At 35.4% G+C, this 72,089-nt stretch overlaps 2 protein-coding genes across 2 annotated transcripts; both read right to left on the minus strand.

Annotated features, from left to right (window-relative positions):
- Positions 1 to 27,958: 27,958 nt before the first annotated feature.
- On the minus strand, positions 27,959 to 37,957 carry LOC133792557 (uncharacterized). The gene is made up of 4 exons (XM_062230465.1): positions 37,717 to 37,957; positions 33,990 to 34,068; positions 31,064 to 31,148; positions 27,959 to 28,341 (listed from the first exon to the last, which is right to left on the minus strand). The coding sequence occupies exons 1-4, from the start codon at positions 37,955 to 37,957 to the stop codon at positions 28,078 to 28,080; spliced, it is 669 nt and encodes a 222-aa protein (XP_062086449.1). The 3' UTR covers positions 27,959 to 28,077.
- An 18,111-nt stretch (positions 37,958 to 56,068) lies between these two features.
- LOC133792558 (uncharacterized) lies at positions 56,069 to 56,995 on the minus strand. Its single transcript, XM_062230466.1, has one exon. It carries the CDS (start codon positions 56,993 to 56,995, stop codon positions 56,069 to 56,071), a length of 927 nt encoding a protein of 308 aa, XP_062086450.1.
- Between the last annotated feature and the right edge of the window lie 15,094 nt (positions 56,996 to 72,089).

A 72,089-nucleotide genomic window follows, 5' to 3' on the forward strand; every position in this document is an offset into this window, starting at 1 on the left:
GATCCTCTCTTATTTGAGGCCATAGTTCATCCACCTGTTTCCAAGCTAGGGAATCAGCTGGATGGCGCAATTTGTTATATTTGATCCTTACATCCTCATGCCATCACAGACTTTTGGCATGTTCAAGATTTCGAAACAAACGTATAAACCTAGGTATTGGCAGCAAATACCACAATACTTTTTCTGGAACCCCTTTCTTACATTCTTTGTTGTTCTTATTTTTTTTCCATCTAGATGTTTTACATAAGGGGCACTCAGTTGCACTCTCATATTGATTTCGATATAGAATGCAATCATTTGGACAAGCGTGAATCTTGCTATACTCCATTCCTAATGTGCACAATGTTCTTTTTGCTTCATAAAGCGAGGAAGGCAATTCATTGTCTTTTGGTAAAATTTCTTTTAATAAAGTTAATAACTTTGTGAAACTTGTGTCACTCCAACCACTACCAGCTTTCAAGTTGTATAGTTTTACTAAAACAACCAATTTTTACAAAGGTGCCCCCGAGAATATTGGTTTCTCTGCATCTTCTAAAAATTTCAAAAATTCTTCAGGCATAACGTTCATCTGCATCTCTCACCATCTCTATAGGGTCATCAAATACTTGATCAAATTGCTTTCTTTCATTGGGAACATTATTGTTAGAGTCAAATTCTTCTCCATGCCAAATCCACTTGACATATGTTTGGTCCATTCTGTTAAAGTATATATGACTCTTTATCTCCATTATGTCTATTTTTTTCAAATTTGAACATTTTCTACAGGGACAATGAACTCTAGAAGGATCTGTTGTATTTTCTAAGGCTAACTTAATAAAGCCGTCGACTCCCCTCTTCATACTCTTTTGAAAGTATGTCCTTTGTTATCAAACTCTTGTCCATTTCGTAGAAAAAAATCGACAGAGGTTTCTCTAAAATTGGACTAAAATCCTCCTGCACGTAGAAAATTCCCATAACAAATTTTGACAGAGCTTCCCTATACCAATCAAACAAGAACAATGCAAGCACAACATAATTTAAATATAAGAAAATAAAACATATTTCTAGATGAATTTGGGCAACGTTTCCCTTGTAATAGTAACCTAACCATCTGTCAATAGAGAATCAAGCAATTCAAACAACACACAATAAGTTTCTTCCTTATATCTTCGCAGCACACAAATAAATTTCCCAGAAACTACTTTACTAAAACACACAAGTTCTCAACCTTCCATTATCACCGCAACACACACTTTTAATCTCAGAACCTACTTCACTATGGATGAATATTTAAGATATTCAAACTCCTCTAACATTTTTATAATAATATTTATAAAAAAAATAAGAGAACATACGTACCTCTTGCAATTAACAATAATCAAGCAAATTAATTCACTTGGCAATGATCCTTGCTAATATTTCCTACCAAAACCTACAAAATTAAATTAATACCTTAAATATTACTAGACAAATAAAAATTAAGGTCATTGGTGATTATAAATCAAAACAAAATTACATGCACACACCAAAATTAAATAATAAATAGTAAAATTAATCAAAATAGAAATCCAAAACAAGGAGCTAGTAAGCCGAAACAACATATGGCTTACTATCATTAAATTTATTTTATTTTATTTTTATTGCCCATTGTCTCTCTGGTCTAGTCCTATCAATCTTTATTCTCTATTTTACTATATTTATATTTACTTGACTCATCCATACAATTTAGTGAACATATATGTATTTGTATTATGGCATTGTGTGGACCACAGATTAATATGGTTATCTCTTCTATTAACTGCCAGATCTACTTTATTATTATTATTATTACTACTACTATTAATAAAAACACAAATAAAATAAAAAGGAGAGGGTCATCTGTAATGACCCAACTACTCTAGACTTTTGGACCGTTAACGAAAACTATACATACTAACCCTTAACAAAACTTACAAGTGAAAATACCATATCTTTATTAAGAAAACTTGTAAAAATAAGGGTTAAACTTACAAAATGTCAAGTAGGATATGGGATCCCATTGTTTTAAAAAGAAAACAAAACAAAATTTAAATAAAAAAAAATTACATAACAAGTGCAAAAAATACATGTAAAAACCATAAAAACAAAACAAACTACATCCTTGAATCGTAACGCTCGGCTCTTGAATCCATTCCGCCTCAATACACATTCTTCAAGCTACCAAGAACCTTTCCCGCCACTAAGTCTATTTTCCTGCACATATGAACAAAAAGGAATGAGCCTAATGCCCAGTAAGGAAAAATCTAACACATAGTTCATATACATAAATTTCATAAGAAACATAAAAACATAACATAACACTTATATCATACACATACTATAATGGCCATTATTACTTTTGGACCATACACATACATATAATAAAAAAGGAATGAGCCTAATGCCCAGTAAGGAAAACGAATTCAAAAGCATTCAAAATATGCTGAAGGAGTCGATATATCGCCTGGACCATTATGCTCGAGGCAAACGTGCATCGTTTCGTGTTTTCCGTATCTACGTGCTGCGATATATCGCCCCCTATAACTGCGATATATCGGCATTTGCTGATTATTTAAACACGAAATTACACATTTTTAGCTTAATTCAAATTGAGTAAACAGCCTTGACTAAGCCCTTAAACGTATTCAAAGCTGCTGACTGACCTTAGAGCATTCAAACTTTACCCTTATTAAATTCAATCCTCAAAATACTTAATCCTTAATCACCCATACATAACATGTGCTTAAAATCCTATTGGTTCTTATCTAAACGTTATAGCATAATAAATATTATCCTCAATATCAGCCATATTAATCAAACCTTAGGTTAACATTAATATTCTTAAACTATAGGTTAAACTTAGAAAATCTACAAGTACTACTATGAGTGTCCAAATAATTCCCAGTCTAAACCAAAAATCCACAGTCATAAAGATAATACTATAATTACTACTATCTAACTAGCTAAGTAAAGTTCTTGGACTCTACAATTCTCCCCTACTAAAAAGTATTTCATCCTCGAAATTTACTTACCAAATAATTCTGGATACCGGCCTTGCATGTCCTCCTCCAACTCCCACGTTGCCTCTCGTTCAGAACTATTACTCCATAGGACTTTGACTATAGGAAAGCTCTTGGACCGTAACTGCTTCATCCCCCTATCTAGGATGCTAACCGGTCGTTCCTCGTAACTTAAGTCTTTCTGGAGTGCTATTGTATCGTACATGAGGACGTGAGATGGGTCTGACACATATTTGCGTAACATCGAGATGTGGAACACGTTGTGACTATCGGCTAGTGCTGGTGGTAGGGCTAGTCTATACGCAACTTGTCCCACTTTGTCCAATATCTCAAAAGGACCTATGAATCGGGGACTAAGCTTGGCTTTCTTCCCAAACCCCTTGACACCTTTCATAGGAGATATTTTCAGGAAGACTTGATCTCCAACTTGGAATTCCACATTGCGTCGCTTGGCATCCGCATAGCTTTTCTGACGGCTTTGAGCAGCAAGCATACGCTGTCTAATAAGCGCTACTGCTTCTTGAGCTTGTCTAACAGCTTCAGGCCCTAGAAGCTGCCTTTCTCCTATCTCGTCCCAGTGCAACGGTGATCGGCACCTTCTTCCATATAGCAACTCATAAGGTGCCATCCCGATCGTTGACTGGTAGCTGTTGTTGTAGGAAAACTCTATCAACGGCAAGTACTTGTTCCATGATCCTTCAAAATTAAGTACACACGCGCGTAGCATATCTTCTAAAATCTGAATCGTATGCTCGGACTGCCCATCGGTCTGAGGATGAAAAATTGTACTAAGGCTTAACTTAGTACCCATAGCTTGCCGTAAACTTCCCCAAAATCTTGATGTAAATACTGATCCTCTATCTGACACTATTGTCTTGGGGATTCCATGCAACCGTACTATCTCTTGGATGTAAATGTCTGCGTATTGGTCTGCCGTGTATGAAGTCTTAACAGGCAGGAAATGAGCCAACTTGGTTAGTCTATCTATTACTATCCAAGCGGAATCATGCTGCTTATTCGTCTTTGGCAGACCCGTCACGAAGTCCATGGCTATATCGTCCCACTTCCATTCTGGTACGCTAAGCGGTTGCAATCAACCTGCAGGCCATTGATGCTCCGCTTTCACTTGCTGGCATACAAGACACTTAGACACAAACTCTGCTATGTCCTTCTTCATCCCTGGCCACCAATAGATTGCCTTGACGTCATGAGTCATCTTGGTATACCCTGGGTGAACTGAGTACGGGGTATTTTGCGCTTCTTCTAGGATTGTCTTCTTAATACTTTGATCATTTGGCACGCATACCCGATCCTTATATCTCAATAAGCCTTGGCTAGATATTGAGAAATCTGTAGTCTTGCCTTCTCTGGCTGCATCCATATGTGCTGCTAGCGAGTCATCATGTCTCTGACCAATCCGTATGTCCTCTAGCAAATTCGATTGGATAGACAAGTTAGCCAGCTTGCCTATAACTACTTCTATTCCGGCATTGATCAGCTCATGCTGTAGCGGCTTTTCTATTCCGGCTAAAGCTGCTAAATTCCCATAACTTTTCCTGCTAAGTGCATCGGCAACTACGTTCGCCTTCCCCGGGTGGTATAGGATTTCGCAGTCGTAATCCTTTACTAACTCCAACCACATGCGCTGCCTCATGTTGAGCTCCTTCTGAGTAAAGAAGTACTTTAAACTCTTGTGGTTCGTATAAATCTCGCACAGTTCTTCGTAAAGATAATGGCGCCAGATTTTTAACGCAAAGAGCACCGCTGCCAACTCCATATCGTGAGTTGGATAGCGCTGTTCGTACTCCTTTAACTGTCGTGAGGCATAGGCTATAACCTTGTCATTTTGCATTGGTACGCAACCTAATCCTTGCTTTGATGCATCACAGTAGACCACGAACTTATCGTTGGGTGTCAGTACACTAAGTACTGGTGTTGAGCAAAGCTTATCCTTAAGCAACTGGAAGCTTTCTTCACACTTATCATTCCAGTTAAACTTTTGTTGCTTCCGGGTCAGGTTGGTGAGCGGAGTGGCTATTTTTGAAAAGCCCTCTACAAACTTCATATAATAGCCTGCTAGCCCTAGGAAGCTTCTTACTTCAGATGCATTCTTTGGTATGGGAAAATCCTTCACGGCCTCTACCTTTGATGGGTCTACTGCAACTCCATCTTTCGATATAATGTGCCCGAGGAACGCCACTTGCGAAAGCCAAAATTCGCATTTCTTGAACTTGGCGTAGAGTTGATGTTCCTTCAATCGCGTCAAAATCAACCTCAAATGTTCCTCATGCTCTACTTCACCCTTGGAGTATATCAAAATGTCATCGATGAACACAACGATGAATTTATCTAAGTAATCCTTGAAGACCCTATTCATTAAGTCCATAAACGCAGCTGGTGCGTTAGTAAGACCAAAAGACATAACCAAGAACTCGTAATGTCCATAACGAGTCCTAAAGGATGTCTTAGGAATATCTTCTCCCTTTACCTTGAGTTGATGATACCCGGACCGTAAATCTATCTTTGAAAATACAGTCGCGCCTCGGAGTTGATCAAACAAATCTTCAATCCGAGGTAGCGGGTACTTGTTCTTAATCGTTACTTTGTTCAGCTCACGATAGTCTATGCACATCCGCATACTTCCGTCCTTCTTCTTCACGAATAGTACCGGAGCTCCCCATGGTGAATGGCTTGGCCTAATAAAACCCAAGTCTAAGAGTTCTTGTAGCTACGTCTTTAACTCCTTGAGTTTCGTAGGTGCCATCCGGTATGGTGCCTTAGAGATAGGCTCGGTGCCTGGTACTAATTCTATCGTGAAGTCTATTTCTCGAGTTGGCGGCAATCCTGGCAAGTCATCGGGAAATACCTCTGGAAATTCTTGTATAACTCGGACATCTCCAACCTTAAGTGGCGTCTCCCTTTCCACGTTCATGATGCTGGCTAAGAATGCTTGACATCCTTTCTCCATCATTCTCTGAGCTTTGAGAGATGATACTAACGGGGTGCGTAATCCTGAAGCTTGTCCCATGAAGCATAGTTTCTGGCCGTCGGAGTCTCGAACATCACCTTCTTGCGTTTGCAGTCGATCGTTGCGCCATGTCGTGCTAGCCAATCCATGCCTAGTATCATGTCAAAGTCCTTGATCACCAGTTCTATCAGGTCTCCTTCTAGTTCTATGTCCTTAATCTGGATCGGTAATTCATCCTCATCATTCATGGTTTCCCATATTTCTTCTAAGGCTGCTATTACAGGATGGAAATCTTTAAATAGCCTAATTATTAATACATATTGTTCCGTTGATCTTAACATTATTTGCTTAGACTCTTGAAGGTGGCCTATCTCTTGGTGGAACAAAAGCAGTCTTCGTGTGATTCTTTCTAGTGCTCCTACGATGTCTCTTGGCTCCCTTATTCTTTTTAAGGCCTTAATGGCTCGAATATCTTGATAGGTTAAAGCTCCGTTCATACTTAACTGAAAATATAAGCACTAAGGTTGTTAGCTATACACATAAGTAAAATAACTATAACTTAAATACTTACTTGGCGGTCAGATTCGGAGCTTTGAGCGTGTGTGTCGAGGAAAACTCCATGCGAAGGAACCGTTTCTCTGATACCAACTGTAATGACCCAACTACTCTAGACTTTTGGACCATTAACGAAAACTATACATACTAACCCTTAACAAAACTTACAAGTGAAAATACCATATCTTTATTAAGAAAACTTGTAAAAATAAGGGTTAAACTTACAAAATGTCAAGTAGGATATGGGATCCCGTTGTTTTAAAAAGAAAACAAAATATAATTTAAATAAAAAAAAAATTACATAACAAGTGCGGAAAATACATGTAAAAACTATAAAAACAAAACAAACTACATCCTCGAATCGTAACGCTCGGCTCTTGAATCCATTCCGCCTCAATACACATTCTCCAAGCTGCCAAGAACCTTTCCCGCCACTAAGTCTATTTTCCTGCACATATAAACAAAAAGGAATGAGCCTAATGCCCAGCAAGGAAAAATCTAACACATAGTTCATATACATAAATTTCATAAGAAACATAAAAGCATAACATAACACTTATATCATACACATACTATAATGGCCATTATTACTTGGGGTCCCATAGACTAAACAAGTCATATGCCCATTAGATTAGTGGGGTCCTACTAGCTAAGCAGGTCATATGCCCATAATCTATTTGGGGCTTTTTAGTCATATGGGTCATATGCCCAAGTCTACATACATGCATACATAACACATTTCATAACATAAAAACATAAGATAACATAAGCATATAACATATAGATCCTATCCTATTTTCCTTACCAAAAGACCGGGATAGGAGGACAGAGGTGGGGCTTTGGAACACTCTAAGAACCATTTGAAAAAGAGTGAGTATAGAGAAGAAGAGAAATGAAAGGAATGGAAGGACTAAACCATTGAGAAAATACTTACCAAAAGCTTATGTGCGAGTTCTTAGATTTCCTAACCAAAATAAGAATAAGGTTAGAATAAGTAGAAGACTATGAGAACTTTTGAAGAAAAAGTACAGAAACGAACTAGAGTTTGGGTTACCTTGAAGACTTGTAAGACCAATCTAAACCTTGAACTGAAATACTATAAATCCTTACTTTCCCAAGTGTTTGATAAGCTTATGATGATCAAGCTTATGATTTCCCCACCCAAGTGTTTACACTCTCACACTCACCTAGCAACTTGCAGCCTCTGAACTTAGAGCAAAAGATGAATAATGGATGGGTACTAGGTCCTATTTATAGAGTTTAGGAATGAAAGGATCTTAATTTAACTTGAATAAAAAAAAATAATTGCTTTTTAGGTGAAAATAATTTGAATAATCGTTCAGCAGAGGCTGAAGACTCGTTCAAAAAGGTGCTGGACTTATCAAGAGGTTGAATGGTTGAATGGAAAACGAATTCAAAAGCATTCAAAATATGCTGAAGGAGGCGATATATCGCCCCCTATAGGCGATATATCGCCTGGACCATTATGCCCGAGGCAAATGTGCATCTTTTCGTATTTTCCGTATCTACGTGCTGCGATATATTGCCCCCTATAGCTACGATATATCGGCATTTGCTGATTATTTAAACACGAAATTACACATTTTTAGCTTAATTAAAATTGAGTAAACAGCCTTGACTAAGCCCTTAAACGTATTCAAAGCTGCTGACTGACCTTAGAGCATTCAAACTTTACCCTTATTAAATTCAATCCTCAAAATACTTAATCCTTAATCACCCATACATAACATGTGCTTAAAATCCTATTGGTTCTTATCTAAACGTTATAGCATAATAAATATTATCCTCAATATCAGCCATATTAATCAAACCTTAGGTTAACATTAATATTCTTAAACTATAGGTTAAACTTAGAAAATCTACAAGTACTACTATGAGTGTCCAAATAATTCCCGGTCTGAACCAAAAATCCACAGTCATAAAGATAATACTATAATTACTACTATCTAACTAGCTAAGTAAAGTTCTTGGACTCTACATCATCCATGTCTTAAAAGATGGACTCTTACACTGGTCCCACGAACAACGAAAAGAAAAGGTTAAAAAGGAGGGATTAATTTATTAATCGTATAATTATATAATAAAACACTGATTGTGACACTACGTATATAAATATTATATATATATACACATGGGGCATGAGTCATAGAAGAAACAGAGTTTGTCATTAATTAAATAGTACCACATTGTATATATATATTTGTACATGTCATGCAATGCATATATATATATTCACATTCTCCTAATTACACCGCTTTAACTCTACTCAAACAAACTTTAATCTCATGTGAAACACCAATATGTATGATTATACAAGATCAGAGTAAAAACTAAATCAAATAAATGAGATTCTACAAGATCATCAATATCATCTTAAGAATTTTTTAATATAATTCTGTAAAAATCTGCAGTGAAAACAAGGATTATTGGATCAAATAAAGATGAGATGATGTATGTGAGTGTGTTTATTAAGCAAAGGTAGATTGAAAAAATAGCAGTGAGTGTAAAACAAATAAAGAAAATTACTCTGTCTGCATATGTTATGACAAAATGTCTTGAAAAAGTTTCACATATCAATTGTTTTCAAAAGTTGGTGTTATCTAATTGACCTCAAATTAGCATATATAGCAAGTGAAAATATCACAAGTCTCACATATCTAATTAATGACCCCCTGAGCACATAAAAGCAAAGACCACTGTGACCCTTTTTAATATATACTGAATCCTTTTAATTTAATAGACCACTGTGATCAAAGACCATGATTTTCAAAAGCCAATCAAGATTTTTAAGTGGGTCTCACTATTTTTAAATTCTAAAACATAAAATTGATTCAAATATTCAACCAATCAGGCACGAGAATGAAGTCAAGGTCAATGGAGTATTACAAAACCTATTGTTTACTACTACTGATTAGTCAAGGTCAACTTTTTATAATATATCTTATGCTCATGTAAGACTCATCTGTAACAGATGTAGAGTGTGATGAATCTATCTTATGCTCATTCAAGTTCTGAAATATACTAGTTAAAAGAAAATAAAAATCAACGCAAGTGATTACTCATTTCATAAGAAAATTTTACTCACATGCTCAAATTGCTTGCCACTCAAAAACTGCATATTGATGAAACCTCATATCCCCCGCAGAAGTATGGTCTAAGTCACATTGTTTAAGAGGCCATATCCTAAAGAGTAAAGATGCAGCCATCAGAAGTTAGTTTCCAAACAAATCCGATCCATCCATCCATGAGCAGGTTGAAGAGTGCTCCAACAGGCCTTGGAGGACCAAACCCATGTGTGTGGCGAAATACTGGTGGAGATTAAGCATGATCTCTTTCCAACACAGTAATATGAATCAATCTGAAAAATAGATTCATCAAACTCTACATCTGTTACAGATGAGTCTTACATGATCACTACTACAAAAACACCTTTTTAGGACACATTTTTAGGACACTCCCATAAATGCGAGTCCTAAAAACGTCTCGTGGACCTTTTAGGACTCGCGTTGCGAGTCCTTAAAGAATTTGTTTTAGGACTCGTGGAGCGAGTCCTAAAAACTATGTGTGTCCTAAAAGTTTGAGTTATTTTTTTAAACAAACACCTCCTGGACTTTTTAGGACTCGCAACGCAAGTCCTAAAAGAATGATTTTAGGACTCGCGTTGCGAGTCCTAAAAACTTATGTGTATCATAAAATTTTAAATTGTAAAAATCTAGAGTTTTTAGGACTCGCATGTTTTTAGGACTCGCATTGCAAGTCCTAAAAACATTCTTCGCGAGTCCTAAATACTTATGTGTATCATAAAATTTTGAATTTTAAAAAACTGGAGTTTTTTAGGACTCGCGAAGAATGTTCGAGTCCTAAAAACATTCTGCGAGTCCTGAAAATTTATGTGTATCATAAAATTTTGAATTTTGAAAATTTTCGAATTCCCTCCAATTTTTTTTAACAAAAGTTTTATTATTATATATTAAAAAAAATCAAAAAAATCACATAGCCCACATTTTCACTCTCTCTCCTCAGTTCCCTCCCTCTCTCTCCCTCTCTCCCGAAGTGCCACCGCTGAACGCCGTCGTCCCACCTCCGGCCACCGCCACGCGCCGGTCAAATGGAAGCGCCGTCCCCCGAAACCCCCGACACCCGAAGATGGTGACCTCAAGTGCGGCCTTAGGCCTTCAACGGAGCACTTGAAGTTCGGTCGTTCATGGGTTTCTCCCAAACTTTCTGAGCATATTCCGGCCACCTCAAGCCACCACGAGCTAAACCACCACCTTTTAATGGTTACGTCGCCACCGTCGCTGGAGCCCCACCACCGGATTCAAAACCCACAAATTAATTTTTTAAAAATAAAAAATAAAACTTGTAAGGACTCGCAATGCGAGTCCTAAAAAACATATGCAAGTCCTAAAAAACATTCTTTTAGGACTCACAATGCGAGTCCTAAAATACATTCTTTTAGGACTCGTAATGCGAGTCCTAAAAACATTCTTTTAGGACTCGCAATGCGAGTCCTAAAAAATCCCCAGTTTTTTAAGGCTCTCAAATAGAGGACTCGCACCCTGCGAGTCCTAAAAAGTCTTTTTTGTAGTAGTGGATGCATGATCTAAAGCAAGAAAGAACAAAACAGCTTAAAACGTATAGTTCACATTAAAAACAAATAATGCATGAAGAGACCCAATGCTAATGCTTGTAGTTTCCTCTTGGAATATAACTAAGAAAAAGAGAAACCCATAAAAAACAATAAACAATATATATATAGTTATACACAGATTAAAGACCAAATCAAACTCCTAGGAAGAAAACAAACCCGAGAAATTCAGAAATCAGGCCTCGTAACAGTCGCACTCAAACATTTAAATATATATTTCTATAAAACATTCAGAGTGAAACAACAATTTATCAATACCATATGGCTGATGGCAAGAACACGCGCTACTACAAAAAAGACTTTTTAGGACTCGCAGGGCGCGAGTCCTCTATTTGAGAGCCTTAAAAAACTGGGGGAGTCCTAAAAGAATGGTTTTTAGGACTCGCATTGCGAGTCCTAAAAACAATGCGAGTCCTTAAAAGTTTTATTTTTTATTTTTAAAAAATTAATTTGTGGGTTTTGAATCCGGTGGCGGGGCTTCGGCGACGGTGGCGGCGCCACCATTAAAAGGTGGTGGTTCGGAAAACAAACTATTGGATTTTAAAGCCCAAGAAGCAAGGATTATGGTGGTGGTGGTGGTTTAGCTTGTGGTGGCTTGAGGTGACCGGAATATGCTTGGAAAGTTTGGGAGAAACCCATGAACGACCGAACTTCAAGTGCTCCATTGAGGGCCTTAGGCCGCGCATGAGGTCACCATCTTCGGCAGTCGGGGGTTTCGGGGGACGGCGCTTCTATTGGACCGGCGCGTGGCGGTGGCCGGAGGTGGGACGGCGGCATTCGGCGGTGGCACTTCAGGAGAGAGGGAGAGAGAGAGAGGGAACCGAGGAGAGAGAGTGAAAATGTGGGCTGTGTGATTTTTTTGGTTTTTGTTTAATATATAATAATAAAACTTTTGTTAAAAAAAATTGGAGGGAATTCGAAAATTTTCAAAATTCAAAATTTTATGATACACATAAGTTTTTAGGACTCGCAACGCGAGTCCTAAAAAACTCTAGATTTTTAAAATTTAAAATTTTATGATACACATAAGTTTTTAGGACTCACAATGCGAGTCCTAAAAAGTCCAGGAGGTGTTTGTTTAAAAAAATAACTCAAACTTTTAGGACACACATAGTTTTTAGGACTCGCTCCGCGAGTCCTAAAAGGTCCAGGAGACTTTTTTAGGACTCGCATTTATGTGAGTGTCCTAAAAATGTGTCCTAAAAAGGTGTTTTTGTAGTAGTGACGAGAGGAGAGGAGAGGGAGATCATGAGTTATCGACCATTTTCTTGATTGTTTTTCGTTGAAAAACTTGGCAATTAAGCATATATACCTCATTATAAAAAAGGAAGTATTATACCACACTTTAGTTACCTCCTAAATTAATAACACTTTAGAAGTCATTGAGTAATTATATCAAACACTTTGTATGCATACAAATTATCTCAGAAAAAAAACCTTCCACACTTAAGGTACACCTTATCACAATAGAATACCCATAAAAATATGTTTATATAATAAATCATAAACTCAAAATAGAAAAAATGAAAATCATCCTCATTCCTCAGAATAAGAGGTGCCCATGCAAATATGATAATTTTCTTTTTCGCAATAACTACTCTAAAATGTCATTCAGTAATTGTATCAAACATTTTAAGAGCATGATGGCAACGGCAGTTCACTTAGTGAGAAACAAAAAATGATGATGATGATGATGATGATGAATAAACAAATCAACCATCATACCGATACAAAAATATATACCTCGCTCAGGCTCAACTCCTGGAAATGAAGCTCGTGCTGTCCTGATAATTACAATAGTTGACGGTGGCACTCGGAGTCGGCGAGTATGACGGCAAAAAGGATTGTCGACAGGATAGAGATGATGGCATGGAGGAGTGAGTGGGAGCGTTGTTGTCTCCTATTATTACCATATACTTGTCGAACGGTATGCGGAATGAAGAAGACGAGAAGCTGAGTGACCGAAGCTGGCGGAATGAAGAAGACGAGAAGAAAAAAAAATTCGCGGGGTGTACAGTGAAGAATAAGAGTATGCGCGGGATACTCAATTTTATTTGTGTTTTTTTCCACCCTAATTTTAACATGGTATGTCTCCAATAGCAACTAACATATGAGGTAGCATCATAAGTCATTTCTAGAACCGACTTATGCTGTTAAAACTACAAATATATAATTTTAACATGGTAAGTCAGTCCATTAGCAATCGACCTATGATGCAGCATGATATGTCTGTTCTAGAACCAACTTAAGATGTTAAAATTAAAAAATATATAACTTTAATATGTTGGTATTTTATTTTAAAATTATAAATCTCCAACTTATTTAGTTTATGTTTTTTCTAATATTTATAAATATGCTATTTATAAATCAAAATATTTTCTTATTAAAAACTAAATTAATTTTATTTAATTCCAAATAATTAATTAATTAATATTTGAAAAATTATAATATATGTAATATTGATAAGTATATATTTTTTATACTTATTGCATTCATAAATCAATTATATATATGTATTGTTTGATAAAGTAATACATTTTAAAATTCAGATAATACAAAAACAAATTAGACTATCTTTAACAATATATTTTTATAATGACATGATAGGTCAGTCCATAGAACCGACCTACCATGTCACATGAAAAGTCAGTTCCCATACAACCGACTTACCTTGTCATTTAAAAAATAATTAATTAAATACATTAAAATATTTATAAAGTTTTTTTATTTTAAATTATAAATACTATTCAATTAAAATATTTTTTTCATTATAAAATATAATTATTTTTTATATTATAAATTATTGATTAATTTTATTCATCTATTTATATTTCAAAACATTATAATGTAGATAAATAAATATAAATTTTTTACATTTATTTCATACACTACTAAATAAATTATTGTATTTTAAAATTCAAATAATGTAAAATAAATAAAAATGTGACATGATAAGTCAGTTCATATAGTACCGACCTACCATGTTAGAAATGTAGGACATAGTAAGTCGGTCCACACAGAACTGACCTACCATGATTAACATTGCATGTCAGTTTTACAGGAACCGACTTACTATGACATCTTCAAGCATGGGAGGTTGGTTCAATGTGAACCGACCTACCATGTCAACATGGTAGGTCGGTTCCTGTGTAACCGACTTCCCATGCTTACCTTTATTATACATGATAGGTCAGTTTTGTGTAAACCGACTTATGAACATGTGGTAAGTCAGTTTAAGTAGAACCGACTTCTCATGGCCGATGACTGTTGTCCGGATTGTAGTAGTGAATGAGTCACACTCTGGAGGTCCCATACCCTCATAGCCATGTAACATGTAGGTTACCTTAGCCTTTATAGCTCTGGCTCTAAATAACTAGCCTGTAGACTAGACAAGCGCTTTTAGTTTTCATCGAACTTGAGGTCGGTCCGGCATTAATGCTAATTTGAGTCATTCAATGCAGATGTCGATTAGATCTAATCTTTTATCGGCTTGCGTTAAACACACGAAGACCGTTCTTGACTTAGAAGTCAATACCATTTGACCAATGCTCAGTACCACTGCCGAACTTGACTAATAAGTCACAGCTTCACAGTATATACTAACACCATTACCAATTCTGACTAATGAGTCAGTGCCACGCACAAGTAAGCAATGCTACCAGGCATATATCATATGTCAAATATCCAAACGTAGGGCATTCAGCAAGCTTACTTAATAGTTGCTAGAACAATTATGATCATGCACAAATACAGAGATTCAAGCTCTGATCAGTCTCATATTCAACATTCATGGCATGCCTTAAACACATGTTTCTCGTGCATCACATGCATCACATTTAAACACCTGACATGCCTTAATAATAAAAATACACAAGTGAGCAAGATCGCTAAGCATTTGATATGATATCAATGTTCACATTTAAACATCCAACATGCATCATGAATAACCATGCATGTCACATATGGGGTGCAGTTTTCTTACCTTTGGTCCAAGCATAGATTACCAATAAGCGAGCCACAAGCACAATCCCGACTCCAAGCCTCTAGTGATAACCTAGTCACTTTGAGGGAGAGAGAACTTCCTGGACGTTCTTTTTATTCCTTTAAAGGTTACTTCAAGCTTAAGTAGCCTCAAACAAATCCTAACGCTCAGGGTCCCGAAAACATCCCCAGGGGAAAAATAGTCAAAACCTCCAGAATTTTCCCCTGATCTTACTAACTCCCAATTTATCATCAAATTCTTATTCCCATTACCCAATAACTCGGTAATGCTCTAAATAACCCTTGACTCACTCCAAGTCAAGAATAAATCCCATTGTGACTAATCCACTAGCTTACCTCCTAGGATCGTCTCATACTGAGTAACCCTAGCATAACCAAATAGTAATAAAGCACCACACACATATCACTTATATGCCAAATATGCCCAAAATGGCCAAAATATGAAAATCACCCAATTAATCAGAAATGGGTTCAAATGCACATTTAATACACCTAAACATGCATATTATCATTTAATAACATAATAAATCAATTATGGTCCTCTCGGCCTCCTAATCAAGGTCCTAAACCTTATTACGAAATTTAGGGCATTACACTAAGGAACTACCCAGCATTATCGATAGGTTCCATGAAATGCACAATCATCCGACACGTGGATGGGTGAACACAAATGCTAAGGATGCATATTTAATAACTTTCTAGGTTTTGTAGTTATGTATATTATTAAATTAATTTATGTATTAATTGTCTTGTTTCTAAACTGCATGATGCCTTGCAGCAAGAAGTCCAGACACAATCCCAATCCATGATGGCAAACTTTCAACTACAACAGCCACAACAACAGTCCTACGATAATGACTTTCGAATTGATTTTGATGACATTTAGTTTTATTATATTATTATTTTGAACTTATTAATATTTGGTGTTGTTTTTTTATTTTGGAGACAATACTACTTATGTTTTGTATTTTACAATTTGCAGACTATGGATATTGTTAAATTGGTTTTATTATTTAATTAATAATTTGGTTTTATTTATTTAATTAATGTTTAACATTTTATTAAATAAATTTTAATCAATATAGTTAATTTTTTTTTAAAAAATATATACCTACAGCGAGGACATGTCATTGCTGTAGGGTGCTCGCTGAACACAAAAATCTGAGATTTCGTCACACTACGGTGATGACATGTCGTCGCTAAAGAAATATAAACCCACACACTCTCCAGCGATGATATATCGTCACTGTAGATGGGGTGGTCAACGAACCTACAGTTACCACATGTCGTCGCTGTAGAAGTTTTTGTAATTCAAATTTTCACATTTTGCAACCACCTACAGCGACAACATGTAGTCGCAATATCCCAGTCCAACTGAAAAATAAGATTCTCTACTGCGACCGACATGTTGTCGCTGTAGTAAAACACTACTGCAACGACTGTGTTTTGTCATTGTTATAGGTTTCTACACATACGAACCTACAACGACGACATGTCATCGTTGTTGGCCTACAGCGACGACAAAAGTCATCGCTGTCGAGTCTTTTTCTTGTAGTGTCCAAAAGGCGATTCAACGCAGATGCCTCTGTAAAGTCACCTCGATCATCGCCCTAAAACTTCTCCAAATGCCTCCAAATTTTTTGGGTAGGACCCACTATTTTTATGTGTTGTTTAAGATGCATTGCACATCATTGTGTGTATTTTCAGTGTACAAAATGAGTGTCTCCCTAGCATTACTCTTTAATCCCATTTATTTCTCAATTAATTTATTCAGATTCTTATTAAACTTTAGTAAGCGTGCCATTCATATTGATACTTTAATTTCTCACTAATTTTTTTTTTACTACAGTTATGTTGTCCTTTGTTATCTAGTTGCACTACACCAAAATACCCATTTTGTGTTAGTCAAACATCTCAGTCAACGCAGTTGACTCACGCCGTTGACCGAGAATTAAAATTTGTGGCAGTTGGACACCGTTGACCACGATTTTGGCCAATGACGAGTAGACGTCAAAACTACAATAAACCTTCAAGAGAAAAAACGACACTAATGATTTTTAAAGTGGTTCAGCCCCAATATGTTGGTAATAGCCTAATCCACTTAGAATTATGATTTATGGATCTACATTCAAGATCAGATGAACCTGTGTCAACTGACTTTCTTCAGTGTAAATGAAAAGAATACAATATTTCTCTCAGAATACAAATACTCTCTTAGGAAAATCAGAATTTGAATCCCCTCAATGATGCCATGATCCCGAAATCCCTCATAATCGAGATATTTTTGTTACTCTCACAATATTTAATTAATAATAAAAGTTAAAATACAACAATATACGATTTCTATGGGATAATCTGAGAGATTCCCGCATAGGTACGACTAATTCAAGCCGAAGGCGTTACTGGAATTTCGCTGCATAACGATGATCTGTCTAGTCGGCCAACTTCACTCTTTGAAGAAAGACTGGTCGGCCAAAACAGCTGTCTGGTCGGCCAAGCACTTCACTGATCGACCAAGACAGGTGACTGATCAGTCAAAAATCTTTACCGGTCAGACAGAAATTCTACCAGGTCGGACAGATCACTTCCAAACAAGATAAGAAATTCTCATGTCAGTAATATCACTAGATTAATCTAAAACCTTTGACCCAGCCATTTCTTGCCACTTGTCACTTTTATTGCCACGTCATCATTTTCAAATTTTGGGGATAACAGACACTGTCACAAATGAAAGGGTATTTGAGTCAGGTATAACACGGGTGATTTTTGTGGGGACTGTTTGAGTCAGTTAGGCAATGATGCTGCTAACGACATCGTTAGTGTCAGTGCCTAACTGACGTTAACGACACGTTTGCGTCAATGGAGCAGTGACACTAACATCTAAGTAAAACACACATTTTACTTAGACGTTAGCATCATTGGGGCACTAACGCAAAAGTGTCGTTAGCGTCAATGGGGCACTAATGCTAACGCCCCTACCCAGATTAACTTCCAGCTTCGTCCCCAAGAACCTCATTTTCCTTAACTCTTCAAAACCAGCAGTTCATCCGAAATTCATGACACATTTTGGTATGTTTTTCTTCTTTTTTTTTTCAATTTTAAGGTTAAATTGATGATTTATTTATGTTTATAAACCTTATACATAGTTTTTTTTTAAAAAAAAATTTGTGTAGACTTTTTATTTTTGAAGACTATTGTTTGAAAACCCGAAAACTTTCTTATTTTTTTAGTGTTTTCTACTTCAAGACCTACATTACTAAATTACCATAAGTGCAATTTTATTAATTTTTATGAAATAAATTTAATTTTTAAGATTATTCTTATGAAATAACTATTTAGGATTTTTAAATTTTTGGTTAGTTTTATATTGATGATTATGTAATTGTTTTAGGTTTAAACTTTGCATTTTAATATATTATTTTTTTTAGAATTTTTCTATTATAATTTCTTTATTTTCTGTTAACTTTTTTTTTATTAAATTTAATTTAAAGTTTTATTATGTAAATGAGTATATAGATTAATTTATATATTTTCTATAAGTTCTATTTTATTAATTATTTAGTCTTAATATTTTTCTTTATATTTTGTTAACTTTTTATTTTTAATTTTTTTTTTGTGTTTAATACTTTGAATATGTATAGATATTAAATAGTATGTTTTCTTTAAGAGCCATTTTATTATTTATTTAGTTAGAATAATTTTAGTTTATTTTTCTTTATGTTTTGATAACTATTTTTTTTTTAAAAATTATTGAATTTTGGGTTTAAGTATTTAAATGGGTATATATAATTAAATTATGTGTTTTCTTTAAGTTGCACTTTATTGTTTATTTTGTTAGAATAGTTTTAGTATATTTTTCTTTATATTTTGTTAAATATTTCATATTTTTTTTGTTTATTGGTATATTTGAATAGGTTTTTTGTTGACGAATTTGTTGGTGAGATCAAGCTTTGGAGGAATTTATATTGGAGGTAATATTTTTTACCTTAATATATAATTAAGATATTGAACTTAGTGGAATGTAGGAATTATAAATTAGTGGAGATAGGTTCTGGGACTTTGTTCTGCGATGATATAAGGTTTGAATTATGCATATGTTTGATTGATTAATTTCTTTGTTGTGTTTATGTGATGAATATATGTTCATTTATACTTAGGAAATGTGATAGGAAAAGGGAAAATGCTGCCCAATTTTTTTTAGATTTAGTAATATGAGAATTATGCATGTTTGATTGATATGTTGAATACTTTTGTGTATAATATGTGTTGTATACATCTACGTTTTAAATTTGAGAAATGCGATAGAAATAGGGGAAATGCTGCCAAATTTTTATGGACTTATTGTTTCCTTTATTTACTTGTAAATTAGGTAATTCATGAACCTAGTTGTTAATGTTTGTTGCTTTGTTTGTTTGTGTTAATTTTGACAATGTATAGAGAATGGATGTCAGCGGATAGGTTATCAGTGATATTTCATAAATAACTTGATAAATATGATACTTACATTTGGATAACTATGTTGTAATAGTGTCGAAACCAAACTGGGCCTACTGAGTGTAGCTATTACATTATGAAGTTTGCTAGAGAATTGATTTCACAGCCTAGACCAAAAACCTACTTGAAAAATGAGGTATTATTTAACTCTTTAAATTTTATTTAAACTATTGTTATGATTTTATTTGGATTAATTCTAACTTATTATTTTAAATATTTCATAAAAAAATTAAGAGTACAACACCTTATATGACTGACAAAATCAACGAGATACGAGATGAGTGGATTGAATCAATTTTGGCCTTTCTCAATTAGAAAATGAGCAAGTTTAATAATGAGGAAACTTTTGTCTAACTGTTTAATGTTTAGAAACTTAGAATACAATAGTTATAACTATATACATAGATTAACTAGGTGCATTTCACCTAACGCACCGACAAAAGTCAAAAAGTGCATTTTAAATTTATGCATGTTTTCAACAAACTAGGTGGCTAGACCTTTGCCGGCGCGTTTCGTTGCGCCGGCAAAAGTCTATTTTGCGTTGGTAAAAGTCGGACTAAGTAAAACGGTACCGTTTTGTCCAAGGTTATTATTAAAGACTTTTGCCAGCACATTTTTACACTTTTGCTAGTGTAACGAAACGCGCCGGCAAAAGTCATAGCGATATTACTGCAGCCGTGAGCCGTTCTTCCCCATTTCAGATTTTTTTCAAAAAACTTCTTCTTTCTCTGTGTTAATGGAATCCGACCACCCCATGCCATAATCCCACCGTGGCTCAGCTAATATAGTGAAGCTCTTCTCTCTCAAGGTTAGTAAATCTAATGGCAAAAATTTTAACATTTTTAGACTTTTTTCTCTATATCTCGTTTTGTAATTGTTTTTTTATTTTTTTTTGTTCTCTCTCTATAAACAGGTGTTGCAGCTCCAATCTCTCGATAGAACAACTCCAAAGGTTAGTTTATGTATATATGTATATATATTTATATATATTTATGTCTGTTTATATATATATTTATATGTCCGTATATATGTATATTTATATGTATATATCTGTTTTTTTATATATGTATACATGTTTGTTTATGTATATATGTATATATATTTATGTCTGTTTATATATATATTTATATGTCCGTATATATGTATATTTATATTTATATATCTGTTTTTTTGTATATATGTATATATGTTGATATATGTTTATATGTATATGTGTATATATGTAAATGTGTGTGTACATATGTTTCTTTAATGTTAATTTTTATAGAAAATTGATTAATTAATTGTGAACTATTAATATATATATATATGTACGCGTGTGATATTTGGTATTATAGTTATATTTTTCTGTTAAAAAAAACAAATAAATCTGTGTAGTTTTAGAAAAATTAGATTAATAATGAAAAAGAAAAAAAAGAAATATGGTTTTAGTATTTATTAAAAAAAAAACAGATTTGAGTATGTATATTTTTTAAATTTTAATTCTTTATATGTATATTAAAAAAATAGATTAGATTATTATATTATATTGTATATTTGCATTATACTTTATTTTTTTACATTAAGATTATTTGTTTATAAATATTTAGTAAATAAATTGTTTTGATGTTACTGATATAAAAAGATTTGATATATGTTATTAATCTTGGTTTATGTTGTGCATGCTCTGGGAATATTCTGTATATTGTGTGTAGTTTGGAGGTTTTATAAAATGTTGGGATAGTTTAAAATATAGCCGTTATGCTGGCCAAATTTCGTTAGTCTTAGGAAAATTAACATTAATTACAAAAATTATAGTCGTTAACATTAATTTTTATTTTAATGCTTTATATTTATTTCTTTCTCTTAATAAAAACTATTTTTATAATATATGTCTTTTGCATTTATTAATTATTTTTGTAAAATTAAAAAAACAGATTTGAATATGTATTTTTTTTTATTTTAATGCTTTATATGTATTTGTTTATTTTCACTTGTTAATGTTTATTATATTGTATTTTGTGTTTTATAAATATATATATATATTTTAGTTAAAGTATGAACTTAAAAAAAAATCAGATTAATAATGTATGTTTATATTTTTAAATTGTTTTATATTAAATGTGTTATGTTTGTATATATGTATTTAATAATTTTTTTGTATTAATAAAAAAATCAGTTTTGGAATATGTTTTTTTGTGGTTAAATATTTGTATATATTTAAATTGATGTATTTTTTAATGTATATATATGTTTTGTATGATCTAGGAATATTGTGGTTATATATGTGTTTAATTTGTAGGTTTTAAAAATTTTGGGATAGTTTGAAATATAGTCGTTATGCTGCCCAAATCATGTTAGGGTTAGTAAAATTAATAAACGTTTAATAATTAATTAAATAAAAGCTTAAGTATAATTAAAAAATACATCAAAACATTAATTTTTAACTATAATTTAAATAAAGTAAAATTACCAATCATAATAATTAACAATTAATTTTAACATTAATATTAAATGTTTTGTAATTGAAATTTTTTTAAAATATAAATGATTTAATAAAATATAATTAAGTAAAGTATAAATATAATAAAATTGTTATTAATTATGCAAATAATCAAATACAAATTGAAGAATTTAATAAAAAATTACAAAATGAAATTAATGTATAATTAAATTAATTTTAAAATAAAAGTAATAAACAATTAAATGATTTAAAAAATTTGTAATAATTAATAACTAGCTATATTTTCTTTGGTAAATATAAATAATTATTTTTGCCAGAGACAGGATATTATTATCACTTAGTGATAATAAGGGAGACAAACGGTCATGAAATAATTTGACTATCATTTCCCTTATTTTAAGACAATTATTAATATTTTCTGAATTATTTTTCTTGAAGATGGCGAGCGACAGAAGCTGGACGAGCGCGAGGAATCATTGGTCTCTAGAGTATAGAAATGGTGTTAAGGAGTTTTTCGAGATTGCTAAAAATCAAGTGAATGATCGGGGTTTGGTTCGTTGTCCATGCAAGAAATGTGGGAATGTTAAGTTCCAGCCTATAAATGCAATTTCGATGCATTTATTCAACAATGGCATCATACAGTCCTACAAAGTGTGGCATTACCATGGAGAGGCGCTGCCGCCGCCACCAGATGTGGTACGAGATCAGGATAGAGATGAGATAGCGGATATCCTAGAGGATGTCTACGCTGAAGATGATGTTCCCGCTGGAAATTATAATGATCCTCCCCAAGATGATGTTCAACATCACGACAAGTATGACAATTTATTTAAGGAGATGTCAAGTGAACTGTACCCAGGTTGCCGAAAGTATTCCGCGTTGAACTTCTTGGTGAAGCTGATGGATCTGAAAGTTATTAACAAGTACAGCAATCACTACTTTGACGGTTTGCTGGAATTGTTAGTCAACGCTCTGCCTGACGGAACAATTTTACCTAAGTCTAACTATGAGGCGAAGGCAAAGTTGCGGAGTATTGGATTGGGATATGAGTCCATCGATGCTTGTAAGCATGACTGTGCACTGTTTTGGAAGGAGAATGCGAACTTGGAATTCTGTCTGGTTTGTGGTGAGTGTCCCTGGCAAGATAATCGTGGGAACGGGAAGAAAGTGGCTCATAAGGTAATGCGGTACTTTCCGTTGACACCAAGATTGAAAAGGTTGTACAGTTCGAGATATACTGCAGAGGATATGAGATGGCACTATTCAAAAAGGCCAAAGGAAGATGGTGTGATGAGGCACCCCGCTGACAATAAGGCGGGGAAGCACCTTGATGAGTTGTACCCATCTTTCACAGCCAAACCTCGAAATGTTAGGCTTGGGTTGGCTACAGATGGTTTCAATCCTTTTGGGAACATGAGCAACTCTTACCGCATGTGGCCTATGATACTTGTCCCTTACAACTTGCCGCCGTGGAAGTGCATGAAACCACAGTCATTAATGTTGTCTATTCTAATTCCAGGTCCTTCTTCACCTGGAAAAGATATCGATGTCTATATGAGACCTTTGCTTGACGAGTTGAAGGAGTTATGGAAGAATGGTGTCGAGACACGAGATGCATACAATAGTACTGTAATGACCCAACTATTTCTAAGACCTTGGACCATTAGATCTACGATACATAACTACTATTTTGGGAAAGATACATAAGAAATAATATAACCAACTTTATTAAATCTTGAAATATTGTATCAAATACATAATAATAGAAAATATGGCATGAGTACCCATTGTTTAAAACATAAAACATAATTTTAAACTAAAGAAAATTATTTACAAAACTAAATGCGGAAAAAACATGATTTAAAAGACTAAAAATAAATAACTTCTTCATCGATCGACACACAGTCCACACATTCCATCCATCCTCAACACACAAGCTAAGCTACCAAGAATCCTTCCGCCTTCCATATTCATTTTCCTGCATCACACTAAAAATAAAGGAATGAGCCTAGTGCCCAGCAAGGAAAACCTACTAAAAACATACATAAGCATAAAACTACATCATAAACATAAACTATAAAACATATGACTATAAAAACATATACCATATATCATAAGCATACACTATAAAACATATGGCTATAAGAACATATACCATATATCATAAGCATACACTATAAAACATATGGCTATAAGAACATATACCATATAGGACTATAATATTAATGACCATTAACTCATTAACATGGCATGCGATAAACCATCTAGGTACCCTGTCTAATATCTGAGGTAGGTTAGATCACATGGTAGTATATGATAACCCATCTAGGTCCCCTGTCTAATATCTGAGGTAGGGTAAACCATAACTCTAAACCATGAAAATGATAAACTTATCTTGGGGCTTGCTATCTAAGCAAGTCATATGCCCAAGCGACTAAAAACATAATCTTGGGGCTTGTTATCTAAACAAGTCATATGCCCAAGGACTACAAAACATATTATACATACACATATTATAGCATAAACATATCATAACATAAACATAACATATCATATAAACCTACAAGAACTATCCTATTTTCCTTACCAAAATACCAGGATGATGAGAACAAAGTCGGGATTTTGGAAAACTCCCAAAAACCATTAAAGAAAGAGATGAAGAGGAATGAACTAAACCATCGAGAAGATACTTACCAACAAGAAATCTCAAGTTCGAAGAACTTAGATGCCTAACCAAGAATAGAGAAGATTGGGTTAGGAATTGAGTAGAGAAAAACTATAAGAATGAACAATACAGAAAAAAAAAAACTAAGAATAGGAATACCTTTGAAATTTTTGTGACCGAACTACACCTCGAAACTGAAATACACTCTATGAACCTTACTTCCCAAGTGTCTAATAAGCTTAGAATGACAAAGCTTATAACACCAATCCAAGTGTTTTTCTCTCTATAGTCTCACTAGCACCTAGAAGGCTCTGATCAATGCTTGAAGAATGAATGAAAAAGCTTGGTGCTAGGTCCTACTTATAGAGTTCTAGGAATAAAAATCTTCTAATTATAATCCAAATTTAAATTTAAATTTAAAATACAATCCTAACTTCTAACTTTCTAAATCACGTAATTCTAAACTAACCTACAGTAAAATCAACATATCTGGAGCTGTAGGAATTTGATTTAGAATATCTTTATACTGTTCGAAAGCTAATTAAATTATCTACAACTTTTTAGAAATACTATTTTTTGAAATTCAAAACATAACTGGGTCAAAAATAGGTTGTAAGTTACAATACCCTAAAGTTACGAAAAATCTATTTAATTATCTAAATCACAAATAAATAAAATATCTAAATCACAAATAAATAAAATTGTGACAAATGTCAAGCTCCTAACAAATTCTGGTGAAGACTAAGTCTTATATTTCCCTTATTTTATCATTAAAATAATAATTCCTTAATAATCATATGACAAGTGTCATATTCCTATTGGCTCTATCTAAACTTTAGGAATAATCCATGCTCATGACAAATGTCATATTCTTATTAGCTCTATCTAAACCTTAAGTTATAATAATTATCATATTAGTAACCAGTAATATTAATCAAACCTTATGTTATAATTAATATTCTTAAACTATAAGCTAAACTTATAAAATCCATAACTATTGCTAGGAGTTTCCAACTAAGTCCCGGCTTGAACCAAAATCCACAATAATGAACATACTATAACTAATACTAGCTATTATTACTACTACTACTACTACTACTACTACTACTATCTAACTAACTAAGTAAATTCTGGGACTCTACAATTCTCCCTTACTACAAAGAATTTCTTCCTCGAAATTTACTTATCAAACAATTCCAGATACCGAGCTAACATGTCCTCCTCCTACTCCCACGTTGCCTCCCGTTCAGAACTATTACTCCATTAGACCTTGACTATCGGAAAACTCTTAGACTGTAACTCTTTCATCCCTCTATCTAGGATGCTGACCGGTCGTTCCTCATAACTCAAGTATTTTTGGAGTGCTATCGTATTGTACTTGTGGACGTGAGATGGGTCTGACACATACTTGCGTAACATTGAGATGTGGAACATGATGTGACTATCTGCTAGGGCTGGCGGTAGGGCTAGTCTATACACAACTGCTCCCACTTTGTCCAATATCTCAAAAGGACCTATAAATCAAGGACTAAGTTTGCCTTTCTTCCCAAACCGCTTCACACCTTTCATAGGAGATATTCTTAAGAAAACTTGATCTCCAACTTTGAATTCCACATCACGCTGCTTGGCATCCGCATAACTTTTCTAACGGCTTTGAGCATCGAGCATACACTTTCTAATCAGTGCTACTACATCCTGAGCTCCTCTAACAACTTCAGTTCCCAGTAGTTGACTTTCTCCTACCTAGTCATAATGAATGGTGATCGACACCTTCTTCCATAAAGAAACTCATAAGGTGCCATCCCGATCGTTGACTGGTTGCTATTGTTGTAGGAGAATTCTATCAGCGGCAAATACTCACTCCCAGATCTCGATGTAAACACCGATCCTCTATCGAATACTATTGTCTTAGAGATTCTATGCAGTCGTACAATTTCTTGGACTTAAACGTCTCCGTAAAGATCTGCTGTGTACGAAGTCTTAACAGACAGGAAATGAACTGACTTGGTTAATCTATCTATTACTATCCAAGCCGAATCATGCTGCTTACTTGTTCGTGGCAAACCCGTCACGAAATCTATGGCTATATCATCCCATTTCCATTTTGGAATGCTAAGTGGTTGCAATAAGCCTGCACGCCGCTGGTGTTCTGCTTTCATTTGCTGGCATACACTACTACAAAAATGGTTTTTTAGGACTAGCATTGCGAGTCCTAAAAAAATTTTTAGGACTCGCGGGACGCGAGTCCTCTATTTGAGAGCCTTAAAAACTGTTTTTAGGACTCACAACGCGAGTCCTAAAAAATATGTGCGAGTCCTAAAAAATCTGGTTGAGTGCCTTTAATTAAGTTTTTAGGACTCGCAATGCGAGTCCTAAAAAATCTGGTTGAGTGCCTTTAATTAAGTTTTTAGGACTCACATTGGGAGTCCTAAAAACATCTTTTTAGGACTCCCAATGTGAGTCCTAAAAACTTAATTAAAGGCAGTCAACCAGATTTTTTAGGACTCGCATTGCGAGTCCTAAAAACATTCTTTTAGGACTTGTTTTGCGAGTCCTAAAAACTTAATTAAAGGCACTCAACCAGATTTTTTAGGACTCGCATTGCGAGTCCTAAAAACATTCTTTTAGGACTCGCTTTGCGAGTCCTAAAAACTTAATTAAAGGCACTCAACCAGATTTTTTAGGACTCGCGGGTAATTTTTTAGGACTCGCTTTGCATGCCCTTAAAAGTAATTTTTTTTTTAAAAAAAACACAGCTACAATTTTAATTTTGATTTAAAAATATATATCCATTTGAGTGTCGAATATGTATCAAAAGAATTTTGAAAAGAAAATACTAAAAAAATGGCAAATTTTTTTTACAAAAAAGACTTTTTAGGACTAACAGACAACAATTATAATTCAAACTTATAAATAAGTAGACATGCACAACAATTATAAATATATATAATAGAAGGTATAGATAGTACTATTTCATAAAATGTTATTCATCCAGTACATAGAGGTATTTCAAAACAGTAGCAAACTACACTAAAATCAGCAACAAAATAGACCATAAATCTACCATATTAATCCATTAAAGAAGCATCAAAATAAACCATAAACACACCAAAATCCAGTCACAAAATACACCAAAAACCAATAGTGAAACACAAGTATAAAGCCATTAAAGCATAAGCAAAATACACTAAAGATGATATTCATTATTAGTCTAGGCTCAAAATCAGATCTGAACATATCCAACACAATCAAATGAAACATATTTTAACATAAAAAAATCAAGAAATAAAATAAATACTTGCTGCCGCCGCGAGCTATAGTGTCGCCGCCGTGAAGTTGAGAACCCCACCAGCCAGCCCCGAGCCCAGCCCAGCCACCGTCCCTGCTGAGCCCCTCCCTGCACTGTCGACCCAAGCCAAGCCCAGCCCAGCCCAACCTAAACCCCTCCCTGCGCCTTCGACCTCCAGCCAACCCCGAGCCCAGCTCAGCCACCTTCTCTGCCGATCCCCTCCCTGCCCAAGCCCCTCCCTACAAGGAATTAACAAACTAACTCATCCAACTACAATGCACAACTAGCTCATTTAAAAAAGCTTTGTTGTCTTTCCTTTATACATATACATACATTTTTAAAAAATCAGTCTTAAAATTTAAATATGAATAAATTTTGTAATAAATTAACCGATCAAAATAATAGCGTATCTAAATAATAGCTTAGCTTGTGTGGTATTCTTATTGACTATTAATTAATAAGGAAAATAATATCTTTAGTTCATATGAGCATTATAACTCATCACACTGGTTTATTTAATAAAAATAAACTCACTACACTAGTTTGGTTTGGCGAAAAGATATTAATTTTGGGTTGTTGAAAAAATATGACGATACCCCTTAGTATCCTAGTTTGATGTACTAAAGTACATGTTGGTAACCTATGAGCCATGTTTTGATTCTAATTTCCATCAAAAAACTCATTAGTAACATACAACAAAAAGATACTTTAAAAGTCATTAGTAATTCTCTACATAGGTTTTGGTTACGAGAACAACATTATAATAATATTGCATAAGTCTTGTTCGAGTAACTCTATTGGTAAAAAAGTAACTCGGTTGATACACAGGAGTAACTCGACTAATACATGTAAGATTTTCGTATTGGAATATAACAACTCAATTGCTACATAATAAAAGAGTAACCCACCTATTACATTTTGAGCAACTCATTAGTACACAAAAAGTAACCTAGTTGGTACATATTGAACCCACTTGTTGATAACAAAATATAACTAAGTTGGTATATATAGAGAGTAACCTTGTTAGTACATTTAGAGTAACTCAGAGTAATTTGGTGGTTACATATAGAGTAACTCATTATTATGTTTAAAGTAACTCGAATGGTAAATATTCGGATCACAAATTTATCATTGTGGCAATCATCTTTTTCATATTTCCACACAAAACTAAGTACAAAAAATTCTATAAAAAATCAGACAGCATATCCCCTAATTTACTAGCCTAGCCATAATCTCTCACAATAAATACCAACATGTCAAACAAATCAAACATCACACAGGTTTTCATCCATATGTCACCGCAGCACACAAAATTCTCAGAACCTACTTCACTAAGACATGCAAGTTCTCAAATCTTCCGTTATCACCGCAGCACACAGAATTCCCAGAACCTACTTCACTACGGATGAATATCTAAGATATTCAAACTCCACTAAAGTAATACATTTATCATTCAAAATTGTAAAATAATGAAAAATATAGGACCTAAATGATATCAAGATTTAGTGGTAACCAAATAGTTGAAAGTTGAGACACTCTACCTAGGTCCACTCCTACTCCTAGATATACTATGTAAAATTTCATAATCCAATATTTCTATCACTTGATGACAAAGCAAATATATGCAGAGCTCGTAGGTATACATAGGTCCTAGTAAGGCTATGTATATCTAATTCTAGCTATACTACATAATGATACAATTATTCATGTGGGCGAGGCAATACTTTTCATTAACTCTTATCTATCTAGCTAGCTCTACATTTTTAGAAATGTATAAAAACAAAAACAAGAGAAATAAATTATATCAATAAGACTATTTTCGTACCTGTTAATAAAAGTGCTTGCTGCAAAAACATTAAAATCTATAAGTGAAGAACTCCAACATTAATTATAGGTGTGTAATAGAATATGTTAATCATTGTTGCAAGTTGCAGAATCTCAAAAGAAGAATACAATGAAATGAATTTGAAAGAGTACAAATAAACCAATCAACTTCTCAAAAAACTAAATTACAAATCAATGAAACGAAATGAAACAAAGTGAAGAAAATGGGCTTTACACAGTACACGTTTAACCACAAAATTAAGCAATAATATGAATCCATATCAATCTATGTTTTCTGCTCTAATAAAACCAGTAAGGCTAACCAAACAGGTCCATTGTTTTGAGTACTTTTTAGCAGTTTTACCACTAAAGCTGAACATGTAAACATAATCAAAGGTTACAAAAATACAATCAGAACAACAACCACTTTTCAACCAATTTTTTGAAATATATATCTTATATGTATATATAGACAGACTTAGTGTCTATTGCCTACCCTATTTCAATTTTATATAAATATAGATAGTGCATGACATATACAAAACAATTGATACAAAAAAAAAAAAAAAAAAAAACAGTGGTATAAAGCAATACTCGGTGACAAAAAATGCACTAATCAATAAATTATGCAGACCAAGCATATTACACTAACAGAACAATAAATACAATGTATTAAGTGAGTACAACTTTTTGAGCAAAACAAAAATTACAACTGCAGCTATAACAAAACACTCATACAACAACCAAAACAATACTTCACCCTGTATATTATACCTAAGTGTCCACTTTGCCAGGTTATGAGTTGTGAAATTGATTTATCCTATTTAAAAGTCAATATCAGCTTTATCAAGTATTTCTATTTCTTAAGTTTTGTCAAAGTCTTCGAATAAGATACTCAATTCTTATTTTACTATATCAATCTTTTTTTCCATTATGGAGACTTTTTTCAGAGCCTTTAAACTTTGTAATGGATTTGTTGCTTTTGGCAGATGAATTGGAGGCATTTCCTAATAAAGTATTATAGTTTGCCCACCCTGGATTATGGTCCTAAGTTTGTCCCTGGTTGGGATAAAGTTTAACACATACTACATATATCTAATATCATAATCAAACCATTTACAGTCTGGATATTCACACCTTTATCGAGCAGTCACCAGATTGGTTACAACACGAGCATTGTCTATACCCCTGCTGCAGCTTTAGCCTCAGAATCCGTCTTTCCCTGTACAAATTTAGTTTAAAATGTGTATGTGTATATACAAGATGACAAATCCAGGCTCAAATATAAATATTCAAGTTTTAAAATTAGACGTGGATTTGGAAGCCTTCAAAATTCTGAGAATTAAACACAAGATGACAAATCCAGATTCAGCTTACAAAAAATTCAATGAAAACACACCTCAACTTATGGTTGGAGCAAATTTACAAATTGAAGCATTGCAATTGGCAGAAAGTAGCATGAATCTAAAATTTATTTGTTAAAGTAATCTCGTGGAGCTGTGTCACTAGACATAAGGAAGCTACAATAATAGTTTACCCTTCCAACTCACTAAACAAAGTTGAACAATTTACAAGCACTAGTTAGAAAAATTGAGAGAACCCATCAAAAACGACATTGTAGAGAAAAATTACATCAATCTTAGTTGCTTGTGTAACCATGGTTCTCTCAAGCATTTTGGCAAACACCTTCCATACATGACTTTCGTTTTTTTTTTAAATTATTGTGCTTCGATTGTTACTATCTGTTCTAATTAATTAACGCATATAAACTCATCCAAAATTATATAAATATATGAAACATAACTAAATAAAACGTGTTTTTGAAAATCTTTAAAATATTCACTAATATAGAATTAATCTTTATATATCATTAACTAGAAAATATGTGAAAAGCTATAAAATTGAAATTACACCAATAATTATGTAAACTATAGCCTGTCCACTGCACATGGAAAGTCTAGAATAGTATGATCACAATGGTAAATATAGATATATATATATATGTACATATATATATAACATTACAAAATAACTCAACGATACTAATAAGTTGGTTCCTTTTTCGTTCGAATTAGCTAACAGAGATTTAACTGTTTTTTTTCCATCAATACAAATATCTTTGACCCCACCAAAATTATATATATATATATTTATTTATTCCAACACCATCTTTATGATATTTCATACACAATATTTAAGGTTCATATCCCATTGAGATATTCCAAATCAAACTGTTTTTGCCATATCAAAAGTTCCACTCCAATCTTCCTATAAGATAAAGCTCTCTAAAATTGATCTTAATCTTTCTTATTTTCAACACAAAATATAAGGCCATAGCCACAAGGGAGTTGTGTGACTAACTAAGTCTAAGACTAAGATAAACAGCCACACATAAAAAATAAGTAAGGATTCACAATCCACACACAAAAATGAATGATAAAATTCATGAAAATACCCGACTCTATCAACGAAGGGAAGAACACATGACTTATCAATACCAGCTATTAATAATCTACAACCCATAACATAAGAGATTAAAAAAAAACATAAAAATCATTCAATTTACTCGTATGTTTCGCTGAAGCATTCCATCAAACACTTAATAAGCATTTTTTGAGTAAAGCTAAAGCTTAGTGTTGTATAAATTTGTGAATTCGAAAGACATCCAAAGGAGAAGCATCAAAACATTGATTCACTTACAAATCAAAATTGAGTGGAAAACAATATTTATTTGTATATTAAAACTTTAAATTATATAATTACCCTATATTATAATCTGAAATTATTACCCTATATTAAAATCTAAAATTATAATATTATAACTTAGTAATTGAAATAAGAAAAAGATACACTTTGTAATTGAAATGATATTATTTTATTAGTAGAAACACCTATATTTGAGTTCGAATACTGGTTTTCAAGAGTGTTGAGAGAACATTAAGGTTTCTACTAGGAAGACATTGAGTGTTTTATAATTGTAATGAGAGCCTAGTTCATCTTGTACTATGTGAGATTAGTGGATTAGGCAAAGGGAAATACCACATACAATCTGACCGAATTAAGTAAATCTTGGTGTGTTGTGTTCTTGTTCCCTAAAATAAATTACTGCAATTTACTAATGGTAAAAGAAACCGTATGTATTACATGATATATTTAATTAATGCCTCTATTAACTTTTATGTCCTTTCAACAAATTTTACCTATTGAATTTTATGTCACTAATAACTTTTCCAACTCTAATTTATAAACCTAAGTCCAAAAGTTGTTTGTGGTGAACATGTAAACATAGCAAGAAAGACACACAAAAAAGAAGAAAATTAAAATAAATGATTGACGTGAACTCTTGAGAATGGAAATAACTAACTATATTGTGTCCATTCATTAAAGCTTCCAAGTTATGGCCACTTTACCTTTTAGGAAAGAGTTTTATAAGGGGCAAGTAGAGAGAATGGAGCCATCCTTACCATGCTTACGGGCACATAATAGAGATCAAGCCATTTGACAAAGAAATGCCAATACTATATAGTTTTTATATGAACATAGTATGTGAATGTGACAATTAGGATGAGAATGTACAAAAAAAAAATCTTCCTTATAACTAAAATCATCATGAAGTGTTTAGAAACTTTAATAAAATTAGAATTGTAATCATTTTTACAAGATAAAACTAGAATTTCTTTTTTTGAAAAAAAAGCAGAAACTTAGAAGAGGCATTTCATCAAACACATTGTAAGCAACTGTGAAAGACTGTAAAACAGAAAGCATTTTATCAAACAGTTAGCAATCAATTAGGAATGAAAGACACTACAAAAAGATAAACTACTGAGAAACTTTTTCAAGACTACCTATATCTATAACAATTATTTAAAAGAACAAATACAAAAAATAGAGTTGTTACATTGTTAATTACTTTATTAAAAAAAATCACAAAAAGAATTGAAATTGCATAAACCAAACATCACGAGTCAAGTGATTGATTACAAATATCATAAAAATGATAGACTGAAGACCATTAATTCAAAGTCAAAATTAGTAAAACAACATGAGAGAGAGGGGGGCTTGCCTGAGTTCAAAGCCAAACTGGTAATTGAGAATAGAAATAGGAGAAGCTAGAGGAAGAGTAGATGTTGTACACAAATGATCTTACGCTAATGAACGGTCCAGATTTAGTTTGACCAGAAAAGAAAAATGAGGCAGAACCCACGCTTGCTGGAGGCGTTCACCACTGTCGCCGTCGCCGTTCACCCAGCTGCCGCCGAGCCGCCGTTCGCCCAGCAGCCCTAGATCGTGTGATGAATAAATCCGCAAATGGCTGATGAGTTTTCTATTTTGTGTATTTTAACCTTATAATTTCGAAAAAGTCATAGTTTATTTTATGCTTTTTACTTCAAAATAATTAAGGACTTGTTTGGAGTGTCCTTAATATTTTTTTTAGGACTTGCTTATAAAAGAATATTAAGACTCCCAAAGCAAGTCCTTAAATGTTTTAAGTGAAATACTTATTTTTTAGCTCAGATTTTTTAGGACTCGCAGATTCTTTTAGGACACTCATTGCGAGTCCTAAAAGAGTATCAAGGACTCCCAAAGCAAGTCCTTAAAAATATTAAGTAAGACACTTTTTTTTAGTCCAGATTTTTTAGGACTCGCAGATTCTTTTAGGACACTCATTGTGAGTCCTAAAAGAGTATTAAAGACTCCCAAAACAAGTCCTTAAAAATATTAAGTGAAACACTTATTTTTATAGCCCAGATTTTTTTAGGACTCGCATTTTCTTTTAGGACACTCATTGCGAGTCCTAAATTGCATTTTTTCAGGACTCTCAATGAGTGTCCTAAAAACTTCATAAATATTTTTAAGGACTTGCATTTATGTGCGTGTCCTAAAAAAGTGTCCCGTAAAGGGTATTTTGTAGTAGTGATACTAGACACTTAGACACAAATTCTGCTATGTCCTTCTTCATCCCTAGCCACCAATACATTGCCTTGATGTCGTGTGCCATCTTGGTCGACCCTGGGTAAACTGAGTACGGGGTATTGTACCCTTCTTCTAGAATCTTTACCTTAATCCCTTGATCACTTGGTACGCATACCCGATCCTTATATCTTAATAACCCTTGACTTGATATTGAGAAATCCGTGGCCTTCCCTTCTCTAACTACATCTATATGTGTTAGTAACGTGTCATCATGCACTTGCCCAGTCTGTTTATCTTCTAATGGACTTGACTAAATGGACAAGTTAGCCAGTTTACCAATGACTACTTCTATTCCAGCATTGATCAGCTCCTACTGTACCGAATTTTCTATTCCAACTAACGCTGCTAGACTTCCATAATTCTTCCTACTTAGCACATCAGCAACTACATTTTCCTTGAGGTGTAGGCTATCACCTTATCATTATGCATCAGCACACAACCCAATCCTTACTTCGACGCACCGCAATAGACTACAAACTTATCATTGGGTGTCGGTACACAAAGTGCTAGTGTTGAGCATATCCTTAAGCAACTGGAAACTCTCTTCACACTTATTTGTCCAGTTGAACCTTTGTTGCTTCTGGGTCAAGTTGGTAAGTGGAGTGGCTATCTTAGAAAATATTTTTACGAATCTCCTATAATAACCTGCTAATCCCAGAAAACTCCTTACTTCGGATGCGTTCTTTGGTCTTGGCCAATCCTTCAGAGCCTCTACCTTTGATGGGTCTACTGCAACTCCGTCCTTGGATATAATGTGCCCGAGGAACGCCACTTGCGAAAGCCAAAACTCGCATTTCTTGAACTTGGCGTAGAGTTGATTCTCCTTTAGTCGTGACAAAATCAATCTCAAATGTTCCTCGTGCTCTTCTGCATCCTTGGAGTATACTAAGCTGTCGTCGATGAACACTACAACGAATTTATCTAATTAGTCCTTGAAGACCCTATTCATCAAGTCCATAAATGCGGCTGGAGCATTGGTAAGACCGAAAGACATAACTAAGAACTCGTAATGCCCATAACGAGTTCTAAAAGTCATCTTGGGATTATCCTCTTCTCGTACTTTGAGCTGTGATACCCAGTCCGTAGATCAATCTTTGAAAACACGGTTGCCCCTCGGAGTTGATCAAACAAGTCGTCAAGTCGGGGTAGCGGGTACTTATTGTTAATTGTCACCTTATTAAGCTCGTGATAATCTATACACATATGCATACTTCTGTCCTTCTTCTTCACAAATAGAACCGGTGCTCCCCATAGCGAATGGCTCAGTGCCCGGTACTAGTTCGATTGTGAAGTCTATCTTCCGAGTCGGTGGCAATCCTGTTAGTTGCCAGGAAATACCTCTAGGAATTCCTTTACATTGAGGAAGTCTCCAACTTTTTGTGGTGTTTCCTTTACCACATACGCAACGCTAGCTAAGAATTCTTGACACCCTTTTTTTTCTATCATTCTTTGGGCTTTAAGAGTTGATATTAGCGATGTACGTAGTCTTAAAACTTTTCCCATATAGCATCGTTTTTGACCGTCAGGAGTCTCGAACATCACTTGCTTACGTCTACTATCGATGGTTACACCATGCCTTGCTAGCCAGTCCATTCCTAATATCATGTCGAAATCTTTAATCTCCAGTTCTATCAGGTCTCCTTCTAGTTCTACGTCCTCAATTTTGATTGGGACGCCTCGTACTATCCGTGATGATAGGACTACTTCACCCGAAGGCAACTATGTCACAAACCTAGTTCTACAAGGTTTGTCTAATTTCTCTATCATTCCTAATGAGATATACGAGTATATTGCTCCCAAATCAAGTGATACTAGAACATATACTATCGAGGATAGGAATCTGACCTGTAACTGCTTGTTACTAGCATGGGCTCTTCCCTGGGTCAAGGCAAAGACTTTGGTCTGGAACCATCGTTTAATCCCTCTTCTCCTTCTGCTTGAGCTGTGGACATTACTTCTTTCGATGACTTTCCTAACCACAGTTGAAACATCCCTTGATATTTCTTTTGGCCCTTAGAGCATTGCGGGTATTCTACATAACCCGACTTATTGCCTCCATTGTTTTTCCGTGCTCTTTTATCACCATTGGCATACTTATCATTAGGATGCCTTCTTTTCTGACCTTTACTATTACTGTTGCTATGCTGACGGCTGTTGTTGTGGTTGTTTCAACCATTTTGAGGTTGACCCTGCTGTTTAGGCTCAGGCCTACTAGCCTTCTCCTTACTAACATTTGCCTGAAGCCTTTCTACTTCTATTGTCGTTTCTAGAACATCGACATAGGTATTATTTCCCGAGTTTGCTAGCTTAACCCCTAATTCAATCTTTGGTCTAAGTCCTCTAACGAACTTGGTCACCCTCATAAAGTCAGTTGGAACCAACTCTGGTGCAAACTTGGCTAATCTGTCGAATTGCCAAGCATATTCTACTACTGTTAAGTTGCCCTGCTTCAAACTAGTGAACTCCTCGACCCTTGTAATGATGACTGCCAAGTTGTAATACTTCTTGTGGAACAGCTCCACAAATCTTGTCCATATCATGGGGGCGACATCGTTAGTCTGCTGAACTAAGTCCCACCATATTCTAGCATCCTTCTTAAGCAGAGACGAAATGTAGGATATACGGTCTACGTTGCCGAGATTCATATGCGCTAGGATCGACTCTACATTTCTGAGCCATTCTTCTGCCTTAAAGGGTTCTATTGTCCCTTCAAAGTTTGGAGCGTGTTGCTTACGAAACTGCTCATAGATTGGCTCCATGTGTTAACCAGGGTATGGCGCATAGTTCGCCATTGGCCATCCCCCTTAAGGACCTACTTGATGGGGTACTTGAGCCATCTACTGAGGGTTTGGTTGCGACTGAGGTGGAGGCTGAGTTTGAGTCTGCTGTCGCTCTTGCAATTTCTGCAGTATTGTCAACCGACGGCGGCGGCGCTCTCTCTTTAGTAGCAGCATTGGTTGCACGCCTTCCCCTTCTGCGAACTGGAGGGGCTTCATAAGTTTCAAGTGCAACGCTTAAGGCATTGGCGTTGTTGTGAGTAGATCTTCTGAGCGACATCTTCAGCAAAAGTTCTAACAGTCGAGAACATGTTAAAACTTACCCTATTAGGCTCTAAGGCAAAACTTAATCTAAGCAAACATAACTCGGACCTATTAATTATGACTTCTTATGAAAAAAAAAATGTGTGAGCCTTCTTTATAATTAGGGTGTGTTTCTAAACTTTAAAAATAAGCCATCTTTATTATTTTCTAAGTGTGTTTCTAATTATCCTATATGACTTAATTCTCAGGCTCGAAACTCATCGTTGTTCCAAAGTTAACCATACTGAGGGAGGGCTGGGATTAGTAAAATCGTTCCCACTACTATGGCCCCCTAACTCTCAATATAGAAACTTGGTTCATTGATTTGTATCCACCCTCACCGAACTTAGTCAATATTTATTTTATTTATTATTTATTATGATTGCAAAAGAAAAATCAAACTCATACATGATAACAAAATAACCATGATATTAATTTGGAGAAAGGTTTTCACTATATACAATCATTTTGCAAAGATAATAAATAAAATAAATAAAGAAAATAAACTAATTTACAGGTATTCTTAACTGAAAACATAAGGGCTAGAACGTTTTACTAACACATAATCGTAAAAACTAAAACATAAACACTTACATTGGTGGTTAGATTCGGAGCTTGATCGGGTGTATCAAGGAGAACTTCATGCTAATGGACCATTGCTCTGATACCAACTGTAATGACCCAACTATTTCTAAGACCTTGGACCATTAGATCTACTATACATAACTACTATTTTGGGAAAGATACAAAAGAAATAATATAACTAACTTTATTAACTCTTGAAATATTGTATCAAATACATAATAATAGAAAATATGGCATGGGTACCCATTGTTTAAAACATAAAACATAATTTTAAACTAAAGAAAATTATTTACAAAACTAAATGCGAAAAAAACATGATTTAAAAGACTAAAACTAAATAACTTCATCATTGATCGACACGCAGTCCACACATTCCATCCATCCTCAACACACAAGCCAAGCTACCATGAATCCTTCTGCCTTCCATATTCATTTTCCTGCATCACACTAAAAATAAAGGTATGAACCTAGTGCCCAGCAAGGAAAACCTACTAAAAATATACAAAAGCATAAAACTACATTATAAACATAAACTATAAAACATATGACTATAAAAACATATACCATATATCATAAGCATACACTATAAAACATATGGCGATAAGAACATATACCATATATCATAAGCATACACTATAAAACATATGGCTATAAGAACATATACCATATAGGACTACAATATTAATGGCCATTAACTCATTAACATGGCATGCGATAAACCATCTTGGTACCCTGTCTAATATCTGAGGTAGGTTAGATCACATGGTAGTATATGATAACCCATCTAGGTCCCCTGTCTAATATCTGAGGTAGAGTAAACCATAACTCTAAACCATGAAAATGATAAACTAATCTTGGGGCTTGCTATCTAAGTAAGTCATATGCCCAAGCGACTAAAAACATAATCTTGGGGCTTGTTATCTAAACAAGTCATATGCCGAAGGACCTACAAAACATATTATACATATACATATTATAGCATAAACATATCATAACATAAACATAACATATCATACAAACATACAAGATCTATCCTATTTTTCTTACCAAAATACCAGGATGATAAGAACAAAGTCGGAATTTTGGAACACTCCTAAAAACCATTAATAGAGAGGTGAGTTTTCTAAAAGAAAGAGATGAAGAGGAATGAACTAAACCATCGAGAAGATACTTACCAACAAGAAATCTCGAGTTCGAAGAACTTAGATGCCTAACCAAGAATAGAGAAGATTGGGTTAGGAATTGAGTAGAGAAAAACTATAAGAACTAACAATACAGAAAAGGAACTAAGAATAGGAATACCTTTGAAATTGCTATGACCGAACTACACCTCGAAACTGAAATACACTCTATGAACCTTACTTCCCAAGTGTCTAATAAGCTTAGAATGACAAAGCTTATAACCCCAACCCAAGTGTTTATCACTCTATAGTCTCACTAGCACCTAGAAGGCTCTGATCAATGCTTGAAGAATGAATGAAAAAGCTTGGTGCTAGGTCCTATTTATAGAGTTCTAGGAATAAAAATCTTCTAATTATAATCCAAATTTAAATTTAAATTTAAAATACAATCCTAACTTCTAACTTTCTAAATCCCGTAACTCTAAACTAATCTATAGTAAAATCAACATATCTGGAGCTGTAGGACTTTGATTTAGAATATCTTTATACCGTTAGAAAGCTAATTAAATTATCTACAATGTTTTAGAAATACTATTTTTCGAAATTCATAACATAACTCAGTCAAAAATAGGTCGAAATTTACAGTACCCTAAAGTTACGAAAAATCTATTTAATTATCTAAATCACAAATAAATAAAATTGTGACAAATGTCAATCTTCTTACAAATTTTGGTGAAAACTAAGTCTTATATTTCCCTTATTTTATCATTAAAATAATAATTCCTTAATAATCATACGTATGACATGTGTCATATTCCTATTGGCTCTATCTAAACTTTAGGAATAATCCATGCTCATGACAAATGTCATATTCTTATTAGCTCTATCTAAACCTTATGTTATAATAATTATCATATTAATAACCAGCAATATTAATCAAACCTTATGTTATAATTAATATTCTTAAACTATAAGCTAAACTTATAAAATCCATAACTATTGCTAGGAGTTTCCAACTAAGTCCGGGCTTGAACAAAAATCCACAGTAATGAACAAACTACTACTACTGCTGCTGCTGCTGCTGCTGCTGCTGCTGCTAGTAAATTCTAGGACTCTACAATTCTCCCCTACTACAAAGAATTTCGTCCTCGAAATTTACTTATCAAACAATTCCGGATACCGAGCTAACATGTCCTCCTCCAACTCCCACGTTGCCTCCCGTTCAGAACTATTACTCCATAAGACCTTGACTATCGGAAAACTCTTAGATCGTAACTCTTTCATCCCTCTATCTAGGATGTTAACCGGTCGTTCCTCGTAACTCAAGTATTTTTAGAGTGCTATCGTATCGTACTTGAGGACGTGAGATGGGTCTGACAAATACTTGCATAACATTGAGATGTGGAACATGTTGTGACTATCTGCTAGGGCTGACGGTTGGGCTAGTACATACGCAACTGCTCCCACTTTGTCCAATATCTCAAAAGGACCTATAAATCAAGGACTAAGTTTACCTTTCTTCCCAAACCGCTTCACACCTTTCATAGGAGATATTCTTAAGAAAACTTGATCTCCGACTTTGAATTCCACATCACGCTGCTTGGCATTCGCATAACTTTTCTAACGGCTTTGAGCAGTGAGCATACACTTTCTCATCAGTGCTACTACATCCTGAGCTCCTCCAACATCTTCAGATCCAAGTAGTTGCCTTTCTCCTACCTCGTCATAATGAATGGCGATCAACACCTTCTTCCATAAAGCAACTTATAAGGTGCCATCTCGACATTTGAAGATGACACATTGGCCGAGTATGAAGATGATGAGGATGACGACAATGTTCTAGTCGATAGTGATAGTGATAGTGGTTTTCATAATGATGTTGTAGTTAGTGATGATGATGACAGTGATATGTAATTTAAACAAGTATATGTAACTTTTTATTTAATTCAATGAAAACTTTATTTATTATCATTAATTAATGATAGTATTAGATATAGGTACACATGCACCTATTGGATGCCTTGGGGATAATTAATGTATTCATGTACTAGATCTCATTTTTTCAAGATATTTGATGAAATATCTTGAAGAAATGAGAATTAGTACATGATTGCTTACTATCTCGAAGGGATCCACTAGGTTGGAATAGGGTAGGTTGGGAAATACCATAAGTAATAAAATGTTAATTTTATAACAAAAAACAATAGACATACACAATTTGAATTAGTTAATTAATGAATATTTTATGTAGAATGACCGAACCAAGTAATGACACAGGTGGTGGCTCCAAGAGGGGCGGGGGAGCTTATTACATTGCCAATATCGAGAAAGAGCTGGCCACCAAAAAAGTTAGCCATCTGAAAGTAGAGTTTGATGCACAAACTGGAAAAGCTATTAGAGTTTTGCAAGTGGTTCAACAATTCCATGGCTCGTTATTTGTGTAACACCATTCTCCCAACTACAAGGAACAAGTAAAACTAGCTGATATCCAAGTTATTCGACAGAGGCTATCTGTACGCATTTTTTAGACCTTTAATAACTCACTATTTAAGATTTTGTCTATCTTCATAATATTTTAACAAATTCCAAATTTAATTGTGATTTTAGGAAAAATTTATTTATCCACAAGACAATCAAGTAATCAACGATGCCATGGTAAGACAAATGCAAAAGCATCTGACTGATTGGCGCCTCACGATGAAGAAACACTGGGTAGAGGTTGGAGGAGAGGTGGACAACGAGAGAGCAAAGTCAAAACCTTTTGGGTCGATTACTTCTTCTGATTGGGCAATTCTATGCGATTTTTGGGCTTCTGATTCTCAGCAGGTATGCCGTAGATTTTACATTAATTTTTAATTATAAAATTACAATTCAGATTAATGAGTACTATTTTCTGTTTGAAGCGTATATCAAAGAAAAATAAAGAACCTCGAGCAAAAATGACCATACTAGGAGGACACTGTTCCAAATCCATCGTTGCCCATGTTTATGATCACAAAAATTATAATAACCTATATCCTTACATTTATGAAAATATTATAAAGGTAACAATGTTTAAATAATTTACCTTTTTAGATGGACCTGTCTACTGGCGAGCTTCCGAGCATGATAGACACATTCGAGCACCTCCACAATAAGAAGGATAAGTGGATTAGTGATGTAGCGGCAACAAAACAAGTAAGTTGCATAACCTTAACTAATTTATGATCATTTAACTTTAAAAAAGTTTAGTAAATAATTAATAAATATTAATTATTAATTGGTTGGTGTCAATTAGTAATTATTAATTAAATTTTTAACAATTAAATCTTTATAATCTATGTTCCAATATTTTTATGTTTAATGATTATGGACTAAGATAAAAAAAAGAATGTAACTAATGTTGTCCCCGTATCAGGGAGCTTGTTAGCTAAAGTAAATTTGGTCATCAAAATCCATATCTAAATAAAAAACATGCAAATATAGTTGATGTATATGTTTAGAGACGTAAATTCCCCATTAATGGAATTAAGTGCACTTACTGTATATATCAACAACATCTTCATGATTTTGATTTAGATAAGGATTTTCATGACCAAATTTACTTTAGCCCACTTGCTCCCTGATACAGGAACAAAATTAATTACATTCTTTTTCAATCACTGGTCTACAGTCATTAATGATAGGATGTTGGCAGATAGATAATAAAGTTATATTTTATATGTTATTATATTAAAAGTTTATAAGTTAGGTTTTCAAATAATGTTATATTTGAATTCGAGATACGTGCTTTTTATTGTGCAGACTGAGATGACCGAGTGTCGAGCATCGCAGAGTACACCCCCTATATCATTTGTTGCTTCTTGTGTCGGCAATAATGTCGACGGTCAGTTCCTGCCTCATATGGATATTTTCAAGGATGTCGTTGGACCCCGCTTGCGTTATAAGAAAGTGTTTGGGGGGTTGCCTAGGTTGAAGGCAATTGGCGCAAAGAGGGAAACATCTTTGCCAACTTCTCAAATGTCCGAGCAATTTCCACCTGAAGTGGACACCATTTTGCAGCAAACTCAGGACATTATGCTAGAAAATGAGAACCTAAAGAAGTATACGACTAAACTTGAGAGTCGTCAACGGCGTCAAGATGTCATGCTCAGTGCTTTATTGAAGCAGGTTGGTGAATTGGCTCCTGGTTTTACTGTCGACTTACCAGAACAGGATCCGGATGAGGACGATGATGCTGACGGGAGCGGGGATGATGAGGCGGGCAGTACTCATTTGTAGAACTTTTTATTTATTTATTTAAAGTTTAATTTATTAGACATTTAATTTACTAAATTACTTTTATATTGTCATATTTGGTGGAGACAATAAATATTAATAGTTGTATTTTTTTATTTATTTATAAAATTTTAATTTTAATTTTATTTCTAATTAAATAATATTACTAAAAAATTAAATAATTATTAATATATTAAAATCAAAATTTATTAATTAATATTAATATGTTGAAAATCAAATTAGTAATATTATCAAAAATTTTATTTAAAAAAAACTTTTACCGACGCAAAATTACGTCGGTAAAAGTCTTAATCTTCACTACATATATCCACTTTTCCCGGTGCAAAAATGCGCCACTAAAAGACACATCTTTTATCGGTGCAATTTTGCGCTACTAAAAGAGTCATTTTTTGCCGGCGCATTTTTGCGATGCTAAAAGTGTTTTCCACAGCGTGACAAATAATTTTCCCAGCGCATTTTTTCATCGCTAAAAGATACCATTGTCGGCGCATTACATTTTGCGTCGGCAAAAGTGTCATTATCCATGGGGGAACGTCGTGGATCTTTGCTTGCACAAAATTGCGTCTGTAAAACCCATAGGTTGCGCCGGCAAAAGTAATGTTTTTTTCAGTGTTTGTTAAGAAAAAACAAATTAAAATTGCTGCATGTGTGTCACTTGGAGAAAAGGTAAACCCGAAGTGAAGTATCAAGACGAGTAGTAGTATAGTATCATCCTCCCACAGTCCCACTCATTGTATTTTTGTATTATATGGACTTCATGAATATAACTCTCGAAGCTCCCACGCAAACTTTGATAAATAAGATGCAGCGTTACTTGTATCCAATACAAAAGGAACAATTAATTAAGCCCTTATTTTAGTAGTTTCATGAGCATAATTATTTCAAAGAAGACAAAATAGATTACACACAATTAAAGGAATCTTTATGGCCTGTAATCTAGCTAGCTGTTGCATGTAGACATACAATAGACTCCTTTCCTTGTTATACCTTTATATATATATATATATATATACCATATATACCAGAAATACAAGTATTATACCATATATAAATATATTTACCAGACCATGGATGGAAGGGTTATTGCATAGATACAATAGATGATCTTGCCTGGTGTGTCTCATACTTGTACTTTTAATAATATCCTGGAGAGATGTCCACCAGCTCCAGCATCGCAACATTAGATAAAGAAGGCCTTTACTATCTCTATACATTTTAATTTTTTTTAATATTTATCTATATATTTGTCAAATATAATTATACTTTACAATTAAAAAATAATAATTATACTTTATTTTAAATTAACCCAAATTTATAAAATAAACTACAGTATAAACTAAATCAAAAATAATAAAACTACTCATTCTAAATACTGTAATAATAAAATAAATATAAAAATAACACATATATCGCAAAATTTGACAAATACATATCTAAAATGGATGTTAAAGGTCAAAGCTTTTAATCTGTACATTTTGGGGATTTCGAATTTGAGAACTCTAGGCAAGGCCCCTGCTTGCAACGACGAGAGAGAGTGAATGTTGTCGCACGTGTCGTCGGGGAAAGGTTTCCCAGTGTTCTACCATGGATGGACCAGAGATAAGGGAAGGATAGAGTTTGCTTAGGGAAGAAAGAGACAGGGGAAAAAGAGAAAATCAAAAGAAATTGATTTTTATATATTTTTTTTAAAAAATAATTTTTTATTTATTATATATCATCTTTATTAGTTTTTTTTAATTTTCAAATCATTTAAATATACAATGAATGACAAGGTACCAGAAAGAATTATTCATAATAATACCAAATGAATATGTACCTACCAAAAAGACCAATTTTGCTTAAAAATGTTATTGGAAACCTATATGAGAAATGTTATCTGAAAAAAATACATATATATATATATTTTTTGTCATGAGTATTATTAAAGCATTAAGTTTGGGTCTAATAATTTAAAGAAACCACGTAACGAAATGAAGTAAAAACTGAGTCTGAGAATTTATTGATCTTGTGGGATAGTGGTTGTATTATATATGACATGTATAATCATTCTCCGACTAACTGCGCATCTTTTAATATTTGGAAATTCAAGAGTGTTATGCAAGAAGCTCTGCGAAAAAAAGCTTATTATATATGTATTATACAAGGAGTTGGACTCAAAGCAAGTAGAAGTGGTAGACTAATAATAATAATAATGCATCACCATGAAACTAAGTAAATAAAGGCACTAAGACCTTCTTCGTAGTCTCATGCTGAGCTTAATTATTTATTACAAAGACCATACCTGGAATCAATATTGCCTGGAATGCAGCTGTTGCATAAAGACAATAGATCCCTTATTTATTAAGACAGTAGAACAGACCCCATATTATGCATATCTATGTACACCAGACCAACATAAAATAAGGATACGACAAATGGTTTGGTGTGTTTCAGACTTGCACTTTTAATAACCTGGGATGTCCATGTAGAGTCCAAGAACTTTACTTAGCTAATTGTTTAGTAGTATTATAGTATGTTTAGTGTTATCATTGTTACTTTGGATTTTTGGTTCAGACCGGGAGTTATTTGGACACTCATAGTAGTACTTATAGATTTTCTAAGTTTAACCTATAGTTTAAGAATATTAAGTATAACCTAAGGTTTGATTAATGTGTCTGATATTAAGGAATATATTATTATATTATAAGGTTTAGACATCAACCAATAGGATTTTAAGCACATGTTTTGAATGGTAATTAAGGATTAAGTATTTTTGAGGATTAAATTAAATAAGGGTAAAAGTTTGAATGTATAGGGTCAGTCAGCAGCTTTGAGCACGTTGAGGGCTTAGTCAAGGCTATTTAGTCCATTCAAACTTAGCTAAAAATGTGTAAACTCGTGTTTAAATATTCTGCGTATGCCGATATATCGCAGCTATAGGGGGCGATATGTCGCAGCACGTAGATACGGAAAACACGAATCGATGCACGGTTGCCTCGGGAACAAAGGTCCAGGCGATATATCGCCTATAGGGGGCGATATATCGCCTCCACCAGCATGTTTTCAAATTCATTTGAATTCTTTTCCCTTCAGCCATTCAAACGCCTTCAACAGTCCAGCATCTTCTGAACGAGTCTTCAGCCTCTGCTGAACGATTATTCAAATGATTTTCACTTAAAAAGCCATTATTTTTATTCAAGTAAAATCAAGATATTTTCATTCCCAAACTCTATAAATAGGACCTAGTACCCAGCCATTATTCACCATTTGCTCTAAGTTCAGAGGCTGCTAGTGTTAAGTGAGTGAGAGAGTGTAAACACTTGGTTTGGGGAAAAACTATAAGCTTAAACATCATAAGCTTATCAAACACTTGGGAAGTAAGTGAGTGCTATAGTATTTCGATGGATGTTAGATTGATCTTGCAATCTTTGAGGTAAACCCAAAACTCTAGTCCTTTCTGTATTCTATGTTATTTCTTTCTCAAAACCTTCTACTCAGTCCCCTAACCTTATTCTTATTTTTGGTTAGGGAATCCAAGTTCTTAAGCACTTAGTGGTGGTAAGCATATTTTCGTTTAATGGTTTAGTCTTCCTATTCTCTTTCATTTCATCTCCTTTCTTTAGACTCACCCTTGTTCATTGTGGTTTTAGGAGTGTTCCAAAAGTCCTAACTCAGTCCATTTTATCCCGGTAACTTTGGTAAGGAAAATAGGCTAGAATTAATATGTTATGTGTTTATGTTATCTATATGTTTATGTTATTAAAAGTGTTATGATATGTATATGTGTATGTAGGCTTGGGCATATGACCCATATGACTAACAAGACCCCAAATGGGTTATGGGCATATGACCTACTTAGCTAGTAGGACCCCATTAACCCCATGGGCATATGCTTGTTTAGCCTATGGGACCCCAAGTAATAATGGCCATTATAATAAGTGTATGTTATATGTATTATGTTAAGTCTTTATGTTTTCTTATGAAATTATGTATGTGACTTTGTGTTAGATTTTCCTTACTGGGCATTAGGCTCACTCCTTTCTGTTTATGTGCAGGAAAATAAGTTTAGAGGTGGTAAGATTCGTGACGCTTGGAGGATGTGTATCGATGATGAATGGAGTCAAGGGGCCGAGCGTTATCGATTCGAGGATGTAGTCTCCTTTTTGTGTGACTTTTTATGGTTTTACATGTATTTTCCGCATTATTATGAAATGTCTTTTATTTTAAATCTTGTTTTGTTTTAAAGACAATGGGATCCCAAAATCCTTCTTAGTATTCTGTTTCTTTGTAAATAACTCTTATTTTCAAGTTACTCAATAAATTATGGTATTTTCGTAAAATGTAAGCTTTTATGTATAGTTTCGATAATGGTCCAATTAGTCTAGATTAGTGGGTCATTACAGTTGGTATCAGAGAAAACGGTTCCTTCGCATGAAGTTCTCCTCGATACACATGCTCAAAGCTCCGAATCGGACCGCCAAGTAAGTGTTTAAGTTACAAGTTACAAGTTACTTTGTCTATGTGTATAGCTAACAACTTTAGTGTTTATGTTTCAGTTAAAAATGAATGGAGCTTTAACCTACCAAGATATCCGAGCCATTAAGGCCTTAAAAAGAATAAGGGAGCCAAGAAACACCGTAGGAGCCTTAGAAAGGATTACACGAAGGTTGCTTTTGTTTCACCAAGCAATAGGTGGCCTTCAAGAGGCTAAACAAATAATGCTAAGATCAACAGAACAATATGTATTAGTGATTAGGTTGTTTAAAGATTTCCATCCTGTAATAGCAGCCTTAGAAGAAATATGGGAAGAAATGAATGATGAGGATGAATCACCATTAGCAATGAGATACTATTTCCTCTTAGTTAGGTTCACCGCAAAATTTGAATTTCAATTCACCAAGGAGCAAAAGAATAGGATTCTCACAAACCTTCCTAGAGGGCATTTTGATGCTCATGATAATGATGACTATGAGGCTATAGATGATGATATGTTAGATGACGGATCGGATGTAGAAGATCCCGATTTTTAGATTAGTAGTTTTTATTTGTTTTATTTACTTTTATGTTATGATTGTAATAAGTGAAATTGTTTTCCAAATGAATAAACATGCTATTTGAATATCATGTGTGAGTTTGAATTTTTTCACAATCATAATAAATACTAAATAAAATGAATAATGACTGAGTTCGGTGAGGGTGGATACGAATCAATGAACCTGGTTTCCTTGTTGAGAGTTAGGGGGCCTTAGTAGTGGGAACGATTTTACTGATCCCAGCCCTCCCTCAATATGGTTAACTTTGGAACAAAGATAAGTTTCGAGCCTGAGAATTAAGTCATATAGGATGATTAGAAACACACTTAGAAAATAAATATGACTTGTTTTTCTAAGTATAGAAACCCACTCTAATAATAAATAAAGACCTATATAATTTTTCATAAAAAGTCATAATAAATAGGTCCGAGATATGTTTGTTTTAGAATAAGTTTTTGCCTTAGAGCCTATTAGGAAAAAGTTCTAACATGTTTCTTTTAACTGTTAGAACTCTGCTACGATGTCTCTCCGAAGATCAGCTCGCACCAACGGGAACGCTTCCAACGATGTTCCAGCGACCAATGCGGTCCCTACCGTTCGCCGAAGGAGAGTACGTGTTACTGCTCGCCGCAACGCACCGGCACAGCCAGCTGACAACACTGCAGAGATTGCCAGACTACGACAGCAAGGCGAGGAACTTCTGCAGCAACAACGCCAACAGGCTCAATCTCAGCCTCAGCCTCCGCCACAGCCGCAGCCGCAGCCACAGCCAATGGCCCCAGCACCCCAACAAGTTGGTCCGTATGGGGGATGGCCTATGACGAACTACGCTCCTTATCCTGTTCAGCACATGGAGCCAGTGTACGAGAGGTTCCGCAAGCAGCACGCTCCGAACTTCGAAGGGACTACGGACCCCTTTGAAGCAGAAGAATGGCTAAGGAATGTGGAGCCGATCCTAGCCCACATGAACCTTAGTAATGCAGACCGCATATCCTGCGTCTCATCTTTGCTCAAGAAAGATGCCAGGATATGGTGGGACTTGGTCCAGCAATCCCACGATGCTGCCACCATGACGTGGACCCGATTTGTGGAGCTCTTCCACAAGAAGTACTACAATTCAGCAGTGCTTGCTACGAGAGTTGAGGAGTTCACCAATCTGAAGCAAGGGAATTTAACAGTGGCGGAATATGCTCGTCAGTTCGATCGCTTAGCGAAGTTCGCAGCAGAGTTGGTTCCAACCGACTATCTAAGGGTGAACAAGTTTGTTAGAGGACTTCGCCCGAAGATCGAGATGGGGGTTAAACTAGCAAACCCGGGAAACACTTCATATGCCGACGTTCTTGAGACGGCAATTGAAGTAGAAAGGTTGCAAGCCAACGTGAGCAAAGAAGAAGCCAGCAAGCCGGAACCTAGGCAGCAGAGCCAACCTCAGGCCAGTCGGAACAACAATCAGTCCAGCAACAGTCAGTCCAACAACAACGGTAACGGACAGAAGAGAAGGCATCCTGACAACAAGCAAGCCGACAACAATAAAAGGGCACGACCAAGTAATGGGGGAAATAGGTCGGGCTACGTGGAATACCCGCCATGTGCCAAATGTCAGAAGAAGCACCCCGGAGAATGCCGTGCCAACACCAAGGAGTGTTTCAACTGTGGTCAAGAAGGGCATCGTAAAAGAGACTGTCCTCAGCAAAAGCCGGAAGGAAAGAAGGACGAAAAGATGGTTCCTGCTCGGGTTTTTGCCTTAACCCAAGGAGAGGCGGATGCTAGCAACAAGGTGGTCACAGGTCAGGTTTCCATCCTCAATAAATTATGTCATGTATTATTTGATTCGGGAGCCACCCATTCGTATATTTCGTTAGGAATGATAGATAAACTAGACAAACCTAGTGAAAGATTTAGAACTAGGTTTGCAACCGAGTTGCCTTCGGGCAAAGTAGTTCGATCATCACGAATTGTACGAGGCGTACCAATCAAGATTGAGGACAAGGAACTAGAAGGAGACCTGATAGAGCTGGTAATCAAAGACTTCGACGTCATACTAGGCATGGATTGGCTAGCACGGCATGGCGCAACGATCGACTGCAGACGCAAGAAGGTGACATTCGATACTCCTGACGGCCAGAAACTGTGCTTCATGGGACAAGCTTCAGGACTACGCACACCGTTAGTATCATCTCTCAAAGCTCAGAGAATGATGGAGAAAGGATGTCAAGCATTCTTAGCCAACATCACGAATGTGGAGAAGGAGACATCACTCAAAGTTGGAGATGTTCGAGTCATACAAGAATTTCCAGAAGTTTTCCCCGATGACTTGCCAGGATTGCCGCCAACTAGAGAAATAGACTTCACGATAGAATTAGTACCGGGCACCGAGCCTATCTCTAAGGCACCATACCGGATGGCACCTACGGAACTCAAGGAGTTAAAGACGCAGCTACAAGAACTCCTAGACTTGGGTTTCATTAGGCCAAGCCATTCACCATGGGGAGCTCCGGTACTATTCGTGAAAAAGAAGGACGGAAGTATGCGCATGTGCATAGACTACCGTGAGCTGAATAAAGTAACGATTAAGAACAAATACCCGCTACCTCGGATTGATGATTTGTTTGATCAACTCCGAGGCGCGACTGTATTCTCTAAGATCGATTTACGGTCCGGGTATCATCAGCTCAAGGTAAAGGGGGAAGATATTCCTAAGACAGCCTTTAGGACTCGTTATGGACATTACGAGTTCTTGGTTATGTCTTTTGGTCTTACTAACGCACCAGCCGCGTTTATGGACTTAATGAATAGGGTCTTCAAGGACTACTTGGATAAATCCGTCGTTGTGTTCATCGACGACATTTTAATTTACTCCAAGGATGAAGTGGAGCACGAGGAACACTTGAGGATAATTTTGACGCGATTGAAGGAGCACCAACTCTACGCGAAGTTCAAGAAATGCGAGTTTTGGCTCTCACAAGTGGCGTTCCTCGGGCACATCATATCGAAAGACGGAGTTGCAGTAGATCCATCGAAGGTAGAGGCCGTGAAAGATTGGCCTAGACCAAAGAACGCGTCGGAAGTAAGAAGCTTCTTAGGGCTAGCAGGTTACTATAGAAAGTTTGTAGAGGGCTTTTCTAAAATAGCCACTCCACTCACCAACCTGACCCGGAAGCAACAAAAGTTTAACTGGAATGATAAGTGTGAGGAAAGCTTCCAGTTGCTTAAGGATAAGCTTTGCTCAACACCAGTACTTAGTGTCCCAACACCCAACGACAAGTTCGTTGTCTACTGTGATGCATCAAAGTTAGGATTGGGATGCGTACTGATGCAAAATGACAAGGTGATAGCCTACGCGTCACGTCAGTTAAAGGAGTATGAACAACGCTATCCAACTCACGATATGGAGTTGGCAGCGGTGGTCTTTGCGTTAAAAATCTGGCGCCATTATCTTTACGGAGAACGGTGCGAGATTTATACGGACCACAAAAGTTTAAAATACTTCTTTACTCAGAAGGAGCTTAACATGAGGCAGCGCCGGTGGTTGGAATTAGTAAAGGATTACGACTGCGAAATCCTATACCACCCGGGGAAGGCAAACGTAGTTGCCGATGCACTTAGCCGAAAAAGTTATGGGAACTTAGCAGCCTTATCCGGAATAGAAAAGCCACTGCAACAGGAGCTTATCAGTGCCGGAATAGAAGTGGTTGTAGGCAAGTTGGCTAACTTGTCTATCCAATCGAATCTGCTAGAAGACATACGGAATGGTCAGAGACATGATGATTCACTAGCAACGCACATGGATGCAGTCAGAGAAGGCAAGACTACAGATTTCTCAATATCCAGTCAAGGTTTATTGAGATATAAGGATCGAGTATGCGTGTCAGACGATCAAAGTATTAAGAAGACGATCCTAGAAGAAGCGCACAACACCCCATACTCGGTTCATCCAGGGTCTACCAAGATGACTCATGACATCAAGGCAGTCTATTGGTGGCCAGGGATGAAGAAGAACATAGCGGAATATGTATCTAAGTGTCTGGTATGCCAGCAAGTGAAGGCGGAGCATCAGCGGCCTGCAGGATTATTGCAACCGCTTAGCATACCAGAATGGAAGTGGGACGATATAGCCATGAACTTTGTGACGGATCTGCCAAAGACGAATAAGCAGCATGATTCCGCTTGGATAGTAATAAATAGACTAACCAAGTAGGCTCATTTCCTGCCTGTTAAAACTTCATGCACGGCAGACCAATATGCAGACATCTACATCCAAGAGATTGTACGATTGCATGGAATCCCCAAGACGATAGTGTCAGATAGAGGATCAGTATTTACGTCAAGATTTTGGAGAAGCTTATAGCAAGCCATGGGTACTGAGTTAAGCCTTAGTACAGCTTTCCATCCTCAGACAGATGGGCAGCTGAGCGTACGATTCAGATCTTAGAGGATATGCTATGCGCGTGTATACTTGATTTTGGAGGATCGTGGAATAAGTACTTACCACTGATCGAGTTCTCGTACAACAACAGCTACCAGTCAACGATCGGAATGGCACCTTATGTGTTGCTATATGGAAGAAGGTACCGATCACCGTTGCACTGGGACAAGGTAGGAGAAAGGCAGCTTAAGGCTCGAAGCTGTTAGACAAGCTTAAGAAGCAGTAACGCTTATTAGACAGCGTATGCTGGCTGCTCAAAGCCGTCAGAAAAGCTATGCGGATACCAAGCGACGCGATGTGGAATTCCAAGTTGGAGATCAAGTCTTCCTGAAGATATCTCCTATGAAGGGTGTCAAGCGGTTCGGGAAGAAAGGCAAGCTCAGTCCCCGATTCTTAGGTCCTTTTTGAGATATTGGACAAAGTGGGACCAGTTGCGTATAGACTAGCCCTACCGCCAGCACTAGCCGATAGTCACAACGTCTTCCACATCTCGATGTTACGCAAGTATGTGTCAGACCCATCTCACGTCCTCAAGTACGATACCATAGCACTCCAGAAAGACTTAAGTTACGAGGAACGACCGGTTAGCATCCTAGATAGGGGGATGAAGCAGTTACGGTCCAAGAGCTTTCCTATAGTTAAAGTCCTATGGAGCAATAGTTCTGAACGCGAGGCAACGTGGGAGTTGGAAGAGGACATGCAGAGCCGGTATCCGGAGTTATTTGGTAAGTAAATTTCGAGGACGAAATTCTTTTTAGTAGGGGAGAATTGTAGAGTCCAAGAACTTTACTTAGCTAATTGTTTAGTAGTATTATAGTATGTTTAGTGTTATCATTGTTACTTTGGATTTTTGGTTCAGACCGGGAGTTATTTGGACACTCATAGTAGTACTTATAGATTTTCTAAGTTTAACCTATAGTTTAAGAATATTAAGTATAACCTAAGGTTTGATTAATGTGTCTGATATTAAGGAATATATTATTATATTATAAGGTTTAGACATCAACCAATAGGATTTTAAGCACATGTTTTGAATGGTAATTAAGGATTAAGTATTTTTGAGGATTAAATTAAATAAGGGTAAAAGTTTGAATGTATAGGGTCAGTCAGCAGCTTTGAGCACGTTGAGGGCTTAGTCAAGGCTGTTTAGTCCATTCAAACTTAGCTAAAAATGTGTAAACTCGTGTTTAAATATTCTGCGTATGCCGATATATCGCAGCTATAGGGGGCGATATGTCGCAGCACGTAGATACGGAAAACACGAATCGATGCACGGTCGCCTCGGGAACAAAGGTCCAGGCGATATATCGCCTATAGGGGGCGATATATCGCCTCCACCAGCATGTTTTCAAATTCATTTGAATTCTTTTCCCTTCAGCCATTCAAACGCCTTCAACAGTCCAGCATCTTCTGAACGAGTCTTCAGCCTCTGCTGAACGATTATTCAAATGATTTTCACTTAAAAAGCCATTATTTTTATTCAAGTAAAATCAAGATATTTTCATTCCCAAACTCTATAAGTAGGACCTAGTACCCAGCCATTATTCACCATTTGCTCTAAGTTCAGAGGCTGCTAGTGTTAAGTGAGTGAGAGAGTGTAAACACTTGGTTTGGGGAAAAACTATAAGCTTAAACATCATAAGCTTATCAAACACTTGGGAAGTAAGTGAGTGCTATAGTATTTCGGTGGATGTTAGATTGATCTTGCAATCTTTGAGGTAAACCCAAAACTCTAGTCCTTTCTGTATTCTATGTTATTTCTTTCTCAAAACCTTCTACTCAGTCCCCTAACCTTATTCTTATTTTTGGTTAGGGAATCCAAGTTCTTAAGCACTTAGTGGTGGTAAGCATATTTTCGTTTAATGGTTTAGTCTTCCTATTCTCTTTCATTTCATCTCCTTTCTTTAGACTCACCCTTGTTCATTGTGGTTTTAGGAGTGTTCCAAAAGTCCTAACTCAGTCCATTTTATCCCGGTAACTTTGGTAAGGAAAATAGGCTAGAATTAATATGTTATGTGTTTATGTTATCTATATGTTTATGTTATTAAAAGTGTTATGATATGTATATGTGTATGTAGGCTTGGGCATATGACCCATATGACTAACAAGACCCCAAATGGGTTATGGGCATATGACCTACTTAGCTAGTAGGACCCCATTAACCCCATGGGCATATGCTTGTTTAGCCTATGGGACCCCAAGTAATAATGGCCATTATAATAAGTGTATGTTATATGTATTATGTTAAGTCTTTATGTTTTCTTATGAAATTATGTATGTGACTTTGTGTTAGATTTTCCTTACTGGGCATTAGGCTCACTCCTTTCTGTTTATGTGCAGGAAAATAAGTTTAGAGGTGGTAAGATTCGTGACGCTTGGAGGATGTGTATCGATGATGAATGGAGTCAAGGGGCCGAGCGTTATCGATTCGAGGATGTAGTCTCCTTTTTGTGTGACTTTTTATGGTTTTACATGTATTTTCCGCATTATTATGAAATGTCTTTTATTTTAAATCTTGTTTTGTTTTAAAGACAATGGGATCCCAAAATCCTTCTTAGTATTCTGTTTCTTTGTAAATAACTCTTATTTTCAAGTTACTCAATAAATTATGGTATTTTCGTAAAATGTAAGCTTTTATGTATAGTTTCGATAATGGTCCAATTAGTCTAGATTAGTGGGTCATTACAGTCCACCAGCTCAAGCTTGGCCACATCAGACAGGTCCGGCGCAGAGGCAATGAGACACTCTCTCTTGCTGTCCGGGGAACGACTCTTGCAGAACATCTGGTTTCCATTATTGCGGTATGCGACTTCGTTCTCGTCGAGTTTGACAGGAATGAACAGTGTGTTTTGGTCTATGTCGTCGGCGGAACAGTCGCCGGAGGCAAAAATCCAGTTGGATGTGCTGCTGCGCTTCCAGAAAGTTCCAGTCGAAAGGGATTTTATCCGGACATATCCATCGCTAACATGGATTATCTGATGTGCTACAGTTTTGTCGCTGAGTGCAGTGGTACTGAACTGCAGATACGTTAAGCCATCAATCGTAGTGGCGGTGAGATATTTCTTGTCGCTGCTCCGCCTGAAGGCCACAGTTTCGGGAATTATCGACTCCCAATCGAATACTTTGTACACATCGCACTTGTCACGGTCTTTCTGGTCTGATCCTGCGAAAAGACCATCTGTGTAAGGCTGATGCGCTCTCCAGAGACAAGCATGGTGCTTGGATTGGACGTGGACAAATCGGAAATGATTTTCCTTTCTGTAGTCGTCCGCTTTGATAGGCTGGAACATGGTGCATGAGAATGTGTCCTCGTCTTCTACGGGTCTATTTGCCGCTGCAACAATCCATAGATGATTTGGACTTAGCCGTGTCAAGTACTTCATGTTGTAACAGCACCGAATGTGGACGAATCTCCGGTCTGTCTTCGCTGTCACTAGTTCGAACTTTGCCAAAGGACTCTCCATGTCCTCTCCTCGAAAATTCAGAAACGTTTCCGGCAACTCGGTTTGGGAACTTGTTTCTTTTGTCACCTTCGTCAAGTATTTTCCGTTGTATGCGGATTTGAGTACAACAAACCTTGGCAATGGAGACATGTTGAGTATTTTCTCTTACCGAGTACAACAAACCTTTGTCACTCTTCTTTACGGTCTACTTGTATCACTGAATGTATTGTATGTTTGGTTTGTTAAATATTTAGAAAATTTAAAGTGGAATATTGTAACTTCAAATATTGACTTCATAACTGGAAAAAAAAATGTTAATTTTATTGAAAAAAATATAAGATATTTTTAGACTATTGATTGATGAACAGATGGTTTAAAATTTAGTAGCACATGCCCCAGAAATATATATATATATATATATATATAATGAGTAACACATAATAATTAATGTGGACACACGCACCCATCTTTTCGTTCCTTAGTGTTTTGTCCATTCATACCCACCTAATCTTTAGTCTTCATTTATTTATTTTCTTAAATAAAGAAAAATCCAGCGGTAAAGGTTATAGTGTAACCTTACTCATATTTTCGTGCCTTCGAATAATTCGAATCGTGATCGGTCAAACTTATATTCAAATTCGTTTCTTTTCGAGCCGACCTATATTTAAAGGAGTAAGCCCAGCAAGACCCATGTCGTACCGTGCTTCGTGTTGTATCAGACCCCAATTGGCCCGATACACTTTTAAGCCCATTTTATTATTGCTAAAAATGTGAGCACGAGGAATTGAATCCCCCAATAATTTGAGATATTTTTATATATTTTTCAACAATATATTACACAAAATTATATTAAAGATAATTATTAGAATTTGAATTTATCTCACAAATCTTAAAACAAATTAATATTATTGTTTTAATTATAAAATTATAAACATTGAGAAAAATAAAAGAATTTAATTATCATTTTAATTTATATATAATTGACAAATAAAAATTTATTATCATTATCAATGTCAAAATATCTAGTTTTTTATCATGTCGTGCTCTCGGGATAATCTGTTCGGGCTTTCGTGTCCTCCATTTGATTTGTTATATCGTGCCCTCCTCAGGCCAATTCGTGTCGTGTCATGCCGATTTATAATTTGTGTCGTGCTTGGCCAAAGTCCATATTTTTTCGTCTGATGTCATGCACGTGCCTCCTGGGCTCGTTCCAGTTCTGTACTGTGCTAAAAACGTCCGACTCGTATTTACTGTTCTTCCACCAAAGAATTTCCTTTTTTTTTAGTAAAAATATTTTATTTATTATTACTAATAGAATTTCATCTTAGTATGATGATGTGGATGAATTTATGATTATGGCCTAAGTTATAATTGAAAGATTCATATGATGGTTAGAAATAATTAATTGATAATTTTTATTAGTTATTATTCCGAAATAAATCTGTCACTTTTATAAAACAAAAATTGTTTTTTATTGTTGCTACATGATATTAATATATATATGTGTGTATAATTATAAGTTAATATGAGTACTTGTGGCATAAATACATAATATTTTCGATTTTATACACTTATATACTAAATCTTTTTTTTATAGCAAAAAATATTGAACGTTACATTTTTAACAGTTTCGTTACTACCAGTTCCACTAAATACTCTTGACCTGACTAAGATGACTAGATAAACACGTGTCAAAAAAAATATTATTAAATAATTTTAGCATAAATAACTAAGTACATATATTTTTAAAGTATAACAAAACAAAAATATATTTTTATACATATAAAACAAAATAAAAAAAAATAAAAAAAACTAAATTTTTTCCCTCTCACGATATCACTCTCTTCCTCTCCGTCGTCTTCCATCCATCATGGATAGCGTCTGAGAAGTTTATTTGCCGGACCCGAAAGAGATCCCACCATGACAGAGCCTGAAAGCTTCTGGGCTTCAATGGGTAAATGACGACGCTAAATCCCTGGCTAATGACAACACCTAAAAGGCAAAAGCTTCTAAGCTTCAATGGGTAAGTGACCATGCCTGATAGCTTCTAAGCATCAATCGGAAAGGGATCCTAGGCCATTAACGATGATAAACCTGGTTCCTCTTAACTCTTTTCTCTTTCTCCCTTTTCTATTTCAGTTTCTTGTTCTAACAATTTTGAATTATGGATTTTTTTTTCTGTGATGTTTAATCTAGATCTAATTTTGTTGTTGTTGATTTGTAAATGGGATATTTTGAGAGGAAGAAGAAGAATCGATGATGAAGAAGAAGATGAATGGGTGAAGAAGAAGGATTTTGGTTTTAAATTTGTTAAAAAAAATTAAACGTAATATATTTGTTTATTATTTTAGATCAATTTTTATTATTATAAATATATTTATAATTATTTTTTATTTTAAACAATATTTAAATTATTTTTTATGTAAATATTACCTAGACCACTAATATGCTAAAATGTGTCATCATAATCATCCCTGTCTAGTAATGACAGAAGTGTGTAAAACATAACATTTAGTATTTTTGTCGTAAAAAAAAAATAATTGAGTATATAAGTATATAAAACCAAAAGAATTAGGTATTAATGCCGCAAATACTCCTAACTTAATATATATGTAACTACATTGTTAAAAGGGATTAGGGATGACAAACTGGTCATTGTCCCCTTCACTTTTTCTTTTCTACATTTTTGTACAAAGTATTTTTAAATTTTTTGAATTTAAATGTGTATAAATTTGTTTAGATTCTCCCCATTTTTAAAAAAAAAAATCTATACATTAGTATTGTTGACTAGCTTTTCACTAACAACTAATTAAACAAATGTTAAAGAAACACACAAAGAGACTCAAGGATTTATGTGTTTCAGGTTATTAATTAACCCTAGTCCATGAGTCAATTGTATTAGGCTCAGAGAAGCTTGGGGATTCACGCTTATATGGAGTTCAGACAACGTTTTAGCAATTCTCAAGAAGAAAAATATGAGATCCTTTACAATGTGTGCCCTAGCCCTATTTTTAGATGGCTGAGGGAAATTAATTCTCTAATGTGGAATAATTAAAATTTATTTTCCCTTAATGGATTATTAATTATGAGGATTATCCTTATATCTTTTGGGGTAGCACATTTTCCCATGTCAAACGGCGCCATGGGACATCCTATTTGTCGCTTGTACGAACTCGACAACACGACTTGTGCCATAGTGAATCTGAAAATGCTGCTTGTGGTCCAAGGTCGTCGTGCTTGACATAGGGCTGATGCAAGAATCTCACAGGCCTAGAGGACTAGATTGGGGAGGAGATGTGATTTGGATAGGACATTATGCATGACTTGGTGAACAGTGAATAAAGATCAAAGCTTTCCGTCTGGGGAGTTCCAGGCGAGCTCTAAAAGGTTTAATCAGCTTCCGTGAGGCTTAATTAATCTTTAATGATTGCCACTTGTTGCTCGGAGAAAACATGGACAAAATTTTTCCCCCAAGCTTTTACTCATCCTCGAACAATGGAGACTTATTCTGAGAAGAATAGTATTGTGGGACATACTCTGAATGAGACGATTAGGGTTCCTAGAGGCTTGACAACTTTAAAAAGGTTACGCCACATGTTGACTCCTTATTTTTGGGCCCATTAATTGGTGCCTTTTAATGAGGGATCTTTTCCACACCCAAGACGTCTATTCCATACTCGAGGCATCGTTTTCCCATATTTGGATCATGATTCATGCAATGGTAACTGCGATCATTGGATCACGCTCGAGTATTACTCCCTAGGTATATATTCAAGGCCACGAGTATATATTCAAAATTTTCCCTCTCCTTCTTCACTTTTTTATTCTAAAACTTTCCCATTCCAAATCTTTGAAATAACCTTCTTTCTGTCAAGAACACATTCATCAAACCATAATCTTTTCGTCAATGATCCTAGAAGGTTGGAGAGAATCGAGCTACTTTAAGGTTAATTGTACGAAGTACTTCCGCATCTGAACCAGACTTAGCAAATACATGGCCTTCATATCGAGTATGCTTCTTTCATGTTTTCTGTTTGAGTTCGTGTTCTTGTTGTTTTCTGGTTGTGCATTTAGAACCTTAGGATTTTGGGATTAGAGGTTATTTTTATCTCTTATATCACAACTTTAGGTCTATGCTAGTGTCGAGACTAGGTAAAATTGAACGTTTAGGCTATTTGGAATTTTTTTTCGCATTATGGGTATTAACCTGGTTTCTGTAAATGTTCTTCAATTATTTTCAGTGGTGTTTCCGGGAGCCAACCCAGGGTTCTGGTGACACTCCTTTTCCTTATAATTTTTTCTCTTCCTTCACTCCTCGAGAAGTTGTCTTAGGGTTTCTCGTGTTTTGGCTATTTTTCATTTGGTCAAGATGCTTAATTGCTTGATTTTGTTTCAGATGTCTGAGGAACTTTACTGTACCATCCTCCTAATCCATAACTGTTACACTGTGTAATTTAAATTGTGTCACACTTGCTAACCAAGTCATTTGGCTTAAAACGTGTAACTATAGTTAATGTCAAGGGTTAAGGTTAAAAATTTTGGTCAAAAGAATCGTTGACTTTTATTTGAAAAGATTCATATACATTCATGGGATCCCAAAATATTACAACTAAACTTTAAAAAAAAAAAAGTGTATATAGATCAAAAGTTACATTCAGTCGACCTAAGCGATAAAAATAGGGCTACAACCCTAGTTCCTCTAAGATATCTCCGACCGTGGTGGTCGAGCAGCTGCATATGTCACTACAATAATTTTGACATATAATGACTCACTACAATGTCTTACAACAAGGATGTAAGGCATTAAAAATTAGGAGGGATTTTAAATGTCTTATGTTGGGAGACATTGAAATTTTTTATTACTTACAAAAATTGTAAGACATTAAAAGTGAAGGGAGACATTGAAAATTTGGGGTCTAAACACGTGTACGTGGGGACATCCAACGTCTCCCACTGGGAGACGTGCCACGTGTCCCACGTCTTCCAGTGGGAGATGTTGGATGTCCATGACCTCCAATGTCTCCCACTAGAAGACGTGGGACACGTGGCACGTCGCCTAGTGAAAAAAAAACAGAAAAAATGCAAGTTTTCACTGTAACTGTCTCTCTCTTCTCTCCTATCTCACGTTTCCCATTTTTATATTAAAAAAATGAATTAATTAAAATAAAAATAACCCATAATGTAACTCTCTCTCTGCTCTCATCATATCACGTTTCCAACTGCCCTTTTATATTAAATAAATTGATTAAATAATTCAAACGGAAACAAAACCCTAAAATTTCTCTCATAACCTCCATTTCTCTTTTATTAGCCGCCTATACCTCATCTTTTTCTCTCAAACTCTCTCATAACTTCTCCCTTTTCTAGTTTCTTCTCTTCCCTCTTCTCTATATCTAGATATAATGTTTCTCTCCCAGTCTCCATTTTGTTTCTTTTGGAGGTGTTGGCGGAGCTGGGCTTGCGGTGGTCTTCGACGGCGGAAACATCTCAACTTGCAGTGGGGTTGGGCTTATGGCGATGTTGGGCATGTGAAGGACGAGGTTGGGTTGGTAAAGATGGGTTCACAAGGATGGGGCAAGATTTGTGGCTAGTCTTGTACAATTCTCACCTCTCCCAGGGACTTTCAATGTCTCCCACTAGGAGAGGTGAGAAACTTCCCATGTCTCCCAATGGGAGAGGTTGAAAGTCCATGTATTTGGACACCTTTCAACCTCTCCCACTAGGAGACAAGTGTTGTGTACACGCTTCCACCGAAGTTCTCCAACTCAAGGATGGTCAAGCTTTCCCTTCTCCTTACATGCACCACAAAGCACCCGTGAGCCAAGGCTCAGTAAGAAAACTCAACATGTGCATAAATAGAGAATATAAACCTCAAGATACCCATCTATTATATCCAGCAATATTAACCTACAGATACCATCAATTAGTTACCAACAAGTGGTCTGTGGACCAACTTGGGGTCGCTGCCCTAAACAGTTGGCTTTAGGGCCAACCCCGGGGCCTATGACATAGCTACGTGACCATAGAGTCACCTGGGCCCTTGCCCTTAGCTTTGAATAACTAGGAATAGAGCTAGCCCAACCCCTTGGTTTACCATCGACCATAGAGTCGACCAACGTAATAGTACGTTGCTGGTTCAGGCCTCAGCCTTTCGACCAATGCGCTGCGCGCTATTGCCGTCCTTGACTAATAAGTCAAGCCCTAATCCTGGATTACAGACCTCAATACAAAAATAGATATGCATAGGCATATCCCAACAAAATAGGCACATATGCATGTTAATCATACCTATTTAACGGGGCCTCATGCCCAAACCATGGAGTTCATACAACAATTATAAAGCACTAAAGAAAGTATCAACCTACATGTGAAGCAATAGCTTAAATACAAATGTCCTCAGGGCCCAAGCCCTAGTTATGATAATTGATAACAGTCGGGCCAAGTCCTAATCACATATAACACGTATTGGGTGCAATTTTCTTACCTCCGGTCCAAGTAAAGCTTAAATAAGAATGACCCTTGAGCACGATCCCGGTTCAAAACCCTTAGCGATAACCTAGTCACAACCATAATATAGGATTCCAACAATAATGAGCAAATAAAGGCTTCTGGATCGAGTCCTAGCCTTCGGGGCCTCGAGTTCCACTAAACCGGGTAGTGGAATCGATCCTAAGCCCTAAGGAAAAGGTTCCCATTTTTAAAAACTTCCCAAGGCTAAAAATGCCCAGGCGAGCTGTGACCTGGCCCTGAGTGTCGTAGCCCACCCTTAGACAGAGACCTCCCAAGGCCCTGGGTTCAGGCTGAGTCGCAGCCCCTCAAGAACACAATCGCAACTTGGCCCCTCAAACCCTGAATTTTCATAATTTTCAGCATCCAAACCCAATCCAAATTAACCCAAACTCACCCCATAACCATAATTCATTTACCACAATAGTTCTAACACCTTCCCAGCAACAAAACCCAACTGAAAAATAGCCTAAAATCTCATCAAAACACCAAGTCCATTCTCAAGCTTAATGGTTCAAAAACACTCTCTAATACAGCCCAGAAAACACAGAATTTTAATGGCATATCATTGTCCAGAGCTTACCACAAATGATGATTAGTCCCACAAGTTGCAACATAACCAATTCCCCATGTTTAGGCTTCAATTCTTGTGTTTCTAGCCCAAAATCATCCTTAGTTCTTAAATGAATAGCCTAGGAAAGCTTAGAGAGGAAGAGAGTGAGGCGAGAAAGAAAGATTCGGTTAGTGTTTAAGTGTTTTGTGTTTTGTGTTTTGTCTTTAGTTTCCTAAGGTTAAATGACTTAAGCTCATTCTGAGGCTCAGGGTACAAAAAATGTCCCCAAGAGCAAAATGGTCGAATCCCCCCATTTTACCTCCTAAACTCACTAACTCCAAATTTATCACCAATTATTCATCTCCATTACCCGATAACCCAATATAAATTCTTATTACCCAAAATACCCCTCAACTCGTCTCGAGACGGGTATTGGGTCCCATTGTGACTTTCCTACTAACTTATCGCCTCGTGCCGAGTAACTCACATAAACCCACATAATAATTTGGTCTCACACATGTAACACATAATATACAAATATGCCCGCAACATGCCAAATAATCAAAATTGCCCTTCTAATAAGAAACGAGCCCACATGCATATTTAATATCTTTAATCATGCACAACTAGTCATATTATCACATAATCAATGTAATTATAATTCAATATAACAAATAAGCACATAATTCTATATATTGCCATCTGGGTCCCCTAATCAAAGCCCTAAGCCTTATTATGTAATTTGGGACATTACCACTATCCCATCCTTACAGAAATTTCATCCTCGAAATTTTACCTGAATAGCTCGGGACATCGAGTCTGCATATCCGCCTCCATCTCCCAGGTTGCCTCCTCAACCTTGCTGTTCCTCCATAATACCTTAACTAAAGGTATAGTCTTGTTCCTCAGGACCTTGTCTTTCTTGTCTAGAATCTGAATTGGTTGTTCTTCATAGGACAAGTCTGCTTCCAATTCCAGATCCTCATAACTCAGTACATGAGTTCCATTAGACACATACTTCCTTAACATAGAAATATAGAATATGTTATGCACACTAGATAGTGCAGGGGGTAAGGCCAACCTGTAGGCCACCTGGTCGATCCTCTCTAGGATCTCAAATGGTCCCACAAACCTAGGGCTCCAATTGCCCTTCTTTCTGAACCTCTTCACCTCTCTTTGAGGTGAAACCCTAAGGAAGAAATAGTCTCCCATTTGGATGTCTACGTTCCTCCGCCTCAGGTCTGAATAGCTCTTCTGTCAACTCTGAGAAGCGAGCATCTGAGCTCTAATCTTCTCAATAACCTTAGTGGTCCTCTGAACTGCATCAGGACCTAAATTTTCCCTCTCACCCATCTCGTCCTAGTGAATTGATGATCTACACTTCCTACCATACAACATGTCATAAGGTGCCACCCCAATGGTAGACTGGTAACTGTTTTTATAGGAAAATTCTATTAAAGGAAAAATTTTACTCTAAGTACCTTCAAAGTTCAACACACATGCTCTCAACATGTCCTCCAATATCTGGATAGTCCTCTTAGACTAACTTTCGATCTGAGGATGATAAGTTGTGCTGAACATCAGCTGTGTATCCATTGCCCTCTACAAACTTCCCCAAAATTTGGAAGAAAATATAGGGTCTTTATCAGACACGATAGACCTAGGATTCCCATAAAGGCGAACTATCTCTCTCACATAGAGATCTGCATACTGGTCAACTGTGTAATTCGTTCTCACTGGTAGAAAATGAGATGATTTCGTATATCGATCCATGATGACCCAAATAGAATCATGCTGGCCCACTGTCCTAGGAAAAATCCATCGTGATATCCTCCCACTTCCACTCTGGAATATCCAGAGGATGTAACAGCCCTGCTGGCCTCTGATGCTCAGCCTTGACCTGTTGACAAGTCAAGCAACTTGCCACATAGTCATTCACATCCCTCTTCATCCTAGGCCACCAATATAAAGCTTTCAGAACCTGGTACATCTTCGTGGTGCCTGGATGTAGAGAATAAGGGGTTGTATGAGATTCATCAAAAATCTCTCTTCTGATCCAGGTGTCCATCGGAACGCAAATCCCATCCTTGTATCTCAATAAGCCACTACACCAAATACCACTTTCTATAATACATAATTATAAGCTAATTGAAAAAGTATTATAATAGGTAACTAAGAAAGCGGTAAACTTAAAAGGGAGGGAAACAAAAAAAAATTGGTGGGTAATGTTAAAATTGAGGGAAAACCACCGTTTCTGCCTAGCCCTATTCTCTCAAAACCCAATCCCTAATGACGCCTTTGCCTCTTTCTCTCACACTTGTTTCTCAGTGTTCTTTCTCTCGCTCTCTCTCTCTCCCAGAGTCTTTCTACCCTCTCTCCATCGCACGAGCTGTTGGAGCACACCACGCCAGAGGAGCACTCTCTCCACTGGAATTGCAGGATCTTTCTTCCCCAATTTGTGATTGAAGAGAGTGAAGAAAATGGCGACCGGTCAGTTCGAGGCAGAGAGTTTGTTCGATTTGATGAAGCATCACTTCGAAACCAAAGAGGGTAAACAACTTTGCAAGAAAGTTAATCTCATTTACCAGATCAATCTCGCACCCAAGGTCTTATCTTTATTTTTATTTTTATTTTATTTTACTTTTTGATAAACTAAAAAAGGGTAAATTTGATTTGGGTTTGTGACTAAAAAATGGAATTTTGATTTGGGTTTGTGACACCTCTTGGCTTCTCCTCATCAGTCCCCAAACACTTTAAGGTTCAAGAACTATGTTTTTGGTGCTTTAATTTCAGGCGAACTGGGTTTATTGTTTTATTATTGCTTTAAACTTTGGATTTTTGTTGTCGGTGACTCATTTTTTTTAGAGATGTTATTGTTTTAATAAGGTTTTGAGTGTCTATTTTATGCATATTGAAGAATATTCTAGAGAAGTTTACAGCTAAGTAAATTTATTGCTAATTTTTTTGATGAATATTATCTTCCCTATCTACGGTTGAATCTCCACTTCATGTTTCAAATGTTCAAGTTATTGATCTAGTCAAAAGTTATGTGAATGCCTTCAATTCTTTTTGAAGAACCCTTCAATTTTCACTCTTCCATGTTTGTAAGTGGAGATTAGTGTTTTCTTTGCAGGAAGCCTTGTAAAGTTGGGATTAAGTATCTTGAAGATGGAACCAAAGTAAGAGTATCCAGAGGCTTGGGTGCATTAGGATCCATTATTCCTCGTCCTGAGATATTGAAGATAAGGACTACGCTAAGGCCTATAGTTGGTACTTACTCTAATATTTTACGCTCTTCTTTTTCTTTTTCCTTGTAGTAAAATATGACTCTCCTCTTGATATTTTCCGTGTCACAAGGTATTTGAGCATGGATTCACTGCCTCAATTTTGCAATTGCTAAGATGTTGCATACTAAGAATAAGATAGACTCAGGGCTGATATGGTTATCACTTTGCACATAACCTTAGATTCTAAGCAAGTTAGCCAAAATATTTGCTGTCTATATATACGCATATATAATAAGTATCGAACTATTGTATCCTGTAATCAAAAGCTGAATTAAAGATGTCTAGATTGCTCCACGTGACCTTGTAGTAATTTATCATTCCAATTCACTTTGCGAGATTGTGACTCCAAGTTTGTTTCGGAGACCCCCAATTCATATTCTGCTGTTGACAATTTCTTTAACTTGTTTTTCAGCTGGTCCAAAGGATACTCCAATGGATGTTGTGATGGAGAAGACTTATGATGCAAAAATAGGGCGAGGCATGCCTGAACTCAAATCTCAGTTGTCGTCAAGTGACAAAGAAAATATCCAAATTTGTACTCTACTTCCTTTATACCTATTATTTAGTTCAATGTGAATAATCAGATTGCTAATTTAGTGTCTAACCTTTTTTGGTTCAATGTGCTACTTTCACTTGCATATATGCTTTTACTGTCCTCTTTAGTAAATTTTATTTCCCATAAAAGTAATCAGCAAAGATACTCATATTTTTATCCAACCGTATTATGCCCACCAAAGTGATGACAGGAGTGATTTTTGCCTAAAAAAATGTTTACTTGCTGATTTAAATACAATAATTTTACATTACTTTGGTGATTTTTGGTATCTTTTTGGTTGAATCTATTCATGATGTTTCATTTCTCTATTCCTTGTTTTTCATGTATCTGAGGATTTAATGCTTTGTTATATATAGACCTTATTTAGAGTTTGTCTGATTTTTTTATTTATTTTGGTTTGATAGAACTACCCGGTGCAACATCAATAGATGCTTAAGGTGAGGCCCAATATTTAACCAAGGAGATGTTCAAGAAACCATTTCTGAGATTTTCAACAACTTTCTTTTGATTGGAAAATCAGAGGTCAGCTTATTGAACTATGATTATCTTTCTATGATGGTTTAAGATTCTCTTAGTGTATATAAGGTCAACATATGCATGTTTTCATCTGCATCTGTACAAGCCCATATAGATGGATTATATTTGCTAGTGCTTTTCTTGGAATTTCCTTTGATAATGTAATCACGTGAACAAAATTCTGCTCTGGTTCTAAACTTGATTCCAAATACAGTAGTCTTGTCTTGCATTATCTGAAGCTCTAGAACCAAGCTCGATCAAGATAAGGATGATAAACTTAATTGGTAGATACTCCAAATTTTCATTTTGACTGCAGATAGTAGTACCATGATTTTGAATAAACTGCATATAAAATGCCAAATAATTATCAATGCACATAACAAATGAAAACAGAGGAAAAAATGAAGGCTCACCATCCATATGCTAGTTCATTACATTCACAGTTATTGTACTTAGATGTATTTTTTGCTCTTGTTATGGATCCCCCTCTATTTCAAATATAAAAAAACTGTAAATCTAAGATTTGTGTATATATTTTTTCTTCATAATGTTTGTTGTTTTGGCTCTTCCACTTTTATCTATTATTTCACATTACCTTTGAGTTTTGGGATATTAGGTTTATTTTATCTCTTGACTTAACCTTGATGTGTTTGGTTTTTGTAGGTTCAATTTCCACGAATCTTGGATCATGGAAGTCTTGTAAGAAATTCTCATATTCCATGAGAAGTAAGTACACTTATGACTAGTTTATGTCTTGTATAGAAGCACTGTCATGTTGAATATACGTATCAATATATATGTCATACATTATTTGAAGCTTGTATAGCAAATAAGAACCATCCATCATGCATGTATTCATGAATGAAAGATTGCTATGCATGTAGAAAATCCAAGTATAATAGAGTGATGCATGCAGTGAGATACCTTTGTACAGATTCTGAACAATTTTTCGTCACTAAAGCCACAACCATGTTTTTCCAGCCATATTGAACATCATCGATTTCTTCTTTTCCACATGAAATATTGATAAATGAATATGGACCAAACAGGGGAGTCCTTGAATCGTTCAAACTCATATTATTATAACTGGTCAATAATATAATAGTTGATGAGTTTTGTTTTATTTTGGTCTCTAGTTAATCTACCAAGTTCAGAGTTTCTGACCCCCTGTTGAATTCAACTTCTTATTTTTGACTGGAAAGTCATAAAAAATAATGGGACTATATCATTTTAGTATATATGTGTACTTCTTTAAATTGTATTAGTCACTGGTTCAATTTATTAGCAAAATAATAATCAGATTTAACTTGTTCATTAAATTTTTACCATGGATTACTTTATATATCATTGATATAAGACCAGACTAGTGACTATATTCTTAGAAAATTCATCATATATATATATATTAATAATTATCTATAAATTCCCTATGTTTTGTATTTTTTTAATCAAAAGTAAAAATAGATGAATAATTAATAATGATTCTTAGAGACAGTGTTTTATGTGTTTCTCTTAGAGACAATGTTTTATGTGTTTGGTTTTAATGGTATTAGCAGAGTAGAATTTTGATGCTCTTTACTCACTCTTCCATATCTCATTACACTTTGCTATAATTGACATGTGAGTGTTTGCTCTATTTAACAAGCCCCACTCCATAGCTCCTGTCTCATATGATTTATTTCCAAAGCAAAGCATATCTATGACTTCCTGTAGACTTTTTAATTCAACTTCTCTCACCCCTAAAGCATTATGGATTGAATATTGACATGTGAGTTTTGATTGTCTTAAAGTGGCAGCCTTTCTTTTTATCACATGGTCTCCATCTGCAACCCTTTTTGTCTAATTACTTTATATTTATGCTGCTAGGTGCTCCTTTTGTATAGTTCTTTATTCTAGCAATAATCTTCCTGCAGAAAATTTACATGGTTATTTTAAATTTAAATTTTGCAAAGCTATAGCAAACTTGTTTAGGTTTTGTCTATTACTTCTCCTATAGCAAACTTACAGCTCCAATCATCCCAAGCAGACCTTAGATTTCTTATTTAGAGAGCTAAGATACTCTGTTTTAGAGTTCCTCTTCAAGCTTGGTGTTCTTTAGGAAATTTTGAGCTTTTGACTAATTTTGAATTTTGGTGTTGTTATTGCGGATGGGAACTGGTTTGCAAGGTACTATAAACCTGGAACTGAGGTTGAGACTCTTTATTTTGGCTTGGGATAGTAGATTTGGGGAAAGTTTCCAAGTTCAAAATCAAAGTTGTGATTTTAGCTTCATGTATGTCTTAGGGTGTTTTAAGGAGGTAATGGTGGTTCTGGGCATTTGGGTAACCTATATTGGGGTCAAATTACTTTGAAATTGTGTTTAGAAACTTTGTTTGATGACTTTTGAAGGTATTGGGTTAGTTTTTGGAAAATGGGGTTGAAGAAATAGCATAAAACAGAACCTTGAAATCTGGTTTCATGTCGTAGTGCCCCTGTGCCAATTTCTGTTTGTATATCTTGTAAGGTTTCTCTCTTATTTTTGTTGAGCCTTGCTAAACTACTTTAATTGTTAGAAAAATGAAAGCTTAAATTAAAACAAGCCTGTAAATGAAGGGGTACCACTACACTAAATACCCCTTTCTATAATACATGACTATAAGCTAATTGGAAAAGTATCAAATGATTTTGTTGTGTTGTTTATGTTTTTATCTATCTATGTTTTTGCTTCAAATGATTGAGTTTGGCTTCACATTGGGGTAACTTGTTCTCTTGATGAATGTGTGCCAGTTATGGATACTAGCCTTGTTTTTCGAATTCAGAGTCGTTGGCACTGCTAGAAAGAACAGGGAAGACTAGGGTGAGTCTTTCCCCATTCGTTGAGCTATTGTGTTTAGGGGCTTCTGAAATTTTTAACTTTTTGATGCAAGGATAGTAGTTTTAGTCTCTTATTCCTAGATTTTTTTTCTTAATATTTGAGTTGTTTAAAATATGGTTTGAGTTGCTCCTTTTTGGGCAAGTTTTTTTTTTTTGTAGAGTCCAAGAACTTTACTAAGCTAAGATAGATAGTAGTATTATAGTAATTATAGTATTATCTTTATGACTGTGGATTTTTGGTTCAGACCGGGATTTATTTGGACACTCATAGTAGTACTTGTAGATTTTCTAAGTTTAACCTATAGTTTAAGAATATTAATTTTAACCTAAGGTTTGATTAATATGACTGATATTGAGGATAATATTTGGTATACTATAAGGTTTAAATAAGAACCAATAGGATTATAGCACATGTTATGAATGGGTTTATTAATGATTAAGTATTTTGAGGATTAAATTTATTAAGGTTAAAATTTGAATACTCTAAGGTCAGTCAGCAGCGTTGAAAATGTTAAAGGGCTTAGTCAAGGCTGTTTACTCAATTCAAATTAAGCTAAAAATATGTAATTTCGTGTTTAAATAATCAGCGTATGCCGATATATCGCAGCTATAGGGGCGATATATCGCAGCACGAAGATACGAAAAACACGAAACGATGCACGATTGCTTCGGGCATACTGGCCCAGGCAATATATCGCCCCTCTCAGCATAATTTGAAAGTTTTCAAAATCATTTCCCATTCAAACCTTCAACCTCTTGATAAGTCTAGCACCTTTCTGAACGAGTCTTCAACCTCTGCTGAACGATAATTCAAATTATTTTCACTTAAAAAGCCATTATTTTTATTCAAGTTAAATGAGATTTTTTCATTCCTAAACTCTATAAATAGGACCTAGTACCCAGCCATTATTCATCTTTTACTCTAAGTTCAGAGGCTGCAAGTTGCTAGGAGAGTGTGAGAGTGTAAACACT

This window comes from Humulus lupulus, chromosome 7 (genome assembly GCF_963169125.1).
Source record: "Humulus lupulus chromosome 7, drHumLupu1.1, whole genome shotgun sequence".
In the NCBI taxonomy this organism is placed as follows: domain Eukaryota; kingdom Viridiplantae; phylum Streptophyta; class Magnoliopsida; order Rosales; family Cannabaceae; genus Humulus; species Humulus lupulus.

What these genes read in the sequence shown, in the direction of transcription:
- LOC133792557 (XM_062230465.1), bottom strand. Translation starts at nt 37,957, where the DNA reads ATGTCGCTCAGAAGATCTACTCACAACAACGCCAATGCCTTAAGCGTT. An exon ending in CAGTTTGGCTTTGAACTCAG is followed by an intron (nt 31,149 to 33,989) that starts GCAAGCCCCCCT and finishes AAATTTGTACAG; the next exon opens with GGAAAGACGGATTCTGAGGC. An exon ending in CTGGTGACTGCTCGATAAAG is followed by an intron (nt 28,342 to 31,063) that starts GTGTGAATATCC and finishes AATTCCTTGTAG; the next exon opens with GGAGGGGCTTGGGCAGGGAG.
- LOC133792558 (XM_062230466.1), bottom strand. Translation starts at nt 56,995, where the DNA reads ATGTCTCCATTGCCAAGGTTTGTTGTACTCAAATCCGCATACAACGGA.